This window comes from Leucoraja erinacea, chromosome 38 (genome assembly GCF_028641065.1).
Source record: "Leucoraja erinacea ecotype New England chromosome 38, Leri_hhj_1, whole genome shotgun sequence".
NCBI classification, from domain to species: Eukaryota; Metazoa; Chordata; class Chondrichthyes; order Rajiformes; family Rajidae; genus Leucoraja; species Leucoraja erinaceus.
In genome coordinates, this window is record NC_073414.1 from 2,636,282 (window position 1) to 2,708,370 (window position 72,089).

Below are 72,089 nucleotides of genomic sequence, written 5' to 3' on the forward strand. Positions count from 1 at the left end.
AGATCCTGCCTGTCCCGCTGAGTTACTCCAGCTTTTTGTGTCTATCTTCGGTTTAAACCAGCATCTGCAGTTCCTTCCTGCACTTTTCTCTTTGCCTTTACACTAAGCTTTTTGTCAGCTGGTCTGATATATTATTATTTTAATTTCAATAACAATTTAAAAATACATTTTGGGGTTGTTTTACTGTTTTAAGGGTGGGGTTCTTTACAATGCATTCTTTTGGAGGAATGAAACTCAAGCCCTTCCCGACAATGCATTAAATGGAGGAAAATATTTGTCTTGTCATCTTGCCTTGGACACATGCCAATTATCTTGAAACCCGCAGGAAAGAACTACAGATGCTGTTTAACACCGAGGATAAACACAAAATGCCGGAGTAACTCAGTGGGTCATGCAGCATCTCCGGAGAGAAGGAATGGACGATGTTTCAGTCTGAAATGAAACGCACACACTCCTCCTCTCCAGATATGCTGCCTGCCCCACTGAGCTACTCCATGTTTTTGTGTCTGTCTTCATATCTAACTTCAGACTTCTAAAAACATAATGAACAGGAGAGGAGATGTAATTGTTTGAAGTTTTAGTTTAGTTTAGAGAAACTTTAATTCTCCTTCCCATTCCGACACAGACCTATTTGTGCTGGGCCTCCTCCATTGTCACAGTGAGGCCCAGCGCAAATTGGAGGAACTGCATCTCATATTTCTCTTGAGCAGCTTACACCCCAGTGGCATGAACATTGACTTCTCTAACTTCAGATAGCCCTTGCTTTCTCTTTCCATCGCTTCACCTTCCCAATCAATAGTCAATAGTCAATTTAATTGTCATTTGGACCCCTGGAGGTCCAAACGAAATGCCGTCCCAGTTAAAAGCATCTGTGACTCGTCTTGAAGATACCGCAGTGTGGGTGTGCCTTCAGTCCAACTATTTGTTCTCATAGTTACAATATCATTATACAATATACACTCCAAGTTCAAATGTTAGGCTCATCTATCAACACAGCTCTCCTTCCAACCCTCCCTTATCATGTGTCTGTACACTATAAAATGGCTCGATTGTAATCATGCATTGTCTTTCCGCTGACTGGATAGCACGCAACAAAAGCACCTCACTGATCTAGCTTGTCCAGTCCTTTTATAATTTTAAATGTTTCTATAAGATACCCCCTCATCCTTCTAAAACTCCAGTGAATACAAGCCTAGTCTTTTCAATCTTTCCTCATATGACAGTCCCGCCATCCCAGGGATCAATCTCGTGAACCTACGCTGCACTGCCTCAATTACAAGGATGTTGTTCCTCATACTCTCAAACTCGCCTGATGAGTTAATTCCCAGGGCCAGAGACTCTCGCTGAAAATTGAGGGACAGGGGTTCTCGACAGAATAAATGGGCAGATGTGACATCCACCTGCAAGAGGGAGAGAAAGCAGATGGGGAGAAGTGAACAGAATTGGCAAAAATCCAGAGAGGATGACTGAAACAGGTTTTACTTCACATTGTTGTTTGTGATCAGGAATGTGCCGCTCCAGCTAGGGTGGAGGCACCGTACTCAATTAGAATGTTTAAGATAGTTTTGTATTTATGTATTGCTCTGAAGATAAGTAAACATATTTTCACAAAGAGGGTTATGAAACATTTGGACAAGGTGTACCATGAGGAAATATCTGGACAGTTGTCAAAAAGGAGGGAGAGAAAGAAACAAGTAAGCAAGTAAGTTTATTGGCCAAGTATTCACATACAAGGAATTTACCTTGGTGCTCCGCCCGCAAGTAACAACATGACATACAGTGACAGTTACGAGATTATGAGTAAACAAGAGATTTTTATGAAGGAGACGCCCAAGTTCGCGGTCCCAGTGGTGGACTGAGGAAAACAGAGTTGCTTGTCGGGGGCAGAATGGGAGAAGCCCAGAGATCTTGGTGAGATGTGGGGCTGAAGGGGGTACACTTGTTCATGACTGCTCTCTGCATCGGCACTGAATCTCTCCAAGTGAACAAGGGAGGAGGATTGGCTGAACTTGGTTGCCTTCCACCAACAGTGAAGAAAGCTGTGGTGGATGTGTGTGTTAAATTTCATTGTGTATAGAAACATAGAAATTAGGTACAGGAGGAGGCCATTCGGCCCTTCGAGCCTGCACCGCCATTCAATATGATCATGGCTGATCATTCAACTCAGTATCCCGTACCTGCCTTCTCTCCATACCCCCTGATCCCCTTAGCCACAAGGGCCACATCTAACTCCCTCTTAAATATAGCCAATGAACTGGCCTCAACTACCCTCTGTGGCAGAGAGTTCCAGAGATTCACCACTCTCTGTGTGAAAAAAGTTCTTCTCATCTCGGTTTTAAAGGATTTCCCCCTTATCCTTAAGCTGTGACCCCTTGTCCTGGAAGACATCATTGTGTGTTCTTTTTAAGTGTATCGCTGCTGGCAAATTCATATCACTGCACCTTTGGGTGCATGTGACGAATAAAGTTGACTTTGACTTTGACTCTATTTCAAGTTTATTTTTCACTCTCAAGTTCAATTTTCCATCGTGCAAAAGATACATCTTCTAGATGCGCTGGGACACATCCTCGGTGATGTGACCTGGGGGTCATTGGGTGTTTCGGGTCTCACAACATCAGACACCCTCGCCCAGGCCACCCAGCCGGGGTTGATCAGGGCCCAGCAGCAACTGCCCATGGATCGGCCATCTTAGTAACCACTCTGCAGGGGTTGGGAGACTCTAGTGCAGTGGTTCCCAACCTTTCTTAGCTCATGGCCCCCTTTAATTTTTCTGTGTCCCCCCCCCTGACATTATTAGCGGGAAAAAAAGTACTTCAATATTAAAATACATTCCTTTAAAATATCAATTGCACATATATTCTCTTTTATTTAATTCCACAAACATCAAAAATATTTCAACTACATAGAATTAAATTTATTAGAACTGAAATTTAGGAGGCAACAGTGTGGTAGCTCTGTGGCCCCCTTCATTGAACATGTGGCCCTCTAAATCCCAAAATCTTTCTGTGGCCCCCCTGAAATTTGCCATGGATATGGCCCCAGGCTGGGAATCACTGCTCTAGTGCGTGGAGGGACTGGGCTCTGTGGGGTGAGTCCTGGCCTGGCTCCTCCTGCGTCTCACCAGGTTCAAGGCCTGTGCGTACCCTGCATTTCTTTCTCCTTTGCCGAGCATTTCATTCTTGCCTGATGGATGTTTAGGCCACGGTGGTTCATTAGGTCTTTCCGTAGGTTTATTGGGTGACTTTCTCATGAAAGACACAGACTGGGGTGCTAACCCAGCCTGTCCCGGGTGCCGTCTTTCAATTATTCAACTGATGTTGAATTTCTCAACTACTCAATTTCCAGTCAACTAAACATTGATTTTAGTTTAGTTTAGAGATACAACATGGAAACAGGCCCTTTGGCCCATTGAATCCACAGCGACCATCGATCACCCCTTTGTACTAGATCTACATTCTCCCACTTTCTCATCCATCCCCGACACATTAGGGGCAATATTACAGAGGTCAATTAACCTATTAACATCTGTGGGATGTGCAAGGAAACCAGATTACCCAGGTTACCCAGTTATTATAGAAACATAGGAAATAGATGCAGGAGTAGGCCATTCGGCCCTTCGAGCCAGCACCGCCATTCAATATGATCATGGCTGATCATCCAAAATCAGTACCCCGTTCCTACTTTCTCCCCATATCCCTTCATTCCATTACCCCTAAGAGCTAGATCTAACTTTTTCTTGAAAACATCCAGTGAATTGGCCTCCACTGCCTTCTGTGGCAGAGAATTCCACAGATTCACAACTTTCTGGTGAAAAAGTTTTTCCTCATTTCAATCCTAAATGGCCGACCCCTTATTCTTAAACTGTGACCTCTGGTTCTGGACTCCCCCAACATTGGGAACGTGTTTCCTGCCTCTAGCGTGTTCAAACCCTTAAGAATTGTATATGTTTCCATAAAATTCCCTCTCATCTTTCTCAATTCCAGCGAATACAAAGCCCAGTCGACCCATTCTTTCGTCGGTACAGTTGGATGATCAGCCATGATCATATTGAATGGCGGTGCAGGCTCGAAGGGCCAAATGGCCTACTCCTGCACCTATTTTCTATGTTTCTATCATATATCAGTCCTGCCATCCAAAGAATTGACCTGGTGAGGCAACGCTGCACTCCCTCAATAGCAAGAATGTCCTTCCTCAAATGAGGAGACCCGTCACAGTGGGAACGTGCAAACTCCGCACATACAGCACCCAAGGTCAGGATTGAACCCGGGTCTCTGGCACTGCGAGGTAACAGTTCTCCCAGCTGAGCCACTCTGCTGCCTTTGCGGCAAGGATCCTGTTGCAAGGGTATTTTAGGACCAGGTAGAAGGGTTAATGAAGCAGTGGTGCCACAGTCATTGGTACCAAAGATCCCTTAGGATATTTGATTAGTACTTGCCAAGGTGTGGATGATGTTGTGGGGATTCTTGCCGTCTGACGTCCTGGCAATAGCTGCGACCTTTGAAAGCACCAGGACCAGGACGGATCGATGTGTTATGTGTTTATATATATATTTATATCATGGTATATGGACACATTTATCTGTTTTGTAGTAAATGTAATTCTGGAGAGTCAAAAGAGCACTCGGAACAACAACCGGCTCTGTAGAACGGAGCGGTTCAGGAGATCCTTCACCCCTGCAGCCATTAGATTTTATCATTCGGACCGCTAGGCTGTAGAGGGATGTATTTTTGCAATTTTTAATTTTTAATTATTAATTATCGGTCTTTTTAAGTATTTATTGCTCTCGGGGTAGTGTCCATAGTGTAAATGTATTTTCTGTCTGCCCTTGGGTTTGTTGTTGGAGCTTCTGGACATCTGAATTCAGGTGGAGTAACTTAAACGGCTGTTAGAAGAGCGGTTAGGATTCCTTCACCCCTGCTGTTGTTTATTTTTATCGTTCCAGGACGTCCTCCAATTTTTGCAATTTTACCTTTATCATTCGATCGAAAACATGTTCTATTTGTCTGATAGATTGATATCATGGTATAGCACACATTTTTCCCAATTTTAATTATTCTGGAGAGTCAAAAGAGGCATCGGTCCGGCTTTAGAATTGCTTTCGGAATCTGTGTGTATTGTTGGTATTTCTGTCTGCTTCGTTTTAATCTGTGAATTGTCCTGGGGGATCATTTAAGTATTCTATATTAAATTTTTGTCTATTTTCTGAATTTCCTGAGGGATTTAAGTAAATTTCCCTAGGGGATTAATTATGCCTACTTCTGTGTGCTTAAGCAAAGCAAGAATTTCATTGTCCTATACAGGGACACATGACAATAAACTCACTTATAACTTGAACTTGAGTAGGAAGGAACTGCAGATGCTGGTTTAAACCGAGGATAGACACAAAATGCTGCAGTAACTCAGCTGGTCAGACAACACCTCAGGAGAGAAGAAATGGGTGACATTGCCTGACCCGCTGAGTTACTCCAGTATGTGGTGTCTATCTTTAATGTGTGCCGGTCTCTCATTAGTTTTTACTTGCTGGATTCAGTCCAATGGATGAAACGAGATCATTTGACAAGCGAAATCCGCCGGGTCTCACATTACCTTTGCATTTCTTAACCAGGGCTGTGTCATTCACTAACGGGGGTGAATTGGATCAATGGTATACGATAGAAAATCAGTCTGATAGAAAAGGCGACCAAGGTTGCGGTTGGTTTTGTTGAGAACCTCACTGGTTAATTGCGGGGGGGGGGTGGGGGTTGACCTGGTCTGGAGGTGGAATTTTCATTTTCAAGGCGGTGGGAACGCCCAAATGTTCCTCCTCCTCCACCAGTCTGCTCACCGCCCTGTAATAAGGCTGGAACTCTCGGTTGCTGGGTTAGTTTCTTGCTGATCTCAACAGCAGAGAGTATTCCAGGCCAGCTAAGAGTTTGCAGAGGGCAGGTGTAACGCTTCTGTGGCAGCCATGGGTCTCAAGATCGAAATAAGCTATTGGTAAGACTGGGGTGGAATTATGCTAACCCTCCATTTAGAATGCATTCGGATAGTTCGACACAATTCTTCACCGGGGACAGGCAGTGGTAGCATCTCTGGAGAGAAGGAATGGGTGACGTTTGGGGTCGGGACCCTTCGTTGAACGACTCCAGCTTTTTGTGTCTATCTTCGGTGCAAACCAGCATTCCTTCCCACATCTTTCTTCATCGCGTTTCTCCTCTTTTTTGCTTGCTCCGTGTCTGTGCGTAGCTTGAGATTTTAAACGCCTTGGTTTCTCCGTGTAACATCGGGGTCGCAAATTGATCAGCGGGCGTCGCTTATTTTTTTTTAGTACTTTTTGTTTTGTGTGCTTTACCAAATTAAGACACTTGAGAAACGCTGATTGCGGGACAATTCATTCCAGTATTTATTCAGACAGACACAAGGAACTGCAGATGTCAGACTCTTCGGCAAAACATAAATGTGCTGGAGGAACAACTTGCCAGTTCCAGACCTGAAAAGTCGTCTGTCCATTCCCTCCACAGATGACCCGCTGATATACTCCAGCTTTTTGTGTCTATCCTCCACGGATTTTGCCTGGCCTGCCGAGTTTCCTCCAGCAGTTTGTTCTTGCTGCTAGTGTGTGTGTGTGTGTGTGTGTGTGTGTGTGTGTGTGTGTGTGTGTGTGTGTGTGTGTGTGTGTGTGTGTTGTGTGTGTGAACATATCCATGTTTTTCTTTAACGTGCTGTGACTACATTAATATTTTGGCCAAATTTCCTGATAAGTCATAGAAGTAGACCATTCGGTCCGTCGAGCCTGATGTTGACCGACACTGGGTTGAAGTGGGAGAATCGCAAGCAACACAGAATGTTTCCACAAGGAACTGCAGATGCTGGTATACGAGAAAGGCAACGTGCTGGAGTAACTCAGTGGGTCGTGCAGCATCTCCGGGGAACATGGATAAGAGACGTTTGGGTCGGACCGATTTGGGAGAAGAGGAGGTGGTAGAGGGGAGAGAAAGCTAGAGGAGAGGCGGGGCAGCGATAGTACAAATGTGTAAGGAAGGAACTGTAGATGCGAGTTTACACCAAAGATAGACCCAAAATGCTGGAGTAACTCAGCATCTGCTGACGTTTCGGGTCGAGACCCGAATCTGAAGAAGTGTCTCGGCCTGAAACGTCACCCATTCCTTCTACCCAGAGATGCTGCCTGTCCCGCTGAGTTACTCCAGCAATTTTGTGTCTATTTTGGGGGAGAAACAAAATCTGCTTATCAAAATCCCTATCACTTACAGCTCCTTGTGTCTGACAGTGTGAACATCTAGCATGGCATCAACAAGAGTTTTGAATGATCAGAACACAATTGTAAATCTGGACCTTTTTCTATTGAAGATGAAAAAGACAAGGGCCTTTATATAGATAAAAATGCCGGAGAAACTCAGCGGGTGAGGCAGCATCTATGGAGTAAAGGAATAGGTGAGACCCGAAACGTCACCTATTCCTTCACTCCATAGATGCTGCCTCACCCGCTGAGTTTCTCCAGCATTTTTATCTACCTTCGATTTTTCCAGCATTTGCAGTTCCTTCTTAAACACAGGGCCTCTATAACGCAATAACTCAATTGTATTAGGATATTTAGCGCCTTTGAATTAAATACTGTTGCATGTGTACCGTGGGGTTTAAAATCTCAGCATACTTGTACAAAATGTAAAATGTTGAGTGCGGGTTGTTTTTGATTTCGCATGGGGAATTGGAGTGTTGGAGAATCCCTTTCCCGGAGGTTTTTGTCAACCTCCCTACCTGCAACCTCCGGGAACCGCACGGAAACCTTGGGTGGGGCGCAAAGTCTCCAGAGGTCTCCGTTCAATTTTCCTAAGTGGGACAGGGGCATTATATACCAGTCCACCACTGGTGAGCAAACAGTACTTGCATAGAATTGTTTTGGAAGTAAATCTGGGTGCTTTCTGTACTGAAATAAACGTTTCCAATTTAATGGAAGATACTAATCTTTTCTCCTTTTCTCTAGTAATTCCTGAGGGTATCGCGGCAAGGTAAGCACAAATGCTTGCGTTAATATTGACATTAACATTGAGTCTGAATATCCCAGATCATTTTGCAGCCAATCAGCACGCAGAAATTCGGGTTAAATCGGGTTGATCTCGGGCGCTGTCTGTGTGGAATATGCTTGCTCTTGCTGTGACTGCGTGGGTTTGCTGTGACTCTGGGTGCGCTGGCCTCCTCCCACCCCCCCCCCCCCCCCCCCCCCCCCCCCCCCCCCCCCGAAGTGCAGGATTGTAGGTGAATTGCCCCAAGTATGTGGGGAATGGGGGTGAGAAAATGGGACAACTTAGATCTAAGTAGGTATGTTACAAAACCTACCTGAATCGTCATTGGGAATCTGCCCTCAGCCATGTCGGCGATTTTGGCGCTGTTTGGAGGGGGCGGGTTTAAAACGCGATTTTTACTAGGCTGTACTAATCGCATATGTTCAGCCTAGTAAATCATTAACGAAAAATCGCTGCAAGACCCGGTCGCAAAAGGTATTATTAGTTTTATAGGCCTCGATAATATAGTTATAATAGATTTAAAATTACTCTCTCATTCCACAACCTCTCGCAGCCCCAGGGTTTTATAAAGCAAACAATTAAAGGTATGTACCTTATTTTTACATTAAATGGGGCATATATATAACCCTATATATCAAGTTATCTATAACTTAGTTCATTTTGGGCTTTTTATATCCCGCAGTATTTTTCTCGGCATTTGAGGGCACTAATCCAGCGCGATGTCAACGTTCTAAACCAGCGCGTTCACAGAAACCCACTAGAAAGCCGATTTAAATGGGCATTTATGTACAGCAATTGAACACTAAATTCCTTCCATTTGGCCTATAAATTAATGTAAATTAGATATAAAAATCATGTTATATTGTGAATTATTTGTGAATAATCTTTGGACACTTAGGCTATTTAAAAATGTTAATCTTTCCTTAAGAAATGGGCGTTTGACTATCCAAGATCACAGCTTTTTTGTAATGTCCATTGAAAATCAATAGGGAACAAGATGCTAATTTCCGAGTATGAAAATGGTCATAACTTTTTTAATACTTGAGATATGAAAGTGAATTTGGTGTCAAATTAAACTTATTGTTATGCTTTATCTGATGGGATAAATTGCAGACTTGATTTTTTAAATCTCAAAATTTTGTAACATTGCTAGATCTAGGGCGTTTCCTTGTTGTATCTCTCTAAATTATTCCCTTTTTAAGCTGTTTTGGTAGTGTAAACATCATAGTTATGCAAGAACTGTGGCAATCAATTGAGTTCACTTCTTCTTGCGTATGGTGTGCACAGCTTAAAGTTGTAGGACAACTTGTTCTATTTGATTGTGCACGCCAGGTTGATTGCATTCGTTAAATCTCCCACCCCAATGGTTTCACTAGGAGCACACATAAATTGTTAGGGGATAAATATTGGTTCTAAGACACCACAAAGACCTCTTGTTATTATTCCAAAGTATTGCCGTTAAGAACTTGTGGGACCATTTGGGAGTGCAAGAAAGACTTGTGCAATGTGCAGCATATCTGAGTTTACTCTGCTTCAGTGCTGGCCTAGACTTGCATGATCCAATCGGTAAGGCAGGTTTAGTAGCGCAAGCTTGCAGCTGCCACTGAAATATGTAACATTATAAACGGGGTGCGGAGCCCAAACCAAATGACATGAACATGGAATCCTGACATCCAAGAGTGGAGACCGGTGAGTGGTTTTCCACGTGGTAGTACACAAACAGGGTAGTCTAGTACCTGAATATAGCCTTATTGTTTTCGTATTATTTTGCAAATGTTTTCAAGCAAACGTGATTTTGTATTACATTTGAGATTTAACGGGGTGAGTGGAAAATAACTAACTTTGTTTCCATTTTCTTTAGTTCCACCAAATCAAGAAAATACTCCAAAATGAGTTTCCCGGTGAACTTGAAATCGTAAGTGGATGCTACCACGATCAGCTGGCTTTTTAATGCTGGGTTGTGATATAACCACTCAATAGGCTCCCTACTATTCAATTTATTGCAGGAACCACCATGAAGAAGAGGGGGGGGGGGGGGAGCTAAGGAGGAGGAAGGGAGAGAACAAATAACCTTTATACCTGCCCTTTACATGGTGACTATTTACATACCTTGGGTCTGCAAGCATAGAATTTCACTGTGACTTCTCACAATAAAGTATTCTATTCAATTCAATACCATACCGCTTTGAAGTTCAATAGATTGGGGTGGTGAATTTGTGGAATTTATTGCCACAGAAGGCTTTGGAGGCCAAGTCAATGGATTTTTTTTTAAGGCCGAGATAGATTCTTGATTAGTACGGATGTCAGAGGTTATGGGGTGAAGGCAGGGGAATGGGCTTAGGAGAGAAAGATAGATTGGCCATGATTGAACGGCCTAATTCTGCTCCAGTCATTCACTGTATGAACACATTATTCACTGTGATGCAAGGTAGATACAGTGGAATATCTGAGCAGAAGAAGTGACAAGGAGACCCGAGCTGAATAAAACTAATTGATCCATATAATTCCAATTTACTTTGGGAAGAATTGTTTTGCTGTGAGGGGTCAAAAAATCTGGAGGCTTATATTTAAAGCAATTGATTGAAGAATTTAAATTATGATGTTGACTTTTAGAATTGACCATTTAAAAAGAAAGTCGAGGTTGAAAACCTAAATGTATTAAAATGTATATATTAAAAATAAATGGAATGTATTTGTGTAGTGACCTCCAGTTTAAATTCCATTTTGAATATTTTGGAGGACCAAGAAACCAAGAACATTGAGAACTGGAAGATTGGGTGAAGTAATCTTTATTTTGACCAGCAGAAATATAATGGACTAAGTCGCCATTTTCCCTAATTAAATACATTTAATGTACAATATACACAGGTATTCAGAGTTATAGAATGATACAGCGTGGAAACAGGCCCTTCGGCCCAACTTGCCCACACCGTCCAACATGCCCCAGCTACACGCATTCCACCTACCTGTGTTTGGTCCATATCCCTCCAAATCTGTCCTATCCATGCAACTGTATAACTGTTTCTTAAACGTTGGGATAGTCCCTGCCTCAACTACCTCCTCTGGCAGCTTGTTCCATACACCCACCATCCTTTGTCTGAAAAAGGTACTCCTCAGATTCCCATTAAATCTTTCCCCCTTCACCTTGAACCAATGTCCTCTGGTCCTCGATTCCCCTACTGTGGGCAAGAGACTCTGTGAATCTACCCGATCTATTCCTCTCATGATTTTATACACCTCTATAAGATCACCCTTCATCCTCTTGCGCTCCAAGGAATAGAGTCCCAGCCTACTCAACCTCTCCCTACAGCTCAGACCATCTAGTCCTGGCAACATCCCTGTAAATATGGTAAATTTAGATTGTAAATATAACGGAGGTCGCAATCTGTGCCGGCTGTCTAGTTCTCTTTGTTCTTCGGCTGTGCATTGATTTCGAACTTTATTTTTCAGGATGGGAAACCAGTTGGTGGAAATACTGGCTGCTTTGAGGTTGTAGTAAAGGATTCAGGCACCGTTCTGTTTTCTAAACTGGTTAGTGACAATTGTGTGTTGCCTGTCACCTTGCCGTCATTTCAAACTTTCCTTTAATTGTTGTGAGTTTGGGTGTTGCAATTTGTTCTTCATGTATCTGGTATACACAGATGGGCACTGCATGATACGTGGCAATGCTTCAGCAGTGTGCATGGTTGCCCTGCTGGCTTGATCCAACACGTGATAAGGATATAGGAAACCTCTGGAGACTTTGCGCCCCACCCAAGGTTTCCGTGCGGTTCCCGGAGGTTATTGTCAGTCTCCCCGCCTGCAACCTCCGGGAACCTTGGGTAGGGCACAAAGTCTCCAGAGGTTTCCGTTCAGGTTTCCCCAAGTGGGACAGGGGCATTACAGCGTTAGATACACTGGTTCAAACCTGACCACGGATGCTGTCTGTTTGGTTTGTTCGTTCTTCCCGTGACCTGCGTGGATCTCCGGTTTCCTCCCACACTCCAGACGTCCAGGTTTGCAGGTTAATTGGCTTGGTAAAAATTGTAAGCTGACCCCAGTGTGTCTCTCAGTGGTTCTCAAATGGGGGTACGCGTACCCCTGGGGGTACGTGAAAGCACTCCAGGGGGTACGTGAGATTTTAAAATATAGGCCTACATATATTTTAAAAGTAGCATCCATGCAAAAATCCCGCTGGTTAGGGGGTACTTGGCTGAAAAAATATTTCACAGGGGGTACATCACTGAGGTTGAGAACACTGGTGTAGATAATAAGGTGCAGGGATTGCGGTTGGCACAGGCTCTGTGGGCCGAGGTGCCTGTTTCCACGCTGTATTTCTAAACTAATACTGCCAATAGGTGCCCTAGAAATCAAGTTCAAATAAAGAATCTGCAATTGTGATACAATTTGTAGTCATAGGATTTTGACCTGGGCCCGGTACAATTTGACGACTGCCACAACAAGTCAACAGAGGAAATGTTGGAGGAAGGAACTGTAGATGCTGGTTCAAACTGTAGATAGACATAAAATGCTGGAGTAACTCAGTGGGACAGGCAGCATCTTTGGAGAGAAGGAATGGGTGACGTTTCGGGTTGAGACCCTTCTTCAGACTACCAATGCATATAATCCAGATGCACCTTTAAAACTGAAGTGAAAATGAAAGCTATATTTAAAACTGAATGCTATATTGTATTGCAGTTGTATTTTATCTTGAGATGTTTGCCTATTAAGTCTATGACTGCTGGAAAACTAAGGGTCAATGCATTCATGTGTTTTCAAACAGCATGAAAAGATCAGGCTTAATGAGGATGCATTTAACATGATAGTGACACGAATGAAAGCAGCCCTTAATCAGTCAATGCAGAAGATGTAATTCTCAGGTGAGATGTTGATTTTGTAAGTCAATGAACCATTAAAGAATCAAGAATGTTAAATGTAGATTTGGCGACCGTTTCGCTGAATACTTTGCTCGGTCAGTCTAGGCCTAAAGGATCTCCTGGTTGCTAACCATTTCAACTCCTTTTCCCTTTCCCACACTGGCGTTTCTGTCCTGGGATGCCTCCATTGCCAGAGTGAGGCCACGTGCAAATTGGCACGTGTACCGAGGTACAGTGAAAACCTTTGTTGCGTGCTATCCAGTCAGCAGAAAGACAATACATGATTACAATAGAGCCATTTACAGTATATAGATATATAAGGGAATAACATTTAGTGCAAGGTAAAGCCCGCAAAGTCCAAGCAAGGATAGTCAGAGGGTCACCAAAGAGGTAGATAGTAGTTCAACACTGCTCTCTGGTTGAGGTAGGGTGATTTACCAGTTCCACAGATTGTTTCTTTCTTGAGATCATCCCTTCCCAACAATGGACCTTCCAAGCAATGAGGTCATTTGTGGCCAGCTCTGCTTGGTCCTGGTCCCTTCTCGCCTACAGGTCTTCACACCACCGCCCCACCTGTTACTTTCAAACTATTGTAGGTGTATGCATTTAAAAAGTACCTTATGAACCCAACACCTGCCCAGAGTAGGGGAATCGAGGACCAGAGGACATAGGTTTAAGGTGATGGGATTTAATAGGAATCCGAGGAGTAAATTTTTCACACAAAGGATGGTGGGTGTATGGAACAAGCTGCCACAGGAGGCAGATGAGGTTGGGACTATCCCAACATTTCAGAAACAGTTAGATGGGTACATGGATAGAACAGGTTTGGAGGGATATGGACCAAACACAGGCAGGTGGGACTAGTTTAGCTGGGACATGTTAGCTGATGTGGGCAAGTTGGGCTGAAGGGCCTGTTTCCATACTGTATCACTCATTGGTTCTATGAATTCAGTGAAAATGCAATGTGGCAGTCAAGTATACATTCACATTCATACATCTATGTTCTCGGGGTATCTAAATCTAAATTTTATTAATTATTTGTTGTGACATCGGATGGAAGCTGCAAACCAAATCTCGTTGCACTTATGTGCAATGACAATAAAATATATTATTATTATTGTTATTATTATAAGAAGCTAATCATATGGTACATATAAAATGGGCATGATCATGAGATTTGCAATACAAAACACCCAAATCTGGTGATACATCGGGCAGAATAACATGTCATTTTTGCAATTAGAACCCAACACAGTGAGTGCCAGACTACCCATCTATTTTACAACCATTCAATTTTAATCTTACAGTGTGTGAAAAGATAGCATGCCTCTTTTTAAAATAAAATGTTAGCATTGCCGTGGGCGCCTGACCATGACGCTGACAAAGTCGGTTTTACAGGTCCTTATTTGTTCTTGGAGCAATTGTTGAAGCGCTAACCTTTATTTTATATTCCAGTTAAACATACATTTACCTGGTTCATTGTGACTGAACACTTAATGATGGAGATGGCCAAAATGTCTTCAAAAGGCACAGCTGTTCCCTGATGTCCATGTGGAATGCTCCAGTGGCCAGGTTTTATGGGGTTTGACTTGAGCTCATTTTCAGCCAGTACCTAATGTTTTTTCTCTCTTGACTCTTTCCCCTCCTCGAGCATCCAAGTACCCCCCCCCCCCCCCCCCCCCCCCCCCCCCCCCCCCCCCCCCCCCCCCCCCCCCCCCCCCGCAATGCTGTACTACAAAAATACAAACTTTATGCAATTAAAGGGCACCATATTCACCCATTCCTTCTCCCCAGATACTGCCTGTCCCGCTGAGTTACTCTAGCATTTTGTGTCTATCTTCGGTTTAAACCAACATCTGCAGTTCCTTCCTACATTTTGTCTGCTCCACTGCGAAATCTCATGGTATGTCTACTTTGAAGAAGTTCTCCTCCTCTCTCCGACACCAGTTCTGCAACATCCTCTCTTGCTGCTGCGCCTGTAATTCCTCCTGCTCTCCGACTACGCCTTCTCCCAGCTAACAATGATCTATTCTATTTTCTTTGATGTCCATTCCCCTTGTCCTGTTTTCACACCTTACTCGTCCTTATCTACCTCCCTCTCCTGACATCAGTCAGAAGGGTCTCGACCCAAAACATCACCCATTCCTTCTCTTCAGTGATGCTGCCTGTCTCGTTGACACAACTATCTTCAGTTTAAACAAGCACTGGCAGTTCCTTCCTACACCATATTCCTTTCTTGTGGTGCCAATTTTACTGACCTGCAATGAGGGCTTCCAACTCCCCTATTCAAGGATATACAAATGTAACGGCTCTAATTAAAATTTTCACCCAGTTTTGTTCACCTTAAACAAACTGTTCACCTTAAATAAGAAATTGCACTGATCCTTGCAATCATCATGCCTGCAATAATTTCCGATTGAGACTGTGCATTGTATTTCTGCAGTTTTGCAAAAAAAAAATTTGCCATAAAAAACCTCCATTAAATTCGATGAATTGTGCATGATGTTAAAAAGATGAAAAATAAAAGTTGACCAGCAAAATGCTCATTTCATTCCAAATTTACCCACCTAATATTGGCAGATAAAATTAAATGGAATTATCGTGATCCATCTGGCTTTTGGATGATTACAACTGTTGCTTAAAATGAGGAAGCAACTGTAACAATGGAGGAAATGTTTACTTTTGCTGAAGATTGGAAAAGTGGTAACACAGCAATCTTGCTTCCTCTGGTTAATAATGAGACTTGCAGAATGTACACTTTCTTTATTTGCTTGTAAAATTATTGTTCTAAACGGAAATGCCATGAATATACAATAAAATACAATATTTATTGTCATTTGAGCCTCAGTGAGGCTCAAACAAAATTCCTTTTCCACAGCAATACAAAGACAATTTCCTACAAACATACACACAATTTAATTCACACAAACATCCATCACAGTGGACCCACTGTGATGAAAGACAAAGTCTTTTCTCTCCCCTGTTCTCCATGTCTCCCCCGATGTCAAGCCCCAGACGGGCGATGATAAGTCCCCCGGCCATTTTAGGCCGTGCCGGGCGATTTACGGCCCCGCTCCCGGTCTAAAAGTCACAGAGCCCCTGGCGGGGGCTGTAATGTCCCACGGCCATGAAGCTGCACCGGGCGATGTACGGCCCCGCTCCGGGTCGTTCCAACCCCGCGACACGGGCTGGAGAAGTCGCGTTGCGGGAGCTCTGGGATGTGGTCTCCTCAACCGGACCCGCGAGCTCCCGATGTCCCTACAGTCCACCGGACCTGCGGCTGCGTTGCTGGAGCCTCCGAGCCTCAGGAGTCGAGTCACCGCCGCTCCCCACGCTCCGAGGCTGGCCAGCCCCACGATGGTGAGTTGTCCGCAGCTTCCCGAGCCCCCGGGTCGTTCAGGTTGGAGGCCGCTCCACGGTGCTAGGCCCCAACGACAACGGAGACCCGACAGGGAAAAGGTCGTGTCTCCCGTACAGGGAAGAGATTTTAAACGGTTTCCCCCTCCCCCCCACATATACACATTTAAAACCAGTATTAAAAAAACACCAACACTACATTTAACTAGACACAAAATTTAAAAAAGACAGACAGGCTGCAGGGGCCGCTGCAATGGGTGAGTCACGCCACCAACGCCAATATGGGGAGAACCTGAAAATAAAACTATGTAGTAGGTCTGACACCAGAAAGAAAATTAATATTTCAGATTGCTGACTTAACAGTAATTATTTTAAAATGTTTATCTTGCCTAACCTCTTGTATTTCTACCAATGTTTTGAATTGTATTTGGTACTGCAATAAAATTGACAAACTGCTTAAAGCCTCTTAATTTTAAGAACGTTTTTTTGCTCTCTATGATTATCGGAATATATTTTGTTTTGCAATCCAGTTTTGTTTAGAGAAACAGCGTGCCCACCGAGTCTGGACCGACCAGCGATCACTGCACATTAACAGTATCCTACACACATTAGGGATAATTTTACATTTATACTAAGGCAATTAACCCACAAACCTGTACATCTTTGGAGTGGGGGAGGAAACCGAAGATCTCGGGAGAAAACCCTTGCAGGTCACGGGGAGAACGTACAAACTCCGTACAGACATCACCCATAGTCAGGATCGAACCCAGGTCTCTGGTGCTGTATGGTTCTGAAAGAAAATTATTTTTACAGTACTATCTTTCATTTGAACTGTCATTGTTGGAGTAGAATTCTAATAGTTTAGTCCTGAGAAGGACCTTTCTGTAAGTTGCTTTGCAAACAAGATTCCAAGATGCCATCTGGTGGTGAATTAATGCCATTTATTGATTGAGAAAATTTGAACTATCGATGCTGATTTAAATAGAAACAAAGTACTGTTGTAGCTCAGGGGCTATGACAGCATCTCAGGATCACATGGATAGGTAATGTTTCAGGTTGGGACCAGCATTTATTGATTGCTTCAAGGTAATGTAGTACTTTTCAAGAATATTTCAGTGGAGCTCTATAAACATCAGTGTTCTTCTCCCATGTGGAGTGAAGTCAAGGTTTTACAATTCAAGTACAGAAAATAGTGACTGCCTTACCCCGTTAATGATATCCAGTGAGGTATGTCAAGTTGAATTATCAGAATTCATCTCCAAATGATGTACACAATCAATCACATAGTCCAATTAATAGATTAAAGAAATATAAAATCTGGTTTATGACTGGCAGTGGGAAAATTATGTTAGCTTGCCAAAGAGCCTGGCATGGGAACTGGCCAAGCTAAACAATACTGCATATCTAGGCAACCTAGTCATATTTTTGTCAACATATCTGTGGTAACTGTTTCTGAATGAAGAGTGAACTGTTTTCTAACAAATAATTACACAAGTAGATTATAGTTGTATATTTGTTAATGTACACGTAATCCAGAGGCCCAAATTAATTATCAGGATCCCTTAGATGAAACACCACAATGGCATTTAGATAACTAAATAAATGCCAGTCACGGTGACTGTGACAGTACCAGACTACAATATGTAGGAAGGAACTGCAGATGCCGGTTTAAACTGAAGAGAGGCACAAAAAATTGGAGCAACTCGGTGGGTCAGACAGCATCTGTGGAGAGAAGGAATAGGTGGCGCTTCGGATCAAGACCCTCTTTCAGACGCTGATAAATACCTGGAGCATCACAAGCACGTTTTGGGAAAGGAAGCTTGCCCTGCACCTTGTCCTACCTAGAAGCGACTCACTACATGCTGGACTTTCCACTAATGCTCACAGTCTATGGATAAACAAATGGAGGCTATTCAGTATTTTACTTTACTGGCAATACACAAATCAGTCCATAGATAGTCCCTCCATTTCAGGGCACCATAATGTTTCAGACACAGCAATGTCATGTAAATGAAAGTAGTCATGTTTGGTATTTTGTTGCATATCCTTTGCATGCAATGACTGCTTGAAGCCTGCAATTCATGGACATCACCAGTTGCTGGGTATCTTCAGACTATTATCTAAATGGTGGCAGATTGGGAAAGGGGGAGATGCAGCGAGACCTGGGTGTCATGGTACACCAGTCATTGAAGGTAGGCATGCAGGTGCAGCAGGCAGTAAAGAAAGCGAATGGTATGTTAGCTTTCATTGCAAAAGGATTTGAGTATAGGAGCAGAGAGGTTCTACTGCAGTTGTACAGGGTCTTGGTGAGACCACACCTGGAGTATTGCGTACAGTTTTGGTCTCCAAATCTGAGGAAGGACATTATTGCCATAGAGGGAGTGCAGAGACGGTTCACCAGACTGATTCCTGGGTTGTCAGGACTGTCTTATGAAGAAAGACTGGATAGACTTGGTTTATACTCTCTAGAATTTAGAAGATTGAGAGGGGATCTTATAGAAACTTACAAAATTCTTAAGGGGTTGGACAGGCTAGATGCAGGAAGATTGTTCCCGATGTTAGGGAAGTCCAGGACAAGGGGTCACAGCTTAAGGATAAAGGGGAAATCCTTTAAAACCGAGATGAGAAGAACTTTTTTCACACAGAGAGTGGTGAATCTCTGGAATTCTCTGCCACAGAGGGTAGTTGAGGCCAGTTCATTGGCTATATTTAAGAGGGAGTTAGATGTGGCCCTTGTGGCTAAGGGGATCAGGGGGTATGGAGAGAAGGCAGGTACGGGATACTGAGTTGGATGATCAGCCATGATCATATTGAATGGCGGTGCAGGCTCGAAGGGCCGAATGGCCTACTCCTGCACCTAATTTCTATGTTTCTATCTTCTCTGGTAATGCTCTGCCAGGCCTGTATTGCAGCCATCTTTAGCTTATGCTTGCTTTTGGGGCTTGTCCCCATTGCCTTTATAATTCAACATGTCCTTTCAGCATTTGGTGAACTTGATCATTTAATGTGGAAACTTACCTTCCTACTATCCTTTCAAAGGTGTTAAAAACAAAATTAAACCATGTGTACATTGCATGTTTATTGTGGGGTATAGATGGATAACAATTTAAAATTATGAAGTTAGAAAATAGGATATTGTATATTATCCTGTAATGCAATCTGCTGTTGTGTTTGCACTTTTGTCTTGGCATCTGATAGCTGATGACTCAAGGGCAGGCATACTGACAAAGAATCAGACAAGCAAGATGCAGGCTTGCTTAGTTCCAGCATTTATTTGAGGAAGTTGCTCAAGAGCAATAGAAATCCCTCGAGATTCACAGTAATGATTTCAGTAGCTGGTCTCCACTCCAATTATTCCAAGTTGACCCAACATTGCAAGCTCAGAGCTTACAGAAAAGTATCGAGTGATTGTGTGAACAAAAACAATAACACTGCAACAGGTTTTTGTCAGATGGAATATTTACAAATTCCTCATTTATTATTTCATCCAAATATTCAAATCTCCAAAACAAAATTGGACACGCATGTGTTTATCAAAGTTAAATTATTCCAATATTATGATATTAATTTACAACAAGTGTCTGCACTACAAACAGTCAAGGCGTAAATTTCAGTTTATACATGAGAAAAATCCACCTCTTCTAATGCACCATTATGGGACCAGAGTGCTAAACACTGGAAGGATTGCACTTCTCACAATAATAGTACATTTCTATCAATGTTATCAGTATGAATTGTCTACACAATAACACAGGTCTTGTGACCCAAGAGATCCGAAATCTGAAAGTGTAAAGTAATCTTAAAACAAAACGTGAAAAGAAGTTTTCTGCTGTCCCGAATCTCTCGGGAATTGTTCGACATGAAAGTCGACTAACGGGACAAAGATCACACTTGCTGTCAAATTTCCCCATTAATAATTTCCACATAAACAACAGTATACATTAGTAAAAATTAAGACAAAGGGCGAGGATGGGGAGGGTGAATTAAAATGACCAACTATGGGTCAGAGGTAAACTGGACAACATATTAGCAGAAAGTGACAGGGGGGGGGGGGGGGAGATATTGAAGACTTGATAAACAACTAGGTCTGTGGAAAGTTTGTGAAAAAACGTTATGAGACAAAGATTTTAGAGGGTCAGCAGTAGATGGATTGAAAAAAAAAACAAGTCAGTTTGGCCCAGGAACTTAGTTTTAAAAGTGTACTCTAATAAAATTGGGGTAAATACAAAGTCAGTTAAGTTATAGGTAAAAATAAATAAAATGATCGATTTAAATGTTCCATGTTCCAGAATAAAATTTTGGATAAAATACAAAATATCAAATATTAATAATATTTACCAAGTTACAAGTGATGAACAAAGAGCAAAAATGGTTTAATTAGATGATTGGCGCAGAATAATGGGGTGCAAAAACTAAAAGTAACACTGTATTGGTAGACTTGACAAACTCAGGCCACAAAAAAAGAAACTTTTTGACAAGATGAATATATCAATAACCTCAAAAAATTGGAAGTTCAATATTGGTAAAAGTCACCAACTAACTGCCAGAAAGTGAATTCAATTAAAATAGAAGATGGGTGGGGGCACTAAAGGGTTGAAATTGACTCAACCTTGGTAATGTGTAGGAAGTAACTGCAGATGCTGGTTTACACCCAGGAAAGACAATATGCTGGAGTAACTCAGCGGGTCAGAGAGCAATTCTGGGGAAAAGGAATGGGTGATGTTTCAGGTCGAGACCCTTCTTCAGACCTTTGAGTCTTGGCCATTAAACTTACTTACTTAATATCAATGACCTCAGTCTCACAGATGTGGAGGGATGAGTTTTGAACTGCAGAGCAGTGGAAAGGTGGTGAAAATGTAAAGGAGAGGACTGGAGAGGACTCCATTCTGTTTGTAGTTTGTTTGGTTGTTTGTTTGCTTGTCTTTTTGCACAAAGTCCGCGAGCATTGCCACTTTTCATTTCACTGCACATCTCGTATATGTGTATGTGCATCTGTCTCCTCAGATTCTGGTGAACTTCTACCGCTGCACCATCGAGAGCATCCTTACCAACTGTATCACAGTATGGTATGGCAACTGCTCTGTCTCCGACCGGAAAGCACTGCAGAGGGTGGTGAAAATTGCCCAACGCATCACTGGTTCCTCACTCCCCTCCACTGAATCTGTCCAAAGCAAGCGTTGTCTGCGAAGGGCGCTCAGCATCGCCAAGGGCTGCTCTCACCCCAACCACAGACTGTTTACCCTCCTACCATCCGGGAGGCGCTACAGGTTTCTCCGTTGCCGGACCAGCAGGTCCAGGAACAGCTTCTTCCCTGCGGCTGTTACACTACTCAACACTGTACCTCGGTGATTGCCAATCACCTCCCCCCCCGGACACTCCTCCCACCAGGAAAAAAAATACTATGACTGTATGCACGTACTTGGTTCTTGGTCCTCCAAAATATTCCAAATGCAATTTAAACTGGAGGTGGTACCTCATGGTGGTACCCCATCTCCCCCCTCCCCCACACCTTCAGGGAGGTGGATGAGGACGGTGAAGTGTCTGTAATTGCTCACTTAATTGTAAGTTCTCCCTCCCTTCCATCGGCCGATAATAAGTAAAGTTTTGAACTGGTCTACCAAACAGTTTGTGTGGTGTCTGTTTAATAAGAAGCTAACCTGTTTAGTTGTTATAAAAGTAACTTTTTCAAAACCCTTCTTCAAACGTTGCCCATTTCCTTCGCTCCATAGATGCTGCTGCACCCGCTGAGTTTCTCCAGCTTTTTTGTGTACCTTCAATTTTCCAGCATCTGCAGTTCCTTCTTAAACATGATTTATAGGGGGTTAGACTTTGCCTTCCATCACAGTGAGGAGGAGATTAATTCTCTTATAGAAACTTACAAAATTCTTAAGGGGTTGGACAGGCTAGATGCAGGAAGATTATTCCCGATGTTGGGGAAGTCCAGAACTAGGGGGTCACAGTTTAAGGATAAGAGGGAAGTCTTTTAGGACCGAGATGAGAAAATCATTTTTTACAGAGAGTGGTGAATCTGTGGAATTCTCTGCCACAGAAGGTAGTTGAGGCCAGTTCATTGGCTATATTTAAGAGGGAGTTAGATGTGGCCCTTGTGGCTAAAGGGATCAGGGGGTATGGAGATAAGGCAGGGATGGGATACTGAATTGGATGATCAGCCATGATCATATCGAATGGCGGTGCAGGCTCGAAGGGCCGAATGGCCTACTCCTGCACCTATTTTCTATGTTTCTATGTGATGGATGTTCGTGTAAATTGTGTTGTGTCTTGGTTGTATGACTGCAGAAACCAAATTTTGTTTGAACCTCTGGGTTCAAATGACTACAAATAAATTGTATTATACTGTTTGAGTGAGTTTGGGTCAAGTTTGGTTCTCTGGTCTATAGATGCCCTGGGTGCGCGCGGTGCATTGTGGGGCCATCGCCCCGCCGCCCACCAACCGCCGTTTTGTCAGCCCCACAAACCGACGGCCCTTTGTCCGCGCCGGACCCCACTCGCTGAGGCAGCGGGACTCGGAGCTGAGGCCCGACTCGCTGAAGGCGGCGTTCCAACTTTCGGCAGTGGCGACATCACCGCCGAAGTCCGCTGGAATGGAGGGCGGCATCTTCGGCCTGGATCGCCTCAGCGCAGAGGGCAGAACAAGGAGTGAAGAGACAGAGACTAAGACTTTTGCCTCCATCACAGTGAGGAGGTGCTTGGTGAACTCACTGTGGTGGAGGTTACACAGAAAAGTTGGAGAAACTCAGCGGGTGCAGCAGCACCTATGGAGCGAAGGAAATAGGCAACGTTTCGGGCCGAAACCCTTCTTCAGACTGGTTCCCTCTTAATCACTGTGGTGGATGTTAACTTGTGTTTATAGTATGATTTGTTATTTATTATTATTGTGTATGACTGCAGGCAACGAAATATCGTTCAGGCCGAAAGGTCTGAATGACAATGAAGGAATCAAATCAAGTTAAATGAGTTATGGGGGGGTTTGAGTGAGTTTGGGTCAAGTTTGGTTCTCTGGTCTATTGATGCCCTGGGTGCGCGCGGTGCATTGTGGGGCCATCGCCCCGCCGCCCGCCCGCCGCCATTTTGTCAGCCCCACAAACCGACGGCCCTTTGTCCGCGCCGGACCCCACTCGCTGAGGCAGTGGGACTCGGAGCTGAGGCCTGACTCGCTGAAGGCGGCGTTCCAACTTTCGGCAGTGGCGACATCACCGCCGAAGTCCGCTGGAATGGAGGGCGGCATCTTCGGCCTGGATCGCCTCAGCGCAGAGGGCAGAACAAGGAGTGAAGAGCCAGAGACTAAGACTTTTGCCTCCATCACAGTGAGGAGGTGCTTGGTGAACTCACTGTGGTGGATGTTAATTTGTGTTTATAGAAACATAGAAATTAGGTGCAGGAGTAGGCCATTCTTTTGACAGGCACACGAAAGCATGATCATGTTTCTCACCTTTTGGCCTCTCTCCACTGGCTGCCTATTCAGTATAGGATTCGTTTTAAAATTATTTTATTTACTTTTAAATCCCTAAGTGGTCTTGCCCCGTCCTACCTATCTGAGCTTCTTCACCCTTATTCGCCCTCCCGCTCTCTCAGGTCAGATGATCAGCTGCTCCTGATTGAGCCAAAGACTAAGCGGAAGCTCAGAGGGGACCGTGCCTTTGCTGTGTCGGCTCCGAGATTGTGGAATGAATTGCCTCTGCACGTTAAACAGGCCCCTTCTCTAGCTGTTTTTAAATCACTCCTGAAGACATATCTATTCTCCATGGCCTTTGTAGACCAGTGAGGTGTCGAATTGTTTATTAACTTTATTTGCTTGGTTTTGCTGCGTTGTTTGTACTTGTGTTTTATGTTTTTTTAAATTTATTGTTTGGATTTTTGTATGTAATTTATGCGCCTCGTGTTAGTTGTATGTTCTGTTGTTCTGCCTGTTTTATGATGTCTTGCTTGTTTTCTTTTTTCTGTACAGCACTTTGGTCAGCTTTGGTTGTTTTTAAGGTGCTTAACAAATAAAGTTATTATTATTATTATTATTATTCGGCCCTTCGAGCCTGCACCGCCATTCAATATGATCATGGCTGATCATCCAACTCAGTATCCCGTACCTGCCTTCTCTCCATACCCCCTGAACCCCTTAGCCACAAGGGCCACATCTAACTCCCTCTTAAATATAGCCAATGAAGTGGCCTCAACTACCCTCTGTGGCAGAGAGTTCCAGAGATTCACCACTCTCTGTGTGAAAAAAGTTCTTCTCATCTCGGTTTTAAAAGGATTTCCCCTTTATCCTTAAGCTGTGACCCCTTGTCCTGGACTTCCCTAACATCGGGAAACAATCTTCCTGCATCTAGCCTGTCCAACCCCTTAAGAATTTTGTAAGTTTTCTATAAGATCCCCTCTCAATCTTCTAAATTCTAGAGAGTATAAACCAAGTCTATCCAGTCTTTCTTCATAAGACAGTCCTGACATCCCAGGAATCAGTCTGGTGAACCGTCTCTGCACTCCCTCTATGGCAATAATGTCCTTCCTCAGATTTGGAGACCAAAACTGTACGCAATACTCCAGGTGTGGTCTCACCACGACCCCGTACAACTGCAAGTTGTACAGTTGTACAACTGTTATAGTATGTTTTGTTATTTATTATTATTGTGTATGACTGCAGGCAACGAAATATCGTTCAGGCCGAAAGGTCTGAATGACAATGAAGGAATCAAATCAAGTTAAATGAGTTATGGGGGGGTTTGAGTGAGTTTGGGTCAAGTTTGGTTCTCTGGTCTATTGATGCCCTGGGTGCGCGCGGTGCATTGTGGGGCCATCGCCCCGCCGCCCGCCCGCCGCCATTTTGTCAGCCCCACAAACCGACGGCCCTTTGTCCGCGCCAGACCCCACTCGCTTTGCGGCCCGACTCGCTGAGGCAGCGGTGGCCCGACTCGCTGAAGGCAGTGTTCCAGCTTTCGGCAGCGGCGACATCACCGCCGAAGTCCGCTGGAATGGAGGGCGGCATCTTTGGCCTGGATCGCCTCAGCGCAGAGGGCAGAACAAGGAGTGAAGAGACAGAGACTAAGACTTTTGCCTCCATCACAGTGAGGAGGTGCTTGGTGAACTCACTGTGGTGGATGTTAAGGTTACACAAAAAAGCTGGAGAAACTCAGCGGGTGCAGCAGCATCTATGGAGCGAAGGAAATAGGCAACGTTTCGGGCCGAAACCCTTCTTCAGACTGCTGTTAATTTGTGTTTATAGTATGTTTTGTTATTTATTATTATTGTGTATGACTGCAGGCAACGAAATATCGTTCAGGCCGAAAGGTCTGAATGACAATGAAGGAATCAAATCAAGTTAAATGAGTTATGGGGGGGTTTGAGTGAGTTTGGGTCAAGTTTGGTTCTCTGGTCTATTGATGCCCTGGGTGCGGGTGGTGCATTGTGGGGCCATCGCCCCGCCGCCCGCCATTTTGTCAGCCCCACAAACCGACGGCCCTTTGTCCGTGCCGGACCCCACTCGCTTGAGGCCCGACTCGCTGAAGGCGGTGTTCCAGCTTTCGGCAGTGGCGACATCACCGCCGAAGTCCGCTGGAATGGAGGGCGGCATCTTCGGCCTGGATCGCCTCAACGCAGAGGGCAGAACAAGGAGTGAAGAGACAGAGACTAAGACTTTTGCCTCCATCACAGTGAGGAGGTGCTTGGTGAACTCACTGTGGTGTGGATGTTAATTTGTGTTTATAGTATGTTTTGTTATTTATTTATTATTTTGTTATTTATTATTATGGAGAACTCCAGAGCAAACAAAATCATGAGAGACCTCTTCCACCCCTGCAACGGACTGTTCCAGCCACTACGGTCAGGCAAACGGCTCCGTTGCCATGCAGTGAGAACGGAGAGGTTGAGAAGGAGTTTCTTCCCAGAGGCAATTCGGACTGTAAACGCCTTTCTCACCAGGGACTAACTGTACAGAACGTTTTTCCTTCTATTATTTATTATGTAAAATAATATGTGTGTTATGATTGTGTTTATAATTTGTTTGGTTGTTTTGTTGTTCCGCGAGCATTGCCACTTTCATTTCACTGCACATCTCGTATGTGTATGTGACAAATAAACTTGACTTGACTTATTGTGTATGACTGCAGGCAACGAAATATCGTTCAGGCCGAAAGGTCTGAATGACAATGAAGGAATCAAATCAAGTTAAATGAGTTCTAGGGGGGTTTGAGTGAGTTTGGGTCAAGTTTGGTTCTCTGGTCTATTGATGCCCTGGGTGCGCGCGGTGCATTGTGGGGCCATCGCCCCGCCGCCCGCCATTTTGTCAGCCCCACAAACCGACGGCCCTTTGTCCGTGCCGGACCCCACTCGCTTGAGGCCCGACTCGCTGAAGGCGGTGTTCCAACTTTCGGCAGTGGCGACATCACCGCCGAAGTCCGCTGGAATGGAGGGCGGCATCTTCGGCCCGGATCGCCTCAGCGCAGAGGGCAGAACAAGGAGTGAAGAGCCAGAGACTAAGACTTTTGCCTCCATCACAGTGAGGAGGTGCTTGGTGAACTCACTGTGGTGGATGTTAAGGTTACACAAAAAAGCTGGAGAAACTCAGCGGGTGCAGCAGCATCTATGGAGCGAAGGAAATAGGCAACGTTTCGGGCCGAAACCCTTCTTCAGACTGCTGTTAATTTGTGTTTATAGTATGTTTTGTTATTTATTATTATTGTGTATGACTGCAGGCAACGAAATATCGTTCAGGCCGAAAGGTCTAAATGACAATGAAGGAATCAAATCAAGTTAAATGAGTTCTGGGGGGGGTTTGAGTGAGTTTGGGTCAAGTTTGGTTCTGTGGTCTATTGATGCCCTGGGTGCGCGCGGTGCATTGTGGGGCCATCGCCCCGCCGCCCGCCCGCCGCCATTTTGTCAGCCCCACAAACCGACGGCCCTTTGTCCGCGCCGGACCCCACTCGCTTTGCGGCCCGACTCGCTGAGGCAGCGGGACTCGGAGCTGAGGCAGCGGTGGCCCGACTCGCTGAAGGCGGCGTTCCAACTTTCGGCAGCGGCAACATCACTGCCGAAGTCCGCTGGAATGGAGGGCGGCATCTTCGGCCTGGATCGCCTCAGCGCAGAGGGCAGAACAAGGAGTGAAGAGACAGAGACTAAGACTTTTGCCTCCATCACAGTGAGGAGGTGCTTGGTGAACTCACTGTGGTGGATGTTAAGGTTACACAAAAAAGCTGGAGAAACTCAGCGGGTGCAGCAGCATCTATGGAGCAAAGGAAATAGGCAACGTTTCGGGCCGAAACCCTTCTTCAGACTGGTTCCCTCTTAATCACTGTGGTGGATGTTAACTTGTGTTTATAGTATGATTTGTTATTTATTATTATTGTGTATGACTGCAGGCAACGAAATATCGTTCAGGCCGAAAGGTCTGAATGACAATGAAGGAATCAAATCAAGTTAAATGAGTTATGGGGGGGTTTGAGTGAGTTTGGGTCAAGTTTGGTTCTCTGGTCTATTGATGCCCTGGGTGCGCGCGGTGCATTGTGGGGCCATCGCCCCGCCGCCCGCCCGCCGCCATTTTGTCAGCCCCACAAACCGACGGCCCTTTGTCCGCGCCGGACCCCACTCGCTTGTCCTTGGCCCTTTCCCTCCGACAAAGGTAAGCTTTCCACCGGCCCCGGGGCCTCCCCCCGCTCCGCGCCGGGACCCCCCGCTTACCTCTCGCGCTCCGCCTCCCCTTCCTCGGCCGGAGAACCGTCGGGAACATTCCAGAAGGAGCGAGAGAGAGAGGGAATAAAAATCGCCTCAGTCGAACAAAAACAAGAGGCCTTCGGTTTCTGGGTTATGGAGGGGGGGGGGGGGGGGGAGGTGAATACACCGTCTAAACTGGCGGAATATTCTCCACATCGGCATGGGGGCAGTCTTCGTCGACTTTAAAGCGTCTCTTGTGTTGTTTCTGAGGGGAACGGGTAGTTATTGTTGGGTTTGGGGGGTTTTATTCGCCGGTTCTTCCCCCCCCTGTGCCTCGCTTGGCTTTCATGTTTCTCATCGCTCGCCTGCGCGCCGGCCAACCGAACTTGAAAAGGACAGCAAGCTTCACCCCGCCCCCGGCCCGCGCAGGTCCCGCCCCTTCCTCTCCCATTGGCTGGCAACCGCTCCTTCCTCCCTCCCCATTGGAGGAGTGCTCCGTCCATCGGCGGCTCCCAGTGCCATTGGTGTAGCCGCGCTGTCCATCAGCAGGGGCCCCGCCCTGGTGTGAACACGCAGGCGCAGCTACCGCTGTGCACCATGGAAGTTGTAGTCCTTAGAGACATTGTCAAGAGAAGTTCAAGTGAGTTTATTGTCATGTGTCCCTGCATAGGACAATGAAATTCTTGCTTTGCTTAAGCACACAGAACATAGTAGGCATAGTAGACAGGCCCCCTCACTGTCAGACAGGCCCCCTCACTGTCCATCTTCAAATCCAGTGTTAAAACGCATTTGTACTCCCTGGCTTTTGACCATGCCTGAGGCTTTGCTTCTGTTTGTGGTGTTTTTGATGTTTCTTTATTTTACATGTCTTTTCCTACTATTTCTTTTGATTGTTATTTTTGGTGTGTATTAACTTTTTTGTCAATGATTAGTGATGTACAGCACTTTGTTGCAGCTATGTTTGTTTTTAAAGTGCTCTATAAATAAAATTATTATTATTATTATTATTATTACTACAAAACACATCAATGTGTCCATATACCATAATATAAATATATATACACACATGAATAAATAAACTGATGAAGTGCAAATAACAGAAAATGGGTTCATAATAATCAGAGTTTTGTCTGAGCCAGGTTTAATAGCCTGATGGCTGTTGGGAAGTAGCTCCATAAATCCCTCCATAAATGCTGCCTGGCCCGCTGGGTTACTCCAGCATTCTGTGTCTATCTACATGTTTTATTAATAATAATAATAATAAACTTTATTACGGACTCGAGGTCCAGACTAGGGGCAACATTACATAAAAAATGCATTGCATAGCATAAGTACATATAAAATCTTAGTATATCATTTATAAAAGCATCATAAATTATATATTTTAAAAAAAAACAATGCATGAATTAAAAATCCAGATTAAAAGAAGTTATTAGTTAATAAGAACATTGTGTCATTTAAAGTGTACAATAATGTAAAAAGTGATTTTACACATTTCAATGTTATAGTAATATGTAAAATGCTATCAAGGTAGTTATTCTAGTAAAATTGGAAGGACATGCATGTGGTTAAAACTAGGATCATTCATCTACGATTTGAATGAATGATTGTATTGTATATCTTTATTGTCATTTCCTGAGTATTCACATACCCAGAGGAAACAAAAAAACGTTGCTCAACCAGTGTCCATTCAGTGTGCATTAAAAATAAATAGAAATAAAAATACATATATCATGAACAAATTTAACACTCTACTAAACATTCAACAGGCGTTCCGATTGGCAGCGGCACTACAGTGGCTCTGCTGCAGTGTGTCCAGGTTGGTGGTTGGTGCGCGATACTTTGGCAGGGCATGATTTTGCATGCACGGATCATGCACAGGTTCGATAAACAAATGAAGCTTTCCCAACAGACTGTTGTGTCGGAGTGGACCTTTGGCCTTGGGCCAAGTTTACATTCCATATCTGCCTGCTTTGGCAAGTTGCTGTTTTGTAAACCATGACCAGTAGAAATAACCCAGTTAATTTACGCAAGATATTTTATATGCCCCGTGCATGAATTTCTCCAGTGTAAGAAAATTTGGTTGGGGGATATTAAGGTGTATTTTAAAAGGCTCCCTTACAACTTTACAATCTCTTTACTTCCTTAAAGCTGTACAATCAGTTAATTATTGCAAATAAATCCCCAAATCTAAAAGATTATCAACATTGTTGTGCATTTAACCTTGGTGCATGTTGACCTGTCACAGAGCCCTTTATAAATCGGGAGAAAAGCGTGCCATCCGTAGATCTTGTTATTTTGTTTTGTAAGTGCGCTAGATAAGTCTGATCAAGATTAACCATTCATTTGGTGAATTTGTCTCCATTTTGAAACCATCAAATTAACTTCCGGAACTGGGCCCTCATCTCAATTTCTAATTTAATTGTTGAACCCATTTTGGCTTAATTTCCTTTTGTTATCTATATCTATATATTACTAAAACTCATCTTGTTTGTTTCTTTGTCTGTCTGCTATGTCCTGAAATTATGCCAAAACGGTACACGATAGCGCTTACACACCATTGTCCTGTGGTGTGTTGTATCAAGTTTTGTTTAGATTGATGACATATTTTACAAGTTATTCACATTTTAAACTTTACTTTGAAAAAAATGTTCTTCCATCTGCACTGGTAGTGAGCAGCGTATGACGTCACAATGGGATCTAATTTACATAAACTGCCCGTCAGCAGTGTTCCACCCCACAATTACATCACAATGGGATCTCATTTACATTTAAAAAAAAACTCAGTGTTCAAAAACACAGCAGCTTCCACCTCACAATTACGTCAAGGGGGGGTAGGGAGGAGAGGGGTTATAGAGGGAGGGAGTGACTGAAAGTGGGGGAATGGTGAGTGGGGGAGGGGAGGAGGAGGAAGGAGGGGGAAGAAATGCTGGGGATGAGGGGGAATGGAGGAGGACAGGGGGAGGAAGAGGGATGGTGAGGCGCACTTGGGGAGGGTTGCCATGACTCGCGTCACAACGGGGACCTTGGCGTCTCAACGGGAACCCGTCAGCCACACCTGCGCAGTTGGGGGCTATATGTGAGTGGTGGAATATTGCGTTCGGGGACCAGCCCTCCCGTGTGACAGACTTGGTCTAGTAAATATTAAAACAATTGCAAGTTCAGTTGCAAGCATTGTAAAGTGAAGATATTCATTTTCATAAAATAGCACTGTTGCTATCTTTTGCATATAAATGTACTCCAGAAAAGTTGCCAGGATTTTGTTTTGGTTATTCGACTCTGAACGTATAAGGAAACAAATGTTTACTCAAGCAGCACAAATGATGAAACCCCAGGCAAATAATCTGCACAAGGCTTTGCTCGGTGGCACAAATATTGAACAAATTAACCAGTGCCAACGAGTCAAAATTTTTCCTTTTTTCGATGGGCTAAGCTTAACACGGAGTTTCAAGTTTCGTGACAGTTTCATTTTTATGCCGCTTGTCTGCCATCAGTTCCCCACAAAGAGACTTCCGGGACAACGTTGGTACTTTCTCGGCTTGCCAGTGTTTTGTATTTGCTAATTGATCGTGCATTTACCTTCCTCGCAGCAACTTGGTGTGAAAGTTCCTTGCAATGGCTCGTACAAAGCAGACAGCTCGTAAATCCACTGGAGGCAAGGCCCCGCGTAAGCAGCTTGCAACCAAAGCAGCCCGCAAGAGTGCGCCGTCCACTGGTGGGGTGAAGAAACCACATCGTTACAGGCAGGTTCCTGGCATTATCTTTGGGGTGCCAAGCGAACGTGGCAATAGGGTGGGAGTGTGAACGAGCAAAAGGATCAGCCCTGTCATTCTCCCACGGGAGTAACGTAATCCGGAGTAACTATAGAGCAACAACTATATAACTTTAAACTTGGATATGGAAGCCAGATATTTGTATATGGGTTGTCAGGATTCATTGCCTGTGATATCTCATTCATATGTTTAGATGTTAGATGTTTATGGCAGAGATATATAGATTCTATGGTATGGGTTATTAGTATGAGTGTCAAGGGTTATGGGGAGAAGGCAGGAGAATGGGGTTAGGAGGGAAAAATAGATCAGCCATTATTGAATGGTGGAGTAGACTTGATGGGTTGAATGGCCTAATTCTGCTCCATACACATCAAAGTATCAAAGGTATTTTATTGGTCACATTCACCGAGGTATAATGAAGTGAAATGCTTTTTGCCATTTTGCAGCACACAAAAAAAAAGAATACAGACATAACACCAATGAGAGTCTTAAACAAAGAACATCCCCTCACAATGGCTCCCACCATGAGGGAAGGCACAAAGTCCAGTCCCCAACCCCTGTTCACCCATAGTCGGGCCTATTGAGGCCTCCACAGTTGCCTCTACGGAGGCCCGATGTTCCTGGCCGTTCTCGTCGGGTGGTGGTGCTCCGGCGTCGGGAGAGTCCTCACAGCGGCATGGGAACCCTGGAACGGCCACCTCCGTACTGGAGGCCGCGGCTTCCGAAGCCGAAAAGGCCGCGCCGGTTGGAGCTCCACAACTGGCCGCTCCACAGTCCCGCAGCTCCGCGAAGTTTTACCCGGCGGTCTCAGCTCACCGGAGCTCCAGCGCGGCGACCCAGGCAAGGCATCGCCCGCTCCACGATAACGCTCCAGCGCTGTGCCGCCGCCGAAGCCGAGGTTCTGGGCGGTCCACGACAGGAAACGCCGCTCCAGGCCCGCTGGTAGGCCGCGAGGACGGGTCGAAGCTGCAGCCCGGAGAAAAGCTGCCTCTCCGACCAGGTAGGGACCCTGAAAGATTGTTTCCCCCTCCCCCCTCCCCATGTCACCAAACTAGTCCTAACCAACAGTGAACACTGTTAGCCGTGGAGCGATCCAAGTGCTCAAGGTCAGAATGCTGGAGGACAATGGGGGCAGTACTGGGTATTTGTGTATGATGTTTTTTAGCAAAATGCTCTATTAATAATTATGATTTACAAGTGTACCGCCGCTTTAAGTCTTTTGCCTCAATCACAGTGAGGAGGTGCCTGGTGAACTCACTGTGGTGGATGTTAATTTCTGTTTATTGCGTGTTTTGTTATTTATTATTATATGTATGACTGCAGGCAATGACATTTCGTTCAGACCGAAAGGTCTGAATGACAAATAAAGGAATCTAATCTAATCTAGGAATCTAATGTGTAGTGATTTGCACTCACTTTTAGAATCATAGTTAAATTATACAGCACGAAAAAGTCCCTTCAATCCAACCCGTTCACATTGAATAAGCTGTCTATCTAATCTAGTTCCATTTGCTCATATCCTCCATATGCCCCAAACACTGGCCACCGAATGATGAACGAGGTCTGATTGACCTGGACGATGACTCGTTGGCCTGGGTCGCATCAACGGAGCTGCAGGTCTACAAGACATAGGACAGAAGAAGATATCCTTCTAAATCTTTCCTATTCATGTACCTGACCAAATGCCTTTTAAACTTTTATTTATAAAGCTTCCTCTGGTAACTTATTCCATACATCAGCCACCCGCTGTGTCAAAATATTGCCTCGCGGGTCCCTTTTCAGCCATTCCCCATTAACCTTAAATCTAAGTTTTTGACACCCCTACCCTGGGAAAAAAGACTGGAACCATATCTATGCCCTTCATGATAAAACAGTAGATCAGTACAGTATAGGAACGGCCCACAATTATTTTATACAGTCACCCTTCAACCTCCTGCGCTCTAGGGAAAACAGTTCCAGATGATCCAGCCTGTGAAATCTCAAGCCCTCCAGTTCTGGCAATCATGAATCTTCCCTACACCCTTTCCTGCTTCATGATATCCATCCTGTGGTAGAGCTTTCAGAACTGGACACAGTTTGGTCTCCGTCATCTTATACAGTTACAACTTTGATTCGTACAGAAATTGGAACTTGACTTTAAAATTCCCAGTGATAATTCTGAAAATATTTTAGTGTTGGAGCATGACTGGGAAAGTTTTGCAGGAGTCTCTTTAGTTTTCATTTTCTTTTTCACAAAGCAATGTAGAGATACAGCGCAGAAACAGGCCCTTCGGCCCGCTGAGTCTACACCAACCAACAATTTCCAGTGCGCTAGTTCTATCTTACCCCAGTTTCACATCCTACACATTTGGGGGAATTTACAGAAGCCAATTAATCTACAGACCTGTATGTCTTTGGAATGTGAGAGGAAACTAAAACACACGGTGAAAACACATGTGGTCACAGGGAGAACTTACAAACTCTTTGCAGACAGCATCCGTTGTCAGAATCAAACCCAGGTCTCTACCGCTGCGCCACCAGCAGCAACTCTACCGCTCCTCATTATTGAGTTATAATTCCAAGGCACTAGTTGAATTTTGATGTTGATGAGTTTCTGCGGCCGACCGACCTACCGATAGGTACAGCTCAGGACTAATCTGCTGAAGGCATATTTCCTTGCAGGTACCTTGTGATTAGAAGCAGAAACCCTGACTGACCTCGGCCGCTGGTGAAATCCTCAGCCATGCTTATTAAGTCCCCATTAGCTGTTCTAACAGTGCTGCCCATTCACTTTGGTTCTCCCCTCAGTTAACACAAGGTCATACAAAACTTTGTCCCTCAGTCACACCAAGTCACTTCCACCCAACACATCTGAGTATGTTGATGTACGCTGGCTCCAGGTTAAGCAATATCTCAGTTTTATATTTCTGATGCTTTGTTCAAATTCCTCCTGGGATTCGCATGTCCCTACTGTTATAACCTCATCCAGCTTTGCAAACCATCCTGAAATTTCTCTGTTCCCTCAATTCTGTTGTTTTTTTCCGAGCTTCTCTTAACTAAATCCCTGTTTTATGGTTGTCCCTTTTTGGCAATATGCCTTAAACTTCCTCACGTGCCGTGTCATTTTTTAGGTTAGGCTTTGTGAATTGTGGGTTGTTTTTGCAATATCAAAGTTGCTGTTATTACATTTTCGGTCTGCATGAATCCTCAGTGATTAACGCAGGCTGAGGATCAAAGCACAGGCTGTTTGCCTTGTGCAGCAACACTGCACACCAGATGGGGAGTGACTGTGACTGTTTAACATGAATAAGAATATCCAAATATAAACTAGTTCTCCTCTTGGGTGTAAGACCAGGGCAGTAGTAATGATCCTCCAAAGTCTGTCAGATCCAGAACAAGGGGTTCGTCAGATTCAGAACAAGGGGTCACAGTTTAAGGATAAGGGGGAAATCTTTTTGGACCGAGATGAGAAAAACGTTTTTCACACAGAGAGTGGTGAATCTGTGGAATTCTCTGCCACAGAGGGTAGTTGAGGCCACGGTTCATTGGCTATATTTAAGAGGGAGTTAGATGTGGCCCTTGTGGCTAAAGGGATCAGGGGGTATGGAGAGAAGGCAGGGACAGGATACTGAGTTGGATGATCAGCCATGATCATATTGAATGGCGGTGCAGGCTCGAAGGGCTGAATGGCCTACTCCTGCACCTATTTTCTATGTTTCTATTAATGCTTACATTCAATGTTTTCCACTGCTGGCCCGCAGTAGGTTTTCTCTCAAGAGTTCAAGGATGTTTATTGGTTATAAAATGGCACAATGAAATTCTTATTTGCGAAAGTTGCACAATGCTGCAGTAACTCAGTGGGTCAGGCAGCATCGTTGGGGAACATGGATATCCACGTTCTCCAGGGATGCTGCCTGACCCGCTGTGTTACTGCTGCATGTTGTGTCTTTCCTTGGGAAACCAGCATCTACAGTTCCATGTATCTAAATTCTTACTTGCAGCTTTACAGCAAAAGTATTGTAATTCGCTGTCCTTGTATACCTCGTGCATCTGAATGATGCAAGACCACAGCATTTATCCACTGTTTACTCCAAGCTTGAACAAGGAATTGCAATGCTCCCTGGTCTATGTGACAATAAACTAATCTGAATCTGTTTTCTAAAATCAAAAGGGGCCAGTTCGAATTATGTAAATCCTAGTTTTAGATACATATAGGAGGCCATTCCAATGCTGAAGAATTATTCCGACTAATTCCGCTTTCCACCTCTTGATCTCTGTTCCCACAGGTTACAACATTTTTAAGCATTCATGCAATGATGTGATGAAGGGTTTGGTCACCACTGAAAGAAGTTCTGCCATCCTTTGGGTGAAATGTGTTTTTTTTCAGCATCCCTCTAATCCTCCTATCAACAATGTTAATCAGTATCTCCAATTAGTGGCCTCTAAAACGTATCTGTTTGTGTGCAGATTTTCCTTTGAAATCTCCAGATTATAAAAAGATTGTTGGAGAAGGCGGTGTAGCAATAATAGATTGGTTGGTATAAGTTAAGGGAAACATGGATAACTTTAAAATTTGTATTCCTGCTAAAGTGGAGTTATCTCTGTTAATTTTGAATAAAAATAGGGTCAAGTTCAATTAAAATCCAGGTCCAAATCAGCTGGAAATTTGTACGGTGAATGTCTAAAACAATCTTGCCCCTAAATCTTGCTGAGGCCAGTTATATATTGAAAAATTAAGTAGTGAAAGACTTTTCATGGCAAGGGGCTAACAGATTGCAGAACCAATGAGGCTGTGATAGAGATCAGGAATCATCCAGTGTAAAATGGAGATGAATGTCCTTCAATTGCCGTATGTTCGGAGAAGTTGACTGAATATCCATACAATTTTTAAAAAGTTATTAAGTACCATTTCTTTCTCTATTAGACCTGGAACCGTGGCGTTGCGTGAAATCCGGCGATACCAGAAGTCCACCGAATTGCTGATCAGGAAGCTGCCCTTCCAGCGTCTCGTGCGTGAAATCGCACAGGACTTCAAAACCGACCTGAGGTTCCAGAGCGCCGCCATCGGGGCCCTTCAGGTGAGCAGCCCACGTCACACCCGTCTCTGTCACACAGTCTGTTTTCCCCAGAACTTCCCACTGGCCCGGTTTGAAAAATCTTTCCCTGCTGGCTGTGTAGTAAATAAGGTTCTGAGTTGCATTTATTACTTAGATTGGCGGAGTAGGTATGCAGAGTGACCCTAAACTATGAAATTAATGTATGCTGGTAGTTCAGCACTGTTCTCTGGTTGTGGTGGGATGATTCAGTTGCTTGATAACAGCTGGGAAGAAACTGTGCCTGAATCTGGAGGTGTGCGTTTTCACACTTATGCATGAGGGCAGAAGAGGGAGTGGCCAGGGTGTGACTCGTCCTTGATTATGCAACTGGCCTTGCCGAGGCAGCGTGAGGTATGAATGGAGTCAATAGAAGGGAGGCGGGCATGTGTGATGGTCTGGGCTGCGTCCACAGACGCAGTAACACAGTGACGTAGCCGTGTTAGACCACGTGACAAGTTGCAAGAGCAACCGAGTGACCACGTTCCTCTCTTTGCCTCTGCAGGAAGCCAGCGAGGCATACCTGGTTGGTCTGTTTGAAGACACCAACCTGTGCGCCATCCACGCCAAACGTGTTACCATCATGCCGAAGGACATACAGCTGGCCCGCCGTATCCGGGGCGAGCGTGCTTAAAAATGAAAGAGAAGAAAAGAAAAATCATGTTTTACCATGGGTCTTCTGTATTAATAGTAAAGGCTATCATTTTTTTTTTTTTTTTCCTTATTCTCATTCATAGTAGGCTAATTCATCCGAGCATATAATCTTCATTGTTTCAAAGAGAGGTTTAGGTCTTCTGTATTTGTATGTCCCAAACAAGAGTAATCTTTGTTGAGATGTTAACTAACTTTCAGTGGTGTTTTTTGTAAAATTCGTTTTTTCATACCAGCAAGCGATTAAAAACAAAGGGAGAATTTATACAAAGGTTTTGTAACAAAACCCAATTTACAACTCAGTACACCAGGCAGGGACCACATGGACCTGCTTCTATCAGGCAATCTGTAAGATATTCATGACAGATCACTATGCATTTTTTTTGTGTGTGTTTTTTCACTTATATTTGATAATTCTGCATTCTAGGAGTAGGCATGATGATTTTTTTTTTTCCTATTTCAATATTGCGTGTCTCAAAATGTTTGATCCTGATCTTTGTAATTGCAAAATTTTCCCATGAAAAATAATATTAAATAGATAGAGAAAAAAAACCCACAATTGAGTTGTGTACCTTAATGTGTGGCTGGCTGCTTTCTTGTATGCCTCGCACCGATGCTTCCTGGTGTCAACTAACCTGGTGGGTATTTATGTTTACCATTCACAGAACATTGAAAAATACAGCACACAAACAGGCTCTTCAGCCCAGAATGTGTCATTAACATGATGCCAACATAAACTAACCTCATCTGCCTGCATGCCAACAATACCCCTACATATCCATGTGCCAATTCAAAAGTATGAAGGCAAACAGGCTTGTGTGGAGTCCGTAAGTGAATGGAGCAGAGTTAGGCGGATTACTCGTGGATTTTACAAAAAAACAAACAAACTACAAACAGAGTGGAACAGAAACACATATTCACATATTACATATTTTTGGGAGGAAATAAAAAAGAAAAAGATACAACTGCAATTTTAATAAGACACCACACAACAGTAGAATAGAAACATAGAAACATCGAAATTAGGTGCAGGAGTAGGCCATTCGGCCCTTCGAGCCTGCACCGCCATTCAATATGATCATGGCTGATCATCCAACTCAGTATCCCGTACCTGCCTTCTCTCCATACCCCCTGATCCCCTTAGCCACAAGGGCCACATCTAACTCCCTCTTAAATATAGCCAATGAACTGGCCTCAACTACCCTCTGTGGCCGAGAGTTCCAGAGATTCACCACTCTCTGTGTGAAAAAAGTTCTTCTCATCTCGGTTTTAAAGGATTTCCCCCTTATCCTTAAGCTGTGACCCCTTGTCCTGGACTTCCCTAATATCGGGAACAATCTTCCTGCATCTAGCCTGTCCAACCCCTTAAGAATTTTGTAAGTTTCTATAAGATCCCCTCTCAATCTCCTAAATTCTAGAGAGTATAAACCAAGTCTATCCAGTCTTTCTTCATAAGACAGTCCTGACATCCTGACAATGGTACAGTAATGTTAGTCCCTGGTGAGATAGGAGTTTACAGTCCTAACGGCCTCTGGGAAGAAACTCCTTCTCAACCTCGCGGGTCAGACAGCATTCTTGAACACAAAATTCAAAGTGCCAGAGTAACTTTGAGTTACTGAGTGTTACTTTGAGTTAGCTGAGTGTCAGGTCAGTGTGAAAAAAGGATCCTGACACAAAGCGTGGGCGATCCGTGCTCTCCACAGACGCTGCCTCACCCGCTGCGTTACACCAGCACTTTGTGCTTCTTGTTCAAGGTTCCAGCACCTGCAGTTCCTTGTGTCTACTGAAGTAGTGAAAACAGCCGCTTCATTCATCCGACCCTCCAGGAGAGGGCAGCAAGAGGACAACAGACGAGGATGGATAGAAAGCAAACCACTGCAGGCGTTTCAAGTCCATGAAATAATAAGAGATAGCTGTGAATGTACAGTGTGAAGGATGGGCCAAAGTGGTCACTCTACATCTAAATTAAAGAGCTACAACATCCAGTGATATCCAAGAGGTTTAAACATTGCCAGCTTTTGGAAGGTGCACATGTTCTTAACATCATTTGGCATGAGGAAACATTAGCATCTATTTTAGATAGCCATGCTACCAGAGGAGGTGGTTGAGGCGGGTTCTATCACAACAGCCATGACCACATTGAATGGCGGTGCTGGCTTGAAGGGCCGGATGGCCTACTCCTGCATCTATAGTCTATTGTCTATAACATTTAAATGTCATTTGGATAGGGATATGGATAGGAAAGGAAAATATCGGCCACATGCGGGCTAAAATAGATGGGGCAACTTGGCCAGCATAGGCAAGTAGGGCCGAAGGGCCTCTTTCCATGCAGTATGACTATGGTTGGCATAGAGGGTTGGGGGCAACTTGGAAACCTCTCCACTCACCTGTAAGGTTCCTTGCATTAAGCAGCAAAATCCCATGAACACTAATGACTAGATGCTACTTAGTGTTTCAAGCAGGTGGCTGCTCAGGTAAGATAGATAGGGAGGTCTTCCTCTTTCAGTCACACATCTTCACCATGTCTTTGGCCCTGCACCAGCACTTAAGACCCTCGACTCATTAATGGCATCCAGTTCTGAAGAAGAATCGCAGGCATAAAGCTGGAGTGGGTGGTGCAAGTTTTAAATAGGAGGCATTATTATGTTGGTACAAGGAACTGCAAACACTGCTTTACCAAAAAAAAAACCATAAAGTGCTGGAGTAACTCAGCAGATCAGGCTGCATCTCTGGAGAGCACGGATTGGTGATGTTTTCAGTCTGAAGAAAGGTCCTGACCCAAAACATCACCTATTCATGTTCTCCGGAGATACTGCTTGACCCGCTGAGTTACTCCAGCACTTTGTGGGAGTGGGATATTGTGGCAACCACAGAAACATAGAAAATAGGTGCAAGAGTAGGCCATTCGGCCCTTCGAACCTGCACCACCATTCAATATGATCATGGCTGATCATCCAACTCAGTATCCCATACCTGCCTTCTCTCCATACCCCCCGATCCCTTTAGCCACAAGGGCCACATCTAACTCCCTCTTAAATATAGCCAATGAACTGACCTCAACTACCTTCTGTGGCAGAGAATTCCACAGATTCACCACTCTCTGTGTGAAAAATGATTTCTCATATCAACATATTCAACATTTCTCATTTCAACATGTATGGAGATATGGTGTACGAGGAATGGCATCCTCGTACACCTGTTTTTCAATGTTTTTTCTATGTTTCTATGAAAGGGGATGAGTTCTTGCTGCTCAGGGAAGAAACACTCAGAGAGGACATCCTGGAGGAATCAGCAAATGTTTAGTAGAATTTACAAATAAGAAAAAGGTGATCACTTTGATGGGATTATACATAGGCCTCCAAATAGTCAGCAGGATTTGGAAGAATAACTAACCAAATAGCATTAAGATGTAAAAGTACTAAGTATTAGAGGGTGATTTTAACTTTCTAGTATTGACATATGAGGGTATATACTTAAGGTGAGAGGGGAGAGATTTAAGAGGTACCTTAGGGGAAACCTTTTCACTCAAGTGTGATTTCCACTCCTAGAATGAAATCATTGCAGGCAAATGGAACTAGCCCAGAAAGCCAATTTGGTGAGCAAGGACAGGATGGCCCGAAGGACATCTCTACGATGAGCTGGATGACCAGGTTAATTCCCGGGATGACGGGACTGTCATATGTTAACAGAATGGAGCGGCTGTGCTTGTATACTCTAGAATTTAAAAGGATGAGAGGGGATCTTATTGAAACATATAAGATTATTAAGGGTTTGGACACGCTAGAAGCAGGAAACATGTTCCCGATGTTGAAGGGAGTCCAGAACCAGGGGTCACAGTTTAAGAATAAGGGGTAAGCCATTTAGAACAGAGATGAGGAAAAACTTTTTCACAAAGAGTTGTGAGTCTGTGGAATTCTCTGCCTCAGAGGACGCTGGAGGCTGGTTCTCTGGAAGCTTTCAAGAGAGATCTAGACAGAGCTCTTAAAGATAGCAGAGTCAAGGGATATGGGGAGAAGGCAGGAACGGGGTACTGATTGGGGATGAGCAGCCATGATCACATTGAATGGCGGTGCTGTCCCGAGGGGGGCCAAATGGCCTACTCCTGCACCAGTTGTGTATTGTCTATTGTCTATTGACATCTCTATGACTGGGCTTGCCTTAAAGGCCTGTCCTACTTGGCGATTTTTTTGGCGACTGCCGGCATCATTGACTGAAGTATCAGGTCACTGAAAAATACGCGGCTTGATGAGGTGGTGACGTATATGCGCGCGCTGTTTTTTCAAATGCACAAAAATTTTTTTGTCGCCTCTGGATTTTGAAATGTTCAAAATCTTTTGGCGACACTAATATGTCGCCGGCAGTTGCCGAAAAGGCCTAGATGCAGTGGAATGCTGCCTGACCCACTGTTACTCCAGCATTTTGTGTCTATTGGAAGAATTTAGTCAACGACGGTGACGTGCGAGAAGCCCGATAAACGGGTGTCAGAGGTTAGAATTTAGAAGATTGAGGGGGGACCTTATACAAACGTACAAAATTCTTAAGGGGTTGGACAGGCTAGATGCAGGAAGATTGTTCCCGATGTTGGGGAAGTCCAGAACAAGGGGTCACACAGTTTAAGGATAAGGGGGAAGTCTTTTAGGACCGAGATGAGAAAAACATTTTTCACACCGAGAGTGGTGAATCTGTGGAATTCTCTGCCACAGAAGGTAGTTGAGGCCACAGTTCATTGGCTATATTTAAGAGGGAGTTAGATGTGGCTAAAGGGATCAGAGGGTATGGAGAGAAGGCAGGTACAGGATACTGAATGGATGATCAGCCATGATCATATTGAATAGCGGTGCAGGCTCGAAGGGCCAAATGGCCTACTCCAGCACCTGTTTTCTATGTTTCTATGTTATGGGGAGAAGGCAGGAGAACGGGGTTGGGAGAGAGAGACAGATCAGCCATGATTGAATGGCGGAGTAGATTTGATGGGCCGAATGGCCTAATTCTACTCCTATCCCGACCTGGGGTAGATCGCCCGATGCGGGGAAGCTGACATCCCCCCTGATTTTATGATGAACAGGTCCAAATTTGTCGAATGTTGGCACAGCCTGGGGAACGGCCTCCTCCTGCCAAAGCTCCAGAATTGTCCAGTGTCCTTCACCGTCCAGCCTGCCTGAGGTGAGCAGAATTAGAGCAACATCCCTGCTGACATACAGTACAACTCCTGTAATCCTCCTTAAGCAGAGCTAAAAACAGGCCTGCATTCTGGCAGTTCCACTCTCATGTAATACCCCATGTCAATAATAATCTATCAACCTGCTTAATCCTCTCTCAGTGCTCCATAAAGCCTTTCTGTTTGCATTGGACACAACTCTAACCTTTAGCTAAGTGTGTGTGTGTGCATTTCCTTTTTTTTTTAATAGATTGATGGAAATCTATTAAGGCTCCACGCGTTAATTGGGGTTATTGTTACCAAGGCAACGTTGAACTTCAAAGCGATGGGGCAGAATGGAAGCTCACCACCAGCACTTAGTCACTGTTAAATAAAAATGGAATGAATACAAAACTTACAGGGAGCGTGGCGTTACCGGATGAGAAGAGGGCTTCATCTGCTTCTTATACAGTCATAGAGTGATACAGTGTGGAAACAGGCCCTTCTGCCCAACGCGCCCACACCGGCCAACAATGTCCCAGCTACACTAGTCCCACCTGCCTGCGCTTGGTCCATATCCCTCCAAACCTGTCCTATCCATGTACCTGTCCAACTGTTTCTTACATGATGGGATAGTCCCAGCCTCAACTACCTCCTCTGGCAGCTCGTTCCATACACCCACCACCCTCTGTGTGAAAAAGTTACCCCTCTAGTTCCTATTGAATCTTTTCCCCTTCACCTTGAACGTATGTCCTCTGGTCCTCGATTCTCTGCTCTGGGCAAAAGACTGTGCATCTACCCGATCTATGGATACATGGATACTATTCCTCTCATAGTATACTTCTATAAGATCACCCCTCATCCTCCCACGCTCCATGGAATAGAAACCCAGCCTGGTCTTCAGACACTTGGATAGGAAAGGTTTTCAGGGATATTAGCCAAAAACGGGCAAATGGGATAAACTCAGATTGGACATCTTGGTCGGCATGGTCGAGTTGGGCTGAATGGCCTGTTGTATGACTAGGCAAAAACATGGAACTGCAGATGCAAAAGGACACAAAGTGGACCCAAAGTACTGGAGTAACTCGGTAATGTTTAAGAAAGAACTGCAGATGCTGGAAAAATCGAAGGTAGACAAAAATGCTGGAGAAACTCAGCGGGTGAGGCAGCATCTATGGAGAGAAGGAATAGGTGACGTTTCGGGTCGAGACCCTTCTTCAGTAGCTCAGTAGGTCAGAGAACCTGCCTGACCCGCTGAGTTACTCCAGCACTCTGCTTACCTGTGTGATGAGGTAACATTGGGGTCTGGAATTCTGTCAATGTCACCCCTTCCACCTGCAGATGCTGCTTTGCGCCAAAGATAGACGCAAAACTCTGGAGTAACTCAGAGGGTCAGGCAGCATCGCTGGAGAAACGCAATCGGTTGATAAAAGGAAAAGCTATTCCTATTCTTCGGGTCTGAAGAAGGGTCTCGACCCGAAATGTCACCCGATCCTTCCCTCCAGAGATGCTGCCTGATGCGCTGAGTTACTCCAACATTTTGTATCTGTTCCTTATTGCCCCCTATTTCCTTTCTCCCCTTCCCTGTCTTTTAAAAATTCTCATCATCATTGGCAGTCACTGGAAACGAGTATGACTGTCCTCTCAAATAGGCCCTGACCTCTGGTCAACTAAGAGGAGGAGGACTGGACTTGTTAGTGCCTTCCCTCACTGTGGAAAGTGTTGATTCTGCTGTGGGGGGACGTTCATGTTACATTCTATAGTGTGTTGTGTCTTCTTTAAATGTTTAAAATTTTTATATGTATGTATGGTAATCTGATTTCTTCTCTGTAAAGCACCTTGGCTTCAACTTGATTTGATTTCAAAGTGCTATATAAATAAAAATTAGTTATTTACTTACTCATGGAGGACGCTTGTGCGTGACTTTGTTTAACGTGGGGAGACTGGTGCACAGACAGCCACCACACGGTCCTTGACAGATCTGGGTCAGGATCCAGTGGCATGGAGTCCAAGACGACCAGAGACCCTTTTCTGCTGCAGCCTTCCCAGCCGTTGTGACGCTCCACTAAGGTCAGCCATCGTCCTCCGCCTGTTCCACCGTTGAGGTATTGGTTCTATAACCTCTATAACTGTGTCACTCCATGATTAAGAGCAAATCTCACCTTCTGGAAGTCAAACCTCTTGCTTTCCCCTTCCCAGCTTCTGATTAGCTCTTAAACTCAAGCTAGTGGACACAAAATGCTGGAGTAACGCCGCGGGGCTTCAGTCCTTCAGTCTGAAGAAGGGTCTCGACCCGAAACGTCACCCGTTCCTTCTCTCCAGAGATGCTGCCTGCCTCGTTGAGTTACTCCAGCATGTTGTGTCTACCTGCGATTTAAACCAGCATCTGCAGTTCTTTCCTACACCTTAAGCTCAATTTGCCCTTGCTATGACAGGTAATTATTTAATATTTGAATACTCCACTAATTTACTATCATGATTAATCAGATATTCAGTTAATGCAAATCATCATGAAAATTAGCACAATCTTTTGATTTAAATAAATTCTTGGCCTGAAACCAAATCTGTTTAAATATAAATTGGTGGCCTTAACATGTTATTTCTCATGGTGCAAAAACAGTAAGGGTTGCCTTTCCACAGTGCATTTCGCAGTCCAAGGGCTTAGCAGCCACCGAGACGTTAGTGAAGTGTATGTGTCTGTGCTACCAGGGACATTGCAGCAGCAATTTGTGAACAGCAAGCTCCCACAAATGGCAGTGTGATCAAGTCCAGATAGGGAATGGAGGTACATGGAACATAGAGGTCTAGTCGGAGGCTCAGAGGGGATAGAGCCTTCTCTGTTGCTGCTCCGGCACTCTGGAACACCCTGCCGTTGCACATCAGACAGGCCCCCTCACTGTCCATCTTCAAATCCAGTGTTAAAACACATTTGTACTCCCTGGCTTTTGACCATGCCTGAGGCTTTGCTTCTGTTTGTGGTGTTTTTGATGTTTCTTTATTTTGCATGTCTTTTCCTACTATTTCTTTTGATTGTTATTTTTGGTGTGTATTAACTTTTTTGTCAATGATTAGTGATGTACAGCACTTTGTTGCAGCTATATTTGTTTTTAAAGTGCTCTATAAATAAAATTATTATTATTATTATTATTATTATTATTATAGAACATAGTGAAGGCATCTGCAGTTCCTCCTACACATAGTACAGACCATGCGGCCCACAATGTCTCTGCCCAACATAATGCCAAGATCAACCCTTATCTGCCCGCCTGGAGGTCAAGCCACTTACTGATCGTACCCTCGTCGCCAGAACCGGAATGGTCACGTGACTGCGTTTGGTGGGAATAGAGCATCATCAGTTAAAGGGTGTGTCCGACAACAACAGCTAAAACTTAGCTGGAGATCGCAAATCAATGACCTCACTCAACAGCAGCAACAATGACTTCAAGTTCAAGATTCAAGATTCAAGAGAGTTTATTGTCATGGGTCCCTGATAGGACAATGAAATTCTTGCTTTGCTTCAGCACAACAGAACATAGTAGGCATGAATACAGAACAGATCAGCGTGTCCATATACCATTATATAAATATATACACACATGAATAAATAAACTGATAAAGTGCAAATAACAGATAATGGGTTATTAATTGTTATGTTATGAACGGTGTCACAGGAGATACATTGATTCTCTAAATTCCATTGCTCCTTTAAATCCTCGCTAACCCCTCATTAACTCAGTTTACTGAGAGGTTATCATGCAGATCTCTGTCCCAGAAGCTAGCGGACAAGATCATCTCTGACCCCGCTCACTCTGGCCACAAACTCTTTGAATCACTTCCCTCTGGAAGGCGACTCCGGACTGTCAAAGCTGCCACAGCCAGACATAAAAACAGCTTTTATCCTGAAACGTTGCCTATTTCCTTTGCTCCATAGATGCTGCTGCACCCGCTGAGTTTCTCCAGCATTTTTGTCTACCTTCGATTTTCCAGCATCTGCACTTCCTTCTTGAACAATGATAGCTAAGCTTAGTTTAGTTTAGACACACAGCATGGAAACAGGCCCTTCAGCCCACTGAGTTCATGCCGACCACCAATCTCCATTCATACTATCCCTCTTCCTCATCCACTCCCTACACACTTGGGGTCAATTCTAAAGGGCCAATTAAACCCACAAACCTGTACAATCTTTGGGATGAGGAAGTAAATTGAAGCACGAGGACGAAACCCACGCGGTCACAGGAAGAACGTGCAAACTCCATGCAGACAGTACCCGAGGTCAGGATCGAACCCAGGCCTCTGGTGCTGCTGTGAGGCAGCAGCTCTACCAGCTGAGCCACTGTGACACTAATGTGTCAAGCAAGACAACAAGTGAGGTAGGTTCTTATGGAACAACACAATGGAGTCAAGGGGCTAAAGGGGCCTCCTCATAAGTTATACCATTCGGCCCATTGTGTGTATTGTACCATTCAATCATGGCTGATCTATCTTTCCCTCTCAACCCCATTCTCCTGCCTTCTCCCCGTAACCCCTTGCACACATCCTGCTACTTATACTTATTTCTGCACTGCTAACAATTACTTAGCGCTAACCAATTTAATTTGCAAAAACATCTCAAGCTGCTTCACGGAGTACAGGACAAAATATATTGCAGTGAGGTATTAAAGCAGGTACTAAAAGTGTGGGGAGGGAGGGAGGAAAGCTGTAAGGAACGTCTTAAATCGATGTTGCTCCCTCCTTAAGGGAGCTGTGCTATGCAATCCAATTTGAAAACAATTACTGGTTTGTTCCCACATTAATCCCAATTTGCTGCTGACAATGTTCAGGTTTATTTTCAACTCACTCTGGGTCATTTTTAATCCCTTCAGAGGAGGATTTATGGGTAAGGGTTTGCAAGTGCCATATGGCGGTTGTGACCACTAACCTGGCCATGATTTGACTCCTGGTTTAAACCTGTATCTCCAATAACTTATTAAAATCGCTGGGGCGTCAGGAACTAGGCCACAGGCTCTGGGTTACCCCAGAGATATGTCCCTGAATGACCTCTCGGGTTGCAGATTCCTATTGGTGCGTGGTTACCCCGTTGCCAGGGCGAGACTAGGCCGGGCACCGGTTGGAGCCTGCGGCCTAACCTTGGTGAACAACTGGTCACCACGACAACCGGTCACCGTGACAGCCGGTCGCCGTGACAACCGGTCACCGTGATAACCAGTCGCCCTGTCAACCGGTCACCGTGACAACCTGTCAGCGTACAACTGGTAGCCGTGACAACCGGTAGCCGTGACAACCGGTACAGCCGGTAGCCGTGACAACCGGTAGCCGTGACAACCGGTAGCCGTGACAACCGGTCACCGTGACAACCTGTCAGCGTACAACCGGTAGCCGTGACAACCCGTCGCCGTGACAACCAGTCGCCCTGACCCCACTGTGATGGAAGGCAAAGTCTTTTCTCTCCCCTGTTCTCCATGTCTCTCCCGATGTCCAAGCCCCAGGCGGGCGATGATAAGTCTCCCGGCCATTTTAGGCCGTGCCGGGCGATTTACGGCCCCGCTCCCGGTCTAAAAGTCACAATGTTGGAGCCCCTGGCGGGGGCTGTAATGTCCCACGGCCATGAAGCTGCGCCGGGCGATGTACGGCCCCGCTCCGGGTCGTTCCAACCCCGCGACACGGGCTGGAGAAGTCGCGTTGCAGGAGCTCCGGGAAGCGGTCTCCTCAACCGGACCCGCGAGCTCCCGATGTCCCCACAGTCCACCGGACCTGCAGCTGCGTTGCTGGAGCCTCCGAGCCTCAGGAGTCGAGTCGCAGCAGCGAGTCACCGCCGCTCCCCACGCTCCGAGGCCGGCCAGCCCCAAGATGGTGAGCAGTCCGCAGCTTCCCGAGCCCCCGGGTCGTTCAGGTTGGAGGCCGCTCCACGGTGCTAGGCCCCAACGACAACAGAGACCCGACAGGGAAAAGGTCGTGTCTCCCGTACAGGGAAGAGATTTTAAACGGTTTCCCCCTCTCCCCCACATATACACTTTAAAACCAGTATTAAAAAAACACCAACACTACATTTAACTAGACAAAAAAAAAAAAAAAAAATACAGACAGGCTGTAGGGGCCGCTGCAATGGGTGAGTCACGCCACCAACACCAATAGCTCATTGGAGGCCATCGGACCATCTTTGATCGGACTTTACTGGCTTTATCTGCCGCTAAACATGACTCACGTTGTTCCCTTTATCATGTACAGTCTCTGTACACTGTAAATGGCTCGATTGTAATCATGTATTGTCTTTCTGCTGACTGTGGTGAGTCTGTGGAATTCTCTGTCTCAGAGGGCGGTGGAGGCCGGTTCTCTGGATGATTTCAAGAGAGAGCTAGATAGGGCTCTTAAAGATAGCGGAGTCAGGGGATATGGGGAGGAGGCAGGAATGGGGTACTGATTGGGGATGATCAACCATGATCACATTGAATGGCGGTGCTGGCTCGAAGGGCTGAGTGACCGACTCCTGCACCTATTGTCTACTAACCATTGCAACAAAAGCTTTTCATTGTACACATTGTGACAATAAATTAAAGTCAAATGGAACTGAGTGCAGCGTAAGGACAGTCCCTTCAGCCCACAATGTCTTCTCTTCCTGCCTATGCCGTGCACAGCCTGAAGTTGTAGGACAACGAGTTCTATTTGATCTTATTTAATTGTGCACGACAGGTTGATTGCATTCGTCGAAACAGGGTGGACCACGTGAAGGTTGCAATGTTCCACCCCCTACAATGCCTGTGATCATCATGATGCGAAGGCCAACTCTTATCTGCCTGCATGTTCCATGTAATCACCAACCCCTATGTAAAAAACTTGCCCTGCTCATTTTCCTATCAGTATTTAAAAATGTTCTACCCTTTTGCCAAATCCATTCGGATAAACCTCTTCAAACCGAACACCTTTTCATCTCCACTTCTAGCTTTCAATTACTCCACCACCGACCTTCAGCTTCCTGGACTATAGGCTGAGGATATCATTTAAACCACAGTGGTGCAGCTCCACAGCGCCAGAGACCCAGATTCAATCCTGACCACGGATGCTGTCTTTGTGGAGTTTGCACATTGTCCTTGTGACCGCATGGGTTTTTTCCAGGTGCTCCAAGTTTTTCTCACATGCAGGTTTGAAGAAGGGTTTCGGCCCGAAACGTTGCCTATTTCCTTCGCTCCATAGATGCTGCTGCACCCGTTGAGTTTCTCCAGCATTTTTGTCTACCTTCGATTTTCCAGCATCTGCAGTTCCTTCTTCAACCCTTTCCCATCCTTGTGTCTTTTAAAAGTTCTTCCACTGAATGTATTTTAAATGTTAACTCAACCACCTCCTTTCCAGCATCTGCAGTTCCTTCTTAAACAGGTTTATAGGTCACCCATACACTCGTTCCATGTTACCCAATTTCATATCCTACAGACACTTGGGTCAATTTACAGAAGCCAATTGACCTACAAACCTGCACCTTCTTGAATTGTGTGGGGAAACCCAGAGCACCCGGAGGAAAGCCATGCGGTCACGGGCAGAATGTACAGACCCCACACAGTCAGAGCCCGTAGTCAGTATTGCACACGGGTCTCTGGCACAGCAAGGCAGCAACTCTACCACTGTGCACCAGTGCCATAACTTGCCTGTAGTGTGTAGGGAGTGGCTGTGAAAGTGGGGCAATAGACAATAGACAATAGGTGCAGGAGTAGAGGCCATTCAGCCCTTCGAGCCCACACCGCCATTCACTGTGATCATGGCTGATCATCCCCAATCAGTACCCCGTTCCTGCCTTCTCCCGCTATCTTTAAGAGCTCTATCTAAAGGGCCTGTCCCACTTACGCGACCTTTAAAGGTGACTGCCGGCACCCGTGATAGGTCGCCGAAATTTTCAACAAGTTGGAAATTCAGCGGTGACCAGAAAGACGCTACAACTCTTTGGAGACCTCTCACAACCATAGGAGACCGCTCACAACCATAGGAGACCGCTCACAACCATAGGAGACCGCTCACAACAATAGGAGACCGCTCACAACCATAGGAGACCTCTCACAACCATAGGAGACCGCTCACAACCATAGGAGACCTCTCACAACCATACAGGCAACCCCTGGCGACAAGTCACGGGTGACCTCTCATGACCATACTGCCTGTGTGAATTCCACAGATTCACAACTCTCTGTGAGAAAAAGTGTTTCCTCGTCTCCGTTCTCAACCCCTTATTCTTAAACTGTGGCCCCTGGTTCTGGACTCCCCCAACACCGGGGACATGTTTCCTGCCTCTAGCGTGGATAACATAGAACTAGTGTGAACGGGCGATCGATAGTCGGCGTGCACTCGATGGGCTGAATGACCTGTTTCCATGCAGGTAGACAAAAGTGCTGGAGAAACTCAGCGGGTGCAGCAGCATCTATGGAGCGAAGGAAATAGGCAACGTTTCGGGCCGAAACCCTTCTTCTACCTGTTTCCATGCAGTATCTCTAAACTAAACTAGTTAGTTTAGAGATTCGACATGGAATTCTACTTGTGTCTCTCAGAGCATCATACGAGAGCAGAGCATTAAATATATTTAATTGAAAAGGGTCTCGACCCGAAACATCACCCATTCCTTCTCTCCAGAGGTGCTGCCTGTCCCACTGAGTTACTCCAGCACTTTGTGTCTACCTTCAGTGTAAACCAGCATCTGCAGTTCTATCCTATACATTAAATATATTAATTCAGGTCTTCATCGTTTTTTTGTTCTCCTCCATGAGCCTAATTAGGGCATCCCCTCTGCAAAGTCCCTGGCATTTTTTAGTAAGCAGTCCACCCTTAATAACAAACAGCGCTGGAAGAAAAACATATGCTTTGTGCTTTAGTAAATCCTCTTAAGAACTGGGACCCACGTCTACAGCAGGCCAGTCACCACTGAGCTCTCTCGTGCTTCATTAGTCTTGTGGGCTGTTGTGGGTCTTTAAAAAAACAGCGCCTTGATGTGTCGGGAGACAGCTTTGGGTCCACATGCCAGTCTCTCCACAACCCCCAACAACAAATCCATCGCTTGCTTAACTGACCCCCAGGATTAAAGTTGTCAGACTTGAGATGAAATTGATTGTGAAACATGTTGTGTGTCGCATTCGAACACACACAACATGTGCCCTCCGTCAACAAACAAGATCCGGATAGAACAGGGGCGAGGGGCTGAATGGCCTGCCTTTTTTTCCCTTTTGTAGCCTTTCCAAAACAGAAACATTTCCCCAAGGTAGACAAAAATGCTGGGGAAACTCAATGGGTGAGGCAGCATCTATGGAGCGAACACCCTCGACCTGAAACTTCACCTATTCCTTCGCTCCATAGATGCTACCTCACCCGCTGAGTTTCTCCAGCATCTTTGTCTACCTTCGATTTTTCCAGCATCTGCAGTTCCTTCTTAAACATTTTTTCCAAGGCACTTTGTAAGAGAGTAAACAAACAAATTTTAATAGTTAAATCAAAATACACGAAGTGCTAGAGTAACTCAGTCTGGATCCCAGGAGAACATTGGGTGCAGCAGCATCTATGGAGCGAAGGAAATAGGCAACGTTTCGGGACGAAACGTTGCCTATTTCCTTCGCTCCATAGATGTTGCTGCACCCGCTGAGTTTCTCCAGCACTTTTGTCTACCTTCAATTTTCCAGCATCTGCAGTTCCTTCTTAAACACCCAGGAGAACATTGATAGATGCCGTTTTGGCTTGGGACTCTTCTGCAGAACATTGAACCCTATCTGCACACTAGCACTATCCTACACACACACACCCACACACTAGGGACAATTTACAATTTTACTGAAACCAATTAACCTGCAAACCTGCACGTCTTTGGAGTGTGGGAGGAAACCGAAGCTCTCGGACAAAACACAAGCAGGTCACGGGGAGAAGGTACAAACTCCGTACAGACAGCACCCGTAGTCAGGATCGAACCCGGGTCCCTGGCGCTGTGAGGCAGCAACAAAGCCTCTCACTGTACCTCGGTACATGTGGCATTAATAAACCTAAATGTAAATGTCTGTAACATGATTGTGTGTTGAGGGAGATTACAATAGACCCGTCGAATATTAGCACTATTTTCGAATTTTAGCTTAAATTATCAAATGTCCGGGGAGTTTTATTTTAATAAAATCGTTATTTGATCATTTTGTTACTTTGGAAGTTTAGAGAAAGTTGACAATACACAATAGGTGCAGGACCGCGTGGGTTTTCTCCGGGTGCTCCGGGTTTCCTCCCACACCCCAAAGACGTGCGGGTTTGTAGGTTAATTGGCTTTTGCCAATTAACCTACAACTTACACAGTTCCCGCTGCACCAAAAAATCCAGAGTATCATAAAGGACATTTCCCACCCCGGACACTCCCTGTTTGAACTGTTGCCGTCAGGCAGACGGTACAGATCTACAAGGACAAACAGACTAAAAAACAGTTTTTACCCCACTGCTATAAAAGCACTAAATGTAGCTGCCAAGGAACGCAGGGGCGATACATACTAAGGGACTGTGGTACACTGTGAAATCGACAGAAGGATGGAGGGTTGGGTGTTTATGCGTGGAGCTATTTTCGTGATATTTATTTTAGTTGTTTATCTTTTAATATTTTACCTTGTATGTATCGTTAGCTTTTAGAAATGTTTGAATGGTGCACTGACTGGCTGACATTTTTAAATTTCATTGTACATGGTTCATGTTACAATGACAATAAAGAAACTATTCTATTCTATTCTATTTTGTAAAATGTCCCTAGTGTGTAGGATAGACCAAGTGCATAGGTGATCACTGGTCGGTGCGGACTCAGTGGGTAGAAGGTTCTGTTTCCATGCTGTATCTCTAAAAACTAACGACTGCCCGATTCAATAGACAATAGACAATAGACAACAGGTGCAGGAGGAGGCCATTCGGCCCTTCGAGCCAGCACTGCCATTCAATGTGATCGTGGCTGATCATCCCCAATCAGTACCCCGTTCCTGCCTTCTCCCCTGACTCCGCTATCTTTAAGAGCCCTATCTAGCTCTCTCTTGAAAGCATCCAGAGAACCGGCCTCCACCGCCCTCTGAGGCAGGGTGGGGAGGGTTATTGACCACATGTCACATTGGACAGACTTGCATTCCACTCTGTTATCATTGCTTGCTGGCTGAATAGAGATGTGTGTTTTGAAGTCAGGGGCAACTTGACCCATATCAACTATCAAACTAAAAGGATTAGGATAAACCTACCACAAATCCTGGGATTCTCAAAACAAAGTGAACATGAGACTTTGAACAGTGTCTCCACCTTTGCCCTCCATTCTATGTGTCCCATCGGCTTGGTGTTTCTTCATGGAGGTTGTTTGCAAGCAGGGCAAGGCTTTAGTCCCTGGCTGTGCTGCCTTATCTCGTCCTTCCTCAAGTTTAAAGGAGGTGTACAGGGCAAGTTTTATTGCCAAGAGAGTGGTGGGTGCCTGGAACGTGCTGCCAGGGGTGATGGTGGAGGCAGGTGCATTAGGGACCCTCAGGAGGCTTTTAGATAGGCACATATATATGCTGGGGTTAGAGGGATATGTGTTGTGTATGGTACTGTAGATGGAAGTAGTGTATTTTGGAATTATGTACAGGATATATGTTGTGTGTCGAAGGGCCTTTTCCCGTGCTATACTTTTCTATGTTCTATGTTGCGGTGAGTTGGGTGTGGGTGCTGCCTGTGTGAAGTTTGTACGTTCTCCCTGTGACTGCGTGGGTTTTCCAGAGAGTCTGGGTGTTGAGTACCAGACATTTGTTTATAAAGACCATCCACTATCATGAGTAGGAAGGAATCTGAAGAAGGGTTTCGACCCGAAACGTCACCCATTCCTTCTCTCCAGGGATGCTGCCTGTGTCCCGCTGAGTTACTCCAGCATTTTGTGTCTGTCCACCCATCATGAAGTGCTTCAAGAGGCTGGTTATGGCACATATAACGGAAAGGGGGAGATGCAGCGAGACCTGGGTGTCATGGTACACCAGTCATTGAAGGTAGGCATGCAGGTGCAGCAGGCAGTAAAGAAAGCGAATGGTATGTTAGCTTTCATTGCAAAAGGATTTGAGTATAGGAGCAGGGAGGTTCTACTGCAGTTGTACAGGGTCTTGGTGAGACCACACCTGGAGTATTGCGTACAGTTTTGGTCTCCAAATCTGAGGAAGGACATTATTGCCATAGAGGGAGTGCAGAGACGGTTCACCAGACTGATTCCTGGGATGTCAGGATTGTCTTATGAAGAAAGACTGGATAGACTTGGTTTATACTCTCTAGAATTTTGGAGATTGAGAGGGGATCTTATAGAAACTTACAAAATTCTTAAGGGGTTGGACAGGCTAGATGCAGGGAGATTGTTCCCGATGTTAGGGAAGTCCAGGACAAGGGGTGCACAGCTTAAGGATAAGGGGGAAATCCTTTAAAACCGAGATGAGAAGAACTTTTTTCACACAGAGAGTGGTGAATCTCTGGAACTCTCTGCCACAGAGGGTAGTTGAGGCCACAGTTCATTGGCTATATTTAAGAGGGAGTTAGATGTGGCCCTTGTGGCTAAGGGGATCAGGGGGTATGGAGAGAAGGCAGGTACGGGATACTGAGTTGGATGATCAGCCATGATCATATTGAATGGTGGTGCAGGCTCGAAGGGCCGAATGGCCTCTACTCCTGCACCTATTTTCTATGTTTCTATGTTTATATATTAAATCTAACCTTGATCTTCATTGGGAAGGATCTAGCTGGTGGTATTGCGGTTGTACCTTTACCCTGTCAGCTGGTGGTAAGAATGTGGTCACTGCTAATGGTCAGGGCAGAGAAGCGGCCTTATATATTGAACAAAGGCCAAGGCACTTGCGTCCTATGCACGGCTGGGTGTTGTGGGTTGTCACTAATCCGACCTCAACACCTGCCTGTGTTGGGAGCCGATTCACCGGGTCGGTCTGCTCATTGTGCCTTGAAGCAGCAGCGCATCGATGACCATTTGGGAACATCGTCCCTCTGTGGTCAGTTGTGGCTCCGTGGCCAACTCTGGCTGTGGGCTCAAGTTACCAAGATCGCACGTCCTCCCTTGGGTTTTCTCCTGGTGCTTCGGTCTGCACCCACATCCCAAGGACCCGCGGGTTGCTAGGTTAGTGTGTGCAGGAAGGAGCTGCAGAGGGACACATCTCAAGAGGAACTGGTTATGGAGCCATCAAGTGATACAGTGTGGAAACAGGCCCTTTGACCCAACGTGCCCACATCGCTGTGTTGGGTTCTAATTGCAAACATTCTTCTTCCCGATGTATCACCTGATTTAGGTTTTGTATTGCAAATCTCATGATTATGCCTGTTTATATATACCATATGATTAGCTTCTTATGAATGCATACTTGACTGCCACATTGCATTTTCACTGAATTCACAGATTCAGTGTGGAAACAGGCCCTTCAGCCCAACTTGCCCACACTGGCAAACATGTCCCAGCTACACTAGTCCCACCTGCCTGCGTTTGGCCCATATCCCTCCAAACCTGTCCTATCCATGTGCCTGCCTAAATGTTGCGATAGTCCTAGCCTCAACTACCTCCTCTGGCAGCTCGTTCCATACACTCGCCACCCTTGGCGTGAAAAAAAAGTGGAGAGGGCAGAAACGGGGTTCTGATTGGGGATGATCAGCCATGATCACATTGAATGGCGGTGCTGGCTCGAAGGGCCGAATGGCCTACTCCTGCACCTATTGTCTATTGAAACAGCCTTTGTTAGCTGTTGTGTTTTTAAGAAGGAACTGCAGATGCTGGAAAATCGAAAGTACACAAAATAGCTGGAGAAACTCAGCGGGTGCAGCAGCATCTATGGAGCGAAGGAAATAGGCAACGTTTCGGGCCGAAACCCTTCTTCAGACATTGAATGACGGTGCTGGCTCGAAGGGCCGAATGGCCTCCTCCTGCACCTATTGCCTGTTGTCCATCTTAATAAGTAAACATTGCAACTGCGTTGTACACAGATTACCCCTTGCACATTAAAAGCACAGGCAATAATCAGCAGCTGATTATCACTCGGTAAGCCTACATTGGCTGTGTTAGAGTCCTTGATTTATCAGTGTGCATGTTATTCAATGCCACCATCTGTCGCTGCGGCTAACAAATTAACCTGAAATTAATAAAATGCCCCGCACTGGCTCTGCTTGCTGCCTTGTAAGCATAATTAAATAGTAATCATAATACTTGGATCATGTCAAAACGCTTCCTAAATTGAATTACATGTGGCAATCAGCAAATGTGGTTGCCAATGTTCACCCACAGATAATTATCAAACAGCTCGGGATGAATAGTAATTTAATCTCTTTTATCTGAGTGTGGACTGGTGGTCAGAAAAACTCTCCTGGTTTTTCCACAGAGCGCAACAAGTCTTTTAATCTCCTGGGAAGGTCAGGTGGGATTTGGAGCCTCAGATATCATCCCTGGAATAAGATCAGGAAACTGATCGGCCATGATCATATTGAATGGCGGGTGCAGGCTCGAAGGGCCGAATGGCCTACTCCTGCACCTAATTTCTATGTTTCTATGTTTCTAAACGCAGGAAGCATTCAGCAGGTCAGGCAACATGGATGTATGGGGTCAAGGATGAGTCACACACACGCCCTCCTCTCCCATCGGGCAAGAGGCACAGAAGTGTGAAAAAGCACCCACCTCCAGATTCGGGGTAGACCAAATAATGCTGGAGAAACTCAGCAGGTGAGGCAGCATCTATGGGGTAGACCAAAAAATGCTGGAGAAACTCAGCAGGTGAGGCAGCATCTATGGAGCGAAGGAGAGAGGCAACCTTTCGGGTCGAGACCCTTCTTCAGACTCTTCTTACAGATTCCTGTGTCTATTTACAGAAGCCAATGGACCTACAAGCCCGCACGTCATTGGAGTGTGGGACGAAACCGGAGCACCCGGAGAAAACAGTGGTTAATCGACAATAGACAATAGGTGCAGGTGTAGAGGCCATTCGGCACTTCGAGCCAGCACCGCCATTCAATGTGATCATGGCTGATCATCCCCAATCAGTACCCCGTTCCTGCCTTCTCCCCATATCCCCTGACTCCGCTATCTTTAAGAGCCCTATCCAGCTCTCTCTTGAAAGCATCCAGAGAACTGGCCTCCACCGCCCTCTGAGGCAGAGAATTCCACAGACTCACCACCCTCTGTGAGAAAAAGTGTTTCCTCATCTCCGTTCTAAATGCCTTACCCCTTATTCTTAAACTGTGTGTGTGGCCCCTGGTTCTGGACTCCCCCAACATCGGGAACATGTTTCCTGCCTCTAGCGTGTCCAAGCCCTTAACAATCTTATATGTTTCAATGAGATCCCCTCTCATCCTTCTAAACTCCAGAGTGTACAAGCCCAAACCCCGTAGTCAGGATCAAAGCCGGATCTCTGACGCTGTGAGGCAGCAGCTCCTGTGCTCCTGTATCTATCTCTACACAAAACTAAACTACTGTCCATTGAAACACAGACTGAAAAAGACCTGGCTTCAACTCATAGGTAGACAAAAATGCTGGAGAAACTCAGCAGGTGCAGCAGCATCTATGGAGCGAAGGAAATAGGCAACGTTTCGGGCCGAAACCCTTCTTCAGACTGATTGTGTCTCATGCCTGAGGTGGTGCAAAGGGCCCAAGTGTCCAATTTCCACAGGTTCCCTGAGTGTTAGCAGTTGCTTCTGTCAGCGTTACTAGATGGGGCAATTCTGCCTGTCAGTGTTCTTGACATCAAGCATTCTCTGGTCGGGCAAGGCACTGATCCAGGTGCAGAGCCAGCCATTGTTTAGCCTGACAGCACAACTCATGACAAACTCAATTATGAGACGGAGAACACATTGAACCAAAAAGAAAAAAAAAATGCGGTGCTAAATGCAACTTGAAACTGCCAAACCACTCGTATACAATTAGCGCAGGGTCTTACAAAAGAGAAGGATACCGCACTGGGAAGAACTTTCATTTATGGAGATAGAAACAGAACGCTGGAGTAAGTAAGTCAGATTCAGATTCAGATTCAGATTCAGATACAAGATACAAGATACAAGATAGATTTAATTGTCACATGTGCCAGATGGCACAGTGAAATGAATTCCCATACAGCCATACAATAAAAATAAACAGGACTCAACACACTATAGAATTTAACACAAAACATCCCCATTCAGATTCAGATTCAGATTCAATTTTAATTGTCATTGTCAGTGTACAGTACAGAGACAACGAAATGCATTTAGCTTCTCCCTGGAAGAGCGACATAGCAAACGATTTGAATAAATAATAATAAGTGTCCGGGGGGGGGGGGGGGGGGTGGGGGTGGTGATTGGCAGTCACCGAGGTACGTTGTTGAGTAGAGTGACAGCCGCCGGGAAGAAGCTGTTCCTCGACCTGCTGGTTCGGCAACGGAGAGACCTGTAGCGCCTCCCGGATGGTAGGAGGGTAAACAGTCCATGGTTGGGGTGAGAGCAGTCCTTGGCGATGCTGAGCGCCCTCCGCAGACAGCGCTTGCTTTGGACAACCTCAATGGAGGGGAGCGAGGAACCGGTGATGCGTTGGGCAATTTTCACCGGAGGGTCAGGTGGACCCTCAAGTCGGAGGGTCAGACAGCATCTCTGGAGAAAAGGAACAGATGACGGTTCGGGTCGAGACCCTTGGAGCCTCTTTAAAGTGGAAGAGTTTCCCAAGTTGTGCTTCAAACAAAATGTGTTCCTCGAGTTTAGACTTTAGAGATATAGCGAGTGTATACAGGCCCTTCGGTCCATCGGGTCTGCAACATTCAGCAATCACCCCGTACACTAGCACCGTCCTACACACACGAGAGAGAACTTACAATTTGTACCCAAGCCAAGTTACCTACAAACCTGTACGTCTTTGGAGTGTGGAAGGAAACTGGAGCACATGTCACGGGGAGAAACAAGTAAGTAAGTAAGGGGAAACAAGGGTTTCGGCCCGAAACGTCACCTATTTCCTTCGCTCCATAGATGCTGCTGCACCCGCTGAGTTTCTCCAGCATTTTTGTGTACCTTCGATCTTCCAGCATCTGCAGTTCCTTCTTGAACACAAGTAAGTAAGTTCACATACAAGGAATTTGCCTTGGTGCTCAGCCCCACAAGTAACAACATGACAGTTACGAATAACTCAGAAAACACTAAGAGGGTTGTTAGTCTGTGGAAGGGCGCGGTGGAGGCCGGTTCTCTGGATGCTTTCAAGAGAGAGCTAGATAGGGCTCTTAAAGAAAGCGGAGTCAGGGGATATGGGGAGAAGGCAGGAACGGGGTACTGATTGTGGATGATCAGCCATGATCACATTGAATGGCGGTGCTGGCTCGAAGGGCCGAATGGCCTACTCCTGCGCCTATTGTCTATTGTGTAAATTTGGTGCGTGTGCAGATGTGGTGAAGATGTCGCTATTTAGAGCATACTGCACACCACTCTACACTGCGCACCTGTGGTCAAACTATTTAAAGAGAAGTATGCAGAGACTAAAGGTGGCATATAACGATGCCATGAGAACACTGCTAAGGCAACCTAGATGATGTAGTGCCAGTAATATGTTTGTGGCTGCAGGAGTCAGTACTTTAGTAGCTATCCTAAGACACAACATGTATAAATTCATTTGCCTCTAAAAATGCGCTTATTGTGGCCTTGCCAAACATAAGGGTTAGCACTACACGCTACGAATCCCAGTTGTGGAGACACAGGTATCGTTGTCTCGTTGTAGGACATGGATCATCTTTTAATCTGGATTTTTAACTTAAGTATTGTGGGTTTTTTAAAATATAAATTATGATGTTTTTATGTGATATACCATGATTTTATATATATTTATGATATGCAATGCATTTTTAATGTAATGTTGCCCCTTGTCTGGACCTTGAGTCCGATATAAAGTTTATTATTGTCTAAACTAAACACTAAGAGAAAATGATTGGCTTTGATGCACCAAGGCAAATTCCTTGTATGTGAATACTTGGCCAATAAAGTCGTGAAAGGTGCCACAGAAATGCACGTTGAGCTCAGTTTAGTTTATTGTCACGTGTACCGAGGTACAGTGAAAAGCTTTTGTTGCGTGCTAACCAGTCAGCGGAAAGACAACACATGCTTACAATCGAGCCATTTACAGTGTATAGATACACGATAAGGGAATAACGTTTAGTGCAAGGTAAAGTCTCATCCTTTGACACTGAAGGAAGTTTAAAGTGAAGGCCAGTTCAAAGTGAGGGTTTGGCAATGAATGGAGTATGATTAATTAGAGTTTATTACACGCCTTGATAGATTCTTTCGGGTTTGAAACCCAGTCTATTCAGCAAGTCAGCAGGAAAACCTTTGCCCTTTTTCTCCCCTTTCACTGTGAATTGGAAGGGGTAGAACTTGATACTGGAGGTGCCTGCGTTTTGCAATTAAAGCCTTTTATATTTCTGAATGCATCCCGCACCTGTTAATTAGTAGTTTTAACTTTCATCCTTTCTTGAGCAAAGTTCCTTTTCATTTGCCATTTGCTTGTTGTTTGGGGAGGGGCTGGGGGAGTGTTTGTAGAGGGGGGGGGGGCTGGGTGATACATTGGCTGCAAGTTGACAGCATTGAGATGGTGGGGTGGTTTAGTGGTACACTTAATTTTCTCGGGGCCCCAGCGGCAAGGATTAGAAAACTCTGCCTCTGTTCAAGTGCCTTGACTTGAAAGAGAAGCAGGGAATATCTCCTGTGTTCAACCTCCCCTCCTCAGTCCACAGGCTCCTGTCAGTCTAATTAATATCCTTGGACATGGCTCCTGGAAACAAAAAAAACTGGTTCTTGCGTCTTGTTGCGCCGAGCTTCACTCCAATCTTGTGTCGAAACAAGAAACAGCAGGTGCGGGTTAAACCAAGAAAAGACACAGCCTGCTCGGTTAAATGTTCCCCATGTTGGGGATAGTCCAGAACTAGTCACACACAGTTTAAGAATAAGGGGTCGGCCATTTAGGACCGAGATGAGGAAAAACCTTTTCACCCAGAGAGTTGTCAATCTGTGGAATTCTCTGCCACAGAAGGCAGTGGAGGCCAATTCACTGGATGTTTTCAAGAGAGAGTTGGATGTAACTCTTAGAGCTAACAAAATCAAGGGATATGGGGAGAAAACAGGAACGGGGTACTGATTTTGGATAATCAGCCATGATCATATTGAATGGCTCGAAGGGCCGAACGGCCTACTCCTGCACCTATTTTCTATATTTCTAACTAACTCAGCTGGCCAGGCAACCTTCCCTCCATTGAACTGTACACTGCAAGGGCCGGGAAGCGAGCGGGCAAGATCAGCTTTGACCCCTCTCACCCTGGCCACAAACTCTTTGAATCACTTCCCTCTGGAAGGCGACTCCGGACTGTCAAAGCTGCCACAGCCAGACATAAAAACAGCATTTCTTTCCACGAGTAGTTGCTCTACTCAACAGCCAAAAATCTGTAGCCTCCCTTTGCTCTGGTATTTTATTTAATTCACATGTTTAATCGATAATGTTTTATTATTGATGTTTCATGTTTGATGTGTCATTCTTCATTGTCACTGTATGTCATGTTGTCACATGCAGGCGGAGCACCAAGGCAAATTCCTTGTATGTGAACATACGTGGCCAACAACCTTATTCATTCATCTCTGGAGAACATGGATACGTGGATAGATGACATTTCAGACTGGGACCTGTAATGAAGATGAATAATAACACAATGGCCTTTAATTTTAGACTCCTCAACCTTAGATAAAAGACTGTGACCTTATCTACAATTCTCAAGATTTTATATGCTCCAAATGCGGTCTCACCACCATCTTGTGAAGCTTGATGGTTCGATGATCCTATATATGTCACGTGCAAATGGACAGTGAAATTCCATTTGCATGTTTTGGCATATCCTTGCCAAAGTCCAAAGTCCGATCCACCCACGCGCTTGCCTTGCAGGACCGATTTTTGGCATTTTTCCCAAAGTCCAAAGTCCGATCCACCCAGGCGCTTGTGCGACTGGAATGTCAGTGAAGGGCCTGACTGCATGCGGCAAGCGCGACCAAACCGGAAGCGGAGGTCTAGTGATCCCGTACGAGTTGACGTGAAGTTCGAGAGAAGTCCGCGGGAAGTTTGCGCTAGGCGTACGCCGTCAAAATGCTGCGTACGGCGTTGAGACGCTGCACACGCCCGTCGCGGAATTTTGAACGCGGTCAGTTTATCGGAGCCCCGCCCGCGCGATGTCGGGACCAGGACCGGGTTGAGAAGGAGTTTCTTCCCAGAGGCAATTCGGATTGTAAACGCCTTTCTCACCAGGGACTAACTCTACAGAACGTTTTTCCTTCTATTATTTATTAGGTAAAAGAATATGTGTGTTATGATTGTGTTTATAATTTGTTTGGTTGTTTTGTTGTTTGTCTTTTGCACAAAAGTCCGCGAGCATTGCCACTTTCATTTCACTGCACATCTCGTATGTGTATGTGACAAATAAACTTGACTTGACTTGACTTGACCAGCTCCGCACAACTCCATACGGCTCCGGCGATCGAAGTGGGACCGGCCCCGCGAGGCCGTACGGCTCAAGCGACCACGTTAGGTCGCGCTTGCCGCATGCGGTCGCATGCTGGTGGGACAGGCCCTTAACACGACATCCTAGTCCCTGAACTCAATCCCAAGGATGCCAAATGCACTCTTCACCACAGACAGACACAAAATGCCGGAGTAACTCAGCGGGTGAGGCAGCATCTCTGGGGAGAAGGAATTGGCGATGTCTCTTCACCACCCTGTCTATCTGCGACCCCCCTTTTAAAATAACAATCTTTTATTGTCATGTGTACCGAGGTACAGTGAAAAGCTATAATTGCCTGCTCACCAGTCAGCGGAAAGACAATACGTGTTTTTAATAAGGCCAATCACAGTGTACAGATACATGATAAGGGAATAACGTTTAGTGTAGGATCAAGCCAGTAAAGTCCAATCAAAGATAGTCCGAGGGTCTCCAATGAGGTAGATAGTAGTTCAGGACTGCTCTCTGGTTGTGGTAGGTAGTTGTTGCCTGATAACAGCTGGGACGAAACTGTGTAGGAAAGAACTGCAGATGCTGGTTTAAATCAAAGGTCCAGACACAAACTGCTGGAGTCACTCAACGGGACAGGCAGCATCTCTGGAGAGAAGGAATGGGTCGAGACCCCAAACTTCACCCATTCCTTCTCTCCTGGGAAGAAACGGCCCCTGAATCTGGAAGGTAGACAAAAGTGCTGGAGAAACTCAGCGGGTGCAGCAGCATCTATGGAGCGAAGGAAATAGGCAACGTTTCGGGCCGAAACCCTTCTTCAGACCATAGGTTGCCGCTGCACCCGCTGAGTTTCTCCAGCATTTTTGTCTACCTTCGATTTTACAGCATCTGCAATTCCTTCTTAAACCCTGAATCTGGAAGTAAAATTGTGCCCCAAAAGTCTCTCTGTTCTGTAACACACTCCAGGGCCCTGCCATTTGCTGAGTTTACTGAGCCCTGGTTTAAATTCCTAAAATGCAACACTTAACGCTTGTCCAGATTAAATTTCATCATCAACCTTACGTAACGAAGTGAAATGATTACCTGCCATTTCCTTGTTCTCTACAGATATGTCGATGTCCTCTTTCTCCAGCGCCTGGAATACTTTCAATACCAGGACCTCTCCACCTTTATACGTACTTAAAGAACTCTTGTTTTTATTTTGTCCTCTATAGTTTGACCACATAGTCTATTTCCCCTCTCGTTACTATTTCTTTGTGGCCAACGTTACTGGATTCTGAAGTTAGTTTTGTTTATTATAGTCACATGTACAATGACAACAGACAATAGACAATAGGTGCAGGAGCAGGCCATTTGGCCCTTCGAGCCAGCACCGCCATTCAATGTGATCATGGCTGATCATCCCCAATCAGTACTCCGTTCCTGCCTTCTCCCCATATCCCCTGAATCCGCTATTTTTAAGAGCCCTATCTAGCTCTCATAGAAACATAGAAACATAGAAATTAGGTGCAGGAGTAGGCCATTCGGCCCTTCGAGCTGCACTCTCCCTTGAATACCTTTTGTTTGCAATCCAGTCAACAAGAAGAATATGCATGATTACTTTAGACTTTATTTTAGTGTTAAGGGCCTGTCCGACTTGGTGATTTTTTTCGACGACTGCTCGTGCCATTGACTGATGTATCAGTGTTGCTGAAAGATTTTGAACATTTCAAAATCCAGCGGTGACAAAACATTTTTTACGACAATCGAGGAGACACTGCGCGCCAATATGTCGTCATGCCGATGCTTTTTCAGTGACCTGATACGCCAGTCAATGATGCCGACAGTCGACAAAAGAATTGCCAAGTGGGACAGGCCCTTTAAAACGTGGAAGCAGGTCCTTCGGCTCTAAGTCCGTGCCAACCAGCGATCACCCTATACACTAGCACTATCCCACATAGCAGGGCCAATTTCCAATTTACAGAAGCTAATTAACCTACAAACCTGCACGTCTTTGGAGTGTGGGAGGAACCTGGAGCACCCGGAGAAAACCCACGCAGGTCACGGGGAGAAGGTACAAACTCTGTACAGACAGCGCCCGTAGTCAGGATCGAACCCGGCACTGTGAGGCAGCAACTCTAGCGCTGTGCTACTGTGCCACCCTCTGTCTTCTTTTCACCTCTAACCATTATCACTTAAGCCCCCGTCCCACTTAGGAAACCTGAACGGAAACCTCTGGAGACTTTGCGCCCCAACCAAGGTTTCCGTGCGGTTCCCGGAGGTTTTTGTCAGTCTCCCTACCTGCTTCCACTACCTGCAACCACCTGCAACCTCCGGGAACCGCTCGGAAACCTTGGGTGGGGCGCAAAGTCTCCAGAGGTTTCCGTTCAGGTTTCCTAAGTGTGACAGGGGTATTATACTCCAACCATCCGGCAAACCGCCTCCCCTCCCCCACCCGTATCCACCTATCACTCCATTGTCTAATTTACAATCACCTACGCAGTGTGAAGAAGGGTCCCGACACAAAATGTTGTCTATCAATTCTCTACCCAGATGCTGCCTGACCAGCTGAGTTCTTCCAGCACTTTGTGTTGTGCTTGAGATTCCAACACCAGCAGTCTCTCGTGTCTCCACCTAATCCTGACTATGTCTGGGTGATATGACCTCTCCACGAACAGCAGTCCCACAAGCCCAAGTTCACTTCAAGTAGAGGCTCATTATCTGTAAGCCTCTTATAAAAAGAATGGAAATCAAACGGTTCGGAGCCTGAGGCTGAGTCTTCACTCATTCATCTGGTCTCTTTCCTTGTAAGGACTGGATTTCATACTTAGATTCCTCCATTATTATCTCAGGAACAATTTTAATACCATTTAGTTTTAGTTTAAGAGATACAGCGTGGAAACAGGCCCTTCGGCCCACCTAGTCCGTGCCGACAAGTGATCATCACACACAAGCACTATCCTACACACACTAGGGGGCAATTCACAATTTCACTGAAGCCATTTACCAAACAAACCTGCACGTCTTTGGGGGAAACCGGAGCACCCGGAGAAAGCCCACGCAGGGCACAAGGGTGAACGTGCAAACTCCGTACAGACAGCACCCGCGGTCAGGATCGAACCTGATTCTCTGGGGCTGTGAGGCAATGACTCTACCACTGTGCCACCGTGCCATAGAAACATAGAAAATAGATGCAGGAGGAGGCCATTCGGCCCTTCGAGCCAGTGCCGCCCCATGTAAAGGGCATTTGAACAGATACAAGGATGAAGGGCCGGATTAAGACCCATAGAGGCCCTAAGCACTTAAAAGATTTTGGTGCCCCCATATATATGTAATTCAAAATATACACAAGAATAAACCATAAAATACACTTTTAGTTTTCAAAATGAAACAAAACTAACAGTAAGGTGGAAAAGAATGTTTATTTTTGTATACTTCCATTTTATTTATTTTTGAAAAGTTTTCTCCTACTTTTTTAATTGCAAAGTCTTTGATCAGATCCTCAAAATTAATCTTTTACGTAACACATCTGCTTAAGTAAGTTTAGCAAGTTTAAAGTGATTTCTTTTGTGCCGTAAACCATTTACCATTTCTGTGGTGCCCCCTTTTCCCGATGCCCTCCAGCCCTGCAAGGATGGGAAAGGTTTAGAGGGATATGGGCCAAATGGGGCTAGCGTAGATGGGGCATCTAGGTCAGCATGGACGAGATGGGCTGAAGGGCCTGTTTCTGTGCTGAATGACTCCATTACTCAAAAGCTTCCAATCGGAGCCAGTGACCTTTCCATACTACCACCCACGGTAGAGAAAAGTGCATGTTTTGAGTTTGTTTACTTCCTCAATTACTCAATTGAAAATTACTTGAAGGCAACAGTTGTTGAAATAGTTTGTGTTAGAAATGTTAAGGCTTTGTGACGGAAAATCGCTTTCAAATCCCAGAAAAGATTCAAAGTGCTGGAGTAACTCAGCGGGTCAAGCAGCATCTCTGGAGCCTGATCTGCTGAGTTACTCCAGCTTTTTGTGTCTCTCTTCAGTTTAAACCCAGTTCCTCCTTGCACAGCCACTCGTGGAGAACCTTCTTCAGACCGGACCTGACCTTGAAACGTCACTTATCCATGGTAGACTTCTTTTTCTTCTTTTGTGTGGCGTGCACAGCCTAAAGTTGTTGGACAACTTGTTCTCAAGAAGGAACTGCAGATGCTGGAAAATCGAAGGTACACAAAAATGCTGGGGAAACTCAGCGGGTGCAGCAGCATCTATGGAGCGAAGGAAATAGGCAACGTTTCGGGCCAAAACCCTTCGGGATTCAAGAATAGACAATAGACAATAGGTGCAGGAGTAGGCCATTCTCACACAGAGAGTGGTGAATCTCTGGAACTCTCTGCCACAGAGGGTAGTTGAGGCCATATTGGCTATATTTAAGAGGGAGTAGATGTGGCCCTTGTGGCCAAGGGGATCAGAGGGTATGGAGAGAAGGCAGGTACGGGATACTGAGTTGGATGATCAGCCATCATTTCCCGGTGCAGGCTCGAAGGGCCGAATGGCCTACTCCTGCACCTAATTTCTATGTTTCTATGTTTCCCCCTTCCAGCCAGCACCGCCACTCAATGTGATCATGGCTGATCATCCCCAATCAGTACCCCATTCCTGCCTTCTCCCCATATCCCCTGACTCCACTATCTTTAAGAGCCCTATCTAGCTCTCTCTTGAAAGCATCCAGAGAACCTGCCTCCACCGCCCTCTCAGGCAGAGAATTCCACAGACTCACCACTCTCTATGAGAAAAAGTGTTTCCTCGTCTCCGTTCTAAATGGCTTACTCCTTATTCTTAAACTGTGTGTGGGCCCTGGTTCTGGACTCCCCCAACATCGGGAACATGTTTCCTGCCGCTAGCGTGTCCAAACCCTTAACAATCTTATATGTTTCAATGAAATATCCTCTCATCCTTCTAAACTCCAGAGTGTACAAGCCCAGCTGCTCCATTCACTCATGTTTCCTGCCTCTAGCGTGTCCAAACCCTTAACAATCTTATATGTTTCAATGAGATATCCTCTCATCCTTCTAAACTCCAGAATGTACAAGCCCAGCTGCTCCATTCACTCAGAATATGACAGTCCCGCCATCCCGGGAATTAACCTTGTAAATCTACGCTGCTCTCCCTCAATAGCAAGAATGTCCTTCCTCAAATTAGAATGGTTTTATACCATTGCTGCTGTCCTGAGATGAGGATTAACAGAATTATTTTTCGTTGAGAGCTCATTAGATCATGTGAGAAGTCTACCAGCTCTGGCGAGAGGGAGGAGATCTCTGTTGCACATCAGGCCCTGGTCTCCTTCTGTGTCCCGTTCGACACAGCTCATAAAGTGAGGCCTTTGTTCTTTGTTTGCCGGCGTTAGGCCCTGGTACCACACAGCCCTGTGATCCAGAGCACATGAGGCCACATCACATGGTTGTTGGATCCAATGGCCTGCAGACCGGGGGATTTAGTGGATTAATGTTGCCACGTGTCTGCATCAGGCGCTGAGCAATCAGTCTCTTATCCTTGAATGAGGTTCCTGTCGCTTCAGCCCAGGGAATTAGCCGGGCTTATGTTGTGGTACTTGATGAGAAATATTTCCCAGTGTTACAGTCTCCCCAGACACATTCCATCAGGATATTCTCTCTCTCCCTCTCTCTCTCCACATCTTTCTCTTCCCCTCTGTTTTTCTTTCCCTCTTCCTCTCTCATCTCCCCCGCTATGTTTTCATGCGCGGAAATAGGCCCTTCGGCCCCTCCGAGTCCGCGCCGACCAGCGATCCCCGCACACTTACACACTATCCGACACGTATTAGGACTTATTTACAATTATGCCGAGCCAATCAAACATGTACGTCTTTGGAGTGTGGGAGGAAACCGGAGCACCCGGAGAAAACCCACGCGGGTCATGGGGAGAACATGCAAACTCCGTACAGACAGCACCCGTAGTCAGGATCGAACCCGGGTCTAAGGAAGCAACTCTACCGCTGCGCCACCGTGCTGCCCTAAACTCTTTAAACTAAACTTAAAATTGTTCATTTGAAGAAGGGTCTTGACCCGAAACGTCACCCATTCCTCCTATCTAGAGATGCTGTTTGTCCCGTTGAAGATATGGGCTAAAAGGGATGTGGGCTATCAAGGGATATGGGCAAAAAGCAGGCAGTTGGGAAAGTCATGTTTTATTGGGACACCTTGATCGGCAGGGGTTGAAGAGCTCCTGGAGCGGGGCCTGACATCACTGCCCCGCGCGGCTTGGAATGGCCGCGGGACTCTGCGAGCGCACGCCGGGGGCTCTAACACCAAGACCCGGTGTGCGACCTCGCACCACCCGGCGTGGCTTTAATGGCAGCGGGACAATCGCCATCGCCAGCCGGGGGCTTTGACTTTGACTCTGACATCGGGGGGGGGAGAGTGCAGTGGAGAGATAAGTTTTTTTGGCCTTCCATCACAGCGATGTGATGGATGTTTATGTAAATTATGTTGTGTCTTGGGTCTATTTGTTTGTAATGTATGGCTGCAGAAACGGCATTTCGTTTGGACCTCAAGGGGTCCAAATGACAATTAAATTGAATCTTGATCTTGAATCTTGAGTTGGGCAGGAGGACCTGTTTCTATGCATCACGACTCTATGTCTCGAAGTGAAGATGAAAATATTTGTGGGGAGAAGTTGAGGGCCAGTCCCACTTTTTTAGGAGACTGCCGGTGACTGTCACAGTCGCAGCTGGTCGCCCAAAAACTGTCGACTGGACCCCGCCCCACGACAACCTACCACCTAGTCTTTTGGGCTTTCTATACTTATAACCATATAACAATTACAGCATGGAAACAGGCCATCTCGACCCTTCTAGTCCGTGCCGAACACTTATTTTCCCCTAGTCCCATCTACCAGCACTCAGCCCATAACCCTCCATTCCTTTCCCATCCATATACCTATCCAATTTATTTTTAAATGATAAAATAGAACCTGCCTCCACCACTTCCACTGGAAGCTCATTCCGCACAGCTACCACTCTCTGAGTAAAGAAGTTCCCCCTCATGTTGCCCCTAAACTTCTGTCCCTTAATTAATTATCCCTTAACTTCAACCAAAATCTTTGAGATGAAAGGCAAAGTATTGGAGAAGGCAGGAGCGGGGTACTGATTGGGGAAGATCAGCCGTGATCACATTGAATGGCGGTGCTGGCTTGAAGGGCCGAATGGCCTCTACTCCTGTACCTATTGTCTATTGTCGATGTTAAGTTACCGACAACTTGCGACCCATTATGACGTCCACCTACGACCACACCTGCAACAACCAACGCTACGAACCTGTCGGCAACAACTGAAGGCAATTCACCGACAACCAACGTCACCTGGCGGCAACTACGACTGGACCTACATCAGGAGAAGTCAAGCTACAATCATTAGCGGCAAGCTCACTCTCGCCGAAAAATGTTGAATACGACTCTTTGGGCGACTGAGGAGACGACTCACGACCGTACAGGCAACACCCCAGCAACCATGTGGCAACAGCCTAGTCACCTGTAGTCGCCTAAAAAATAGCCTAAAGTGCCTGTCCCACTTGGCAATTTGTTTCGGTGACTGCCGGCAACATTAACTGATGATATTACTTCTACTATTATTATTATTACTATTACTATTATTATTAATACTGCTACTATTATTATTAATACTACCACTATTATTATTATTACTACTACTATTATTTTTGTTACTACTACTACTACTATTATTATTATTAGTATTATTATTATTATTATTATTATTATTAATATTATTAACTCAACTCAACAACCAAAAATCTGTTGCCTCCTTTTTCTCTGTTATTTTATTTAACGTATTGACGAGCGGTGTTTTTTTTTTTTTTTTTTTTTTTTTTTTAATATTTTATTTTATTAGAAGTAAGTACAGTCATACGGCACCAAAGTGCCTAATATATATTTTCATAATACATTTTATGTACAACTTCTTTTTTTTTTTTGTTGTTGCATTGAAAAAAGATGAGAATAAGAAAAAGAAGTTAGATAGTAAAGGATAGAAAGATGTGAAATATATAGTGTGTGAAGAAAGAAAACGAGTAAATGAAGAAAGTTGAGAGAGAAAATAGTGAAAAGAAAATAAAATAAAAAAGAAAAGGAGATCATTATTTATAATCTTGACCAACCCTCGTCCAGTCCTGAAACAGTTCTTTTTTACAATTGTGTTGCACCATATGATTCCAAAAAAACGACGAATGGAGACCAACTCGTTATGAATTGGTCTGATTTATCCATTAGGAGGAATCGCATTTCCTCAAGATGAGCGGTGTCCAACATACTTGCAATCCACATTTCAAGCGTTGGTATTGATGTACCATATAACCATATAACCATATAACAATTACAGCACGGAAACAGGCCATCTCGGCCCTACAAGTCCATGCCGAACAAATTTTTTCCCCTTAGTCCCACCTGCCTGCATTCGTACCATAACCCTCCATTCCCTTCTCATCCATATGCCTATCCAATTTATTTTTAAATGATACTAATGAACCTGCCTCCACCACTTCCACTGGGAGCTCATTCCACACCGCTACCACTCTCTGCGTAAAGAAGTTCCCCCTCATATTACCCCTAAACTTCTGTCCCTAATTCTGAAGTCATGTCCTCTTGTTTGAATCTTCCCTATTCTCAAAGGGAAAAGCTTGTCCACATCAACTCTGTCCATCCCTCTCATCATTTTAAAGACTTCTATCAGGTCCCCCCTTAACCTTCTGCGCTCCAGAGAATAAAGACCTAACTTATTCAACCTATCTCTGTAACTTAGTTGTTGAAACCCAGGCAACATTCTAGTAAATCTCCTCTGTACTCTCTCTATTTTGTTGACATCCTTCCTATAATTGGGCGACCAAAATTGTACCCTTCCAAAATTTAAGTATTAATTTTTTTGCTATTATTAAACCATAGTTAAGGAATAGATTTTGAGATGTGTTCAATTTATTCCCATCTTCCATTACACCAAATATAATCATTTCAGTATTAGGTTCCATTCTTGTCTTGAATAATTTTGTAAGAATTTCAAAAATATCATTCCAAAATCTATAAAGTTTTATGCAGGAAACTAAGGAGTGTGTTATAGTTCCCTTT

The 72,089-nt window shown here is 45.1% G+C and overlaps 1 protein-coding gene and 2 long non-coding RNA genes across 3 annotated transcripts; 2 read left to right on the forward strand and 1 right to left on the reverse strand.

Annotated features, from left to right (window-relative positions):
- Positions 1-5,817: 5,817 nt before the first annotated feature.
- Positions 5,818-16,695, forward strand: LOC129714126 (uncharacterized). Its single transcript, XR_008726320.1, has 6 exons — positions 5,818-5,976; positions 7,982-8,006; positions 9,883-9,936; positions 11,472-11,552; positions 12,784-12,880; positions 14,333-16,695. It is a non-coding gene; the product is annotated as an uncharacterized LOC129714126 (long non-coding RNA).
- LOC129714127 (uncharacterized) lies at positions 14,544-28,599 on the reverse strand. Its single transcript, XR_008726321.1, has 2 exons — positions 27,920-28,599; positions 14,544-17,024 (listed from the first exon to the last, which is right to left on the reverse strand). It is a non-coding gene; the product is annotated as an uncharacterized LOC129714127 (long non-coding RNA).
- h3f3c (H3 histone, family 3C) lies at positions 27,737-37,900 on the forward strand. Its single transcript, XM_055663610.1, has 4 exons — positions 27,737-27,860; positions 31,483-31,635; positions 36,569-36,722; positions 37,243-37,900. Exons 2-4 carry the CDS (start codon positions 31,508-31,510, stop codon positions 37,369-37,371), a joined length of 411 nt encoding a protein of 136 aa, XP_055519585.1. The 5' UTR covers positions 27,737-27,860; positions 31,483-31,507; the 3' UTR covers positions 37,372-37,900.
- Positions 37,901-72,089: the final 34,189 nt, after the last annotated feature.

Coding starts and splice junctions, on each gene's coding strand:
- h3f3c (XM_055663610.1), top strand. CDS start 31,508: ATGGCTCGTACAAAGCAGACAGCTCGTAAATCCACTGGAGGCAAGGCC. Junction 31,636..36,568: donor AAGAAACCACATCGTTACAG/GCAGGTTCCTGG, acceptor TTTCTCTATTAG/ACCTGGAACCGTGGCGTTGC. Junction 36,723..37,242: donor CCGCCATCGGGGCCCTTCAG/GTGAGCAGCCCA, acceptor TTGCCTCTGCAG/GAAGCCAGCGAGGCATACCT.